The sequence below is a fragment of the Colletotrichum costaricense genome (assembly GCF_030867565.1).
Source record: "Colletotrichum costaricense strain IMI 309622 chromosome Unknown Scaffold_6.1, whole genome shotgun sequence".
Lineage (NCBI taxonomy): Eukaryota > Fungi > Ascomycota > Sordariomycetes > Glomerellales > Glomerellaceae > Colletotrichum > Colletotrichum costaricense.
In genome coordinates this window covers 1,375,457-1,426,027 of record NW_026848235.1, presented here as the reverse complement: position 1 = coordinate 1,426,027, position 50,571 = coordinate 1,375,457, and the positions used below count along the sequence as shown (strand labels likewise).

At 53.4% G+C, this 50,571-nt stretch overlaps 16 protein-coding genes across 16 annotated transcripts; 9 read left to right on the top strand and 7 right to left on the bottom strand.

Moving 5' to 3' along the window:
- Positions 1-1,799: 1,799 nt before the first annotated feature.
- Positions 1,800-3,470, top strand: CCOS01_06689 (NCS1 nucleoside transporter; the record flags this gene model as incomplete). Its single annotated transcript, XM_060454857.1, has 3 exons — positions 1,800-2,045; positions 2,106-2,322; positions 2,374-3,470. The coding sequence occupies 3 exons, from the start codon at positions 1,800-1,802 to the stop codon at positions 3,468-3,470; spliced, it is 1,560 nt and encodes a 519-aa protein (XP_060314557.1).
- A 1,978-nt stretch (positions 3,471-5,448) lies between these two features.
- CCOS01_06688 (SET domain-containing protein) lies at positions 5,449-9,448 on the bottom strand (the record flags this gene model as incomplete). Its single annotated transcript, XM_060454856.1, has 2 exons — positions 5,449-8,580; positions 8,660-9,448. The coding sequence occupies 2 exons, from the start codon at positions 9,446-9,448 to the stop codon at positions 5,449-5,451; spliced, it is 3,921 nt and encodes a 1,306-aa protein (XP_060314556.1).
- A 2,750-nt stretch (positions 9,449-12,198) lies between these two features.
- CCOS01_06687 (uncharacterized protein) lies at positions 12,199-12,327 on the top strand (the record flags this gene model as incomplete). The annotated part of the gene is made up of 1 exon (XM_060454855.1): positions 12,199-12,327. One exon carries the CDS (start codon positions 12,199-12,201, stop codon positions 12,325-12,327), a length of 129 nt encoding a protein of 42 aa, XP_060314555.1.
- Positions 12,328-12,841: 514 nt separating this feature from the next.
- Positions 12,842-14,182, top strand: CCOS01_06686 (sphingolipid long chain base-responsive protein LSP1; the record flags this gene model as incomplete). Its single annotated transcript, XM_060454854.1, has 5 exons — positions 12,842-12,898; positions 12,959-13,016; positions 13,113-13,246; positions 13,304-13,487; positions 13,548-14,182. 5 exons carry the CDS (start codon positions 12,842-12,844, stop codon positions 14,180-14,182), a joined length of 1,068 nt encoding a protein of 355 aa, XP_060314554.1.
- Positions 14,183-14,566: 384 nt separating this feature from the next.
- On the bottom strand, positions 14,567-15,003 carry CCOS01_06685 (LSM domain-containing protein; the record flags this gene model as incomplete). The annotated part of the gene is made up of 2 exons (XM_060454853.1): positions 14,567-14,797; positions 14,893-15,003. The coding sequence occupies 2 exons, from the start codon at positions 15,001-15,003 to the stop codon at positions 14,567-14,569; spliced, it is 342 nt and encodes a 113-aa protein (XP_060314553.1).
- A 475-nt stretch (positions 15,004-15,478) lies between these two features.
- Positions 15,479-19,303, top strand: CCOS01_06684 (DNA excision repair protein; the record flags this gene model as incomplete). The annotated part of the gene is made up of 1 exon (XM_060454852.1): positions 15,479-19,303. One exon carries the CDS (start codon positions 15,479-15,481, stop codon positions 19,301-19,303), a length of 3,825 nt encoding a protein of 1,274 aa, XP_060314552.1.
- A 4,054-nt stretch (positions 19,304-23,357) lies between these two features.
- On the top strand, positions 23,358-24,930 carry CCOS01_06683 (uncharacterized protein; the record flags this gene model as incomplete). Its single annotated transcript, XM_060454851.1, has 4 exons — positions 23,358-23,597; positions 23,663-24,180; positions 24,241-24,413; positions 24,467-24,930. The coding sequence occupies 4 exons, from the start codon at positions 23,358-23,360 to the stop codon at positions 24,928-24,930; spliced, it is 1,395 nt and encodes a 464-aa protein (XP_060314551.1).
- A 2,113-nt stretch (positions 24,931-27,043) lies between these two features.
- CCOS01_06682 (Pex13 protein) lies at positions 27,044-30,674 on the top strand (the record flags this gene model as incomplete). Its single annotated transcript, XM_060454850.1, has 7 exons — positions 27,044-27,220; positions 27,316-27,505; positions 27,601-28,183; positions 28,925-29,049; positions 29,221-29,316; positions 29,386-29,886; positions 29,938-30,674. The coding sequence occupies 7 exons, from the start codon at positions 27,044-27,046 to the stop codon at positions 30,672-30,674; spliced, it is 2,409 nt and encodes an 802-aa protein (XP_060314550.1).
- Positions 30,675-31,975: 1,301 nt separating this feature from the next.
- On the top strand, positions 31,976-32,919 carry CCOS01_06681 (uncharacterized protein; the record flags this gene model as incomplete). The annotated part of the gene is made up of 4 exons (XM_060454849.1): positions 31,976-31,996; positions 32,105-32,190; positions 32,279-32,428; positions 32,544-32,919. 4 exons carry the CDS (start codon positions 31,976-31,978, stop codon positions 32,917-32,919), a joined length of 633 nt encoding a protein of 210 aa, XP_060314549.1.
- An 879-nt stretch (positions 32,920-33,798) lies between these two features.
- CCOS01_06680 (uncharacterized protein) lies at positions 33,799-34,296 on the bottom strand (the record flags this gene model as incomplete). The annotated part of the gene is made up of 3 exons (XM_060454848.1): positions 33,799-33,875; positions 33,932-33,997; positions 34,092-34,296. The coding sequence occupies 3 exons, from the start codon at positions 34,294-34,296 to the stop codon at positions 33,799-33,801; spliced, it is 348 nt and encodes a 115-aa protein (XP_060314548.1).
- Positions 34,297-35,695: 1,399 nt separating this feature from the next.
- CCOS01_06679 (uncharacterized protein) lies at positions 35,696-36,179 on the top strand (the record flags this gene model as incomplete). Its single annotated transcript, XM_060454847.1, has 3 exons — positions 35,696-35,736; positions 35,821-35,956; positions 36,057-36,179. The coding sequence occupies 3 exons, from the start codon at positions 35,696-35,698 to the stop codon at positions 36,177-36,179; spliced, it is 300 nt and encodes a 99-aa protein (XP_060314547.1).
- A 375-nt stretch (positions 36,180-36,554) lies between these two features.
- On the bottom strand, positions 36,555-37,047 carry CCOS01_06678 (uncharacterized protein; the record flags this gene model as incomplete). Its single annotated transcript, XM_060454846.1, has 2 exons — positions 36,555-36,753; positions 36,884-37,047. 2 exons carry the CDS (start codon positions 37,045-37,047, stop codon positions 36,555-36,557), a joined length of 363 nt encoding a protein of 120 aa, XP_060314546.1.
- Positions 37,048-38,773: 1,726 nt separating this feature from the next.
- Positions 38,774-39,317, top strand: CCOS01_06677 (uncharacterized protein; the record flags this gene model as incomplete). The annotated part of the gene is made up of 2 exons (XM_060454845.1): positions 38,774-38,838; positions 38,951-39,317. The coding sequence occupies 2 exons, from the start codon at positions 38,774-38,776 to the stop codon at positions 39,315-39,317; spliced, it is 432 nt and encodes a 143-aa protein (XP_060314545.1).
- Positions 39,318-40,020: 703 nt separating this feature from the next.
- CCOS01_06676 (dihydrouridine synthase) lies at positions 40,021-42,466 on the bottom strand (the record flags this gene model as incomplete). The annotated part of the gene is made up of 3 exons (XM_060454844.1): positions 40,021-40,102; positions 40,189-42,102; positions 42,156-42,466. The coding sequence occupies 3 exons, from the start codon at positions 42,464-42,466 to the stop codon at positions 40,021-40,023; spliced, it is 2,307 nt and encodes a 768-aa protein (XP_060314544.1).
- Positions 42,467-43,713: 1,247 nt separating this feature from the next.
- CCOS01_06675 (calcineurin-like phosphoesterase) lies at positions 43,714-45,412 on the bottom strand (the record flags this gene model as incomplete). The annotated part of the gene is made up of 3 exons (XM_060454843.1): positions 43,714-43,743; positions 43,805-43,957; positions 44,009-45,412. The coding sequence occupies 3 exons, from the start codon at positions 45,410-45,412 to the stop codon at positions 43,714-43,716; spliced, it is 1,587 nt and encodes a 528-aa protein (XP_060314543.1).
- A 1,724-nt stretch (positions 45,413-47,136) lies between these two features.
- Positions 47,137-47,535, bottom strand: CCOS01_06674 (uncharacterized protein; the record flags this gene model as incomplete). Its single annotated transcript, XM_060454842.1, has 1 exon — positions 47,137-47,535. One exon carries the CDS (start codon positions 47,533-47,535, stop codon positions 47,137-47,139), a length of 399 nt encoding a protein of 132 aa, XP_060314542.1.
- Positions 47,536-50,571: the final 3,036 nt, after the last annotated feature.

Here is a 50,571-nt window from a genome sequence, read left to right as displayed (position 1 = left end):
ATGTAAAGAGATCAGTTGACAGACGGGCGTTCTCTCATGTCTATGAATACGGGCCGGGCCACAACTATGCCAGCACCTGCTTTGCTGCGAACGGAATCATCGTTCTTCGGGTGAGGTTAGCGGACCGAATGGCTCATTATGTCGGAATGTTGAACATGAGGGCGTTGAGACTGAGAACAGAAATGTTATGTTGTTGGAAGGGATGTTATTCATCTTGGATTCTGGAAGGACCGATGCTGGCTGTGCACCGCCACAAGATATGTGGCTAGTGCCACATTGTCAAGCCACACCTTCCCTTTGCAAAAAGACAAGCTTTGTGGGCACGAACCCTGGGCCGGGAAGTTGTGGGCGGCCCTTCCCTTTTTCGCGATGCATCTCACCAGTCACCGCTCACAAGTCATAACTTGCTGTCACTGCCAGTGGTCACGACTCGCTACGCCATACGGAGTACTATGCATGGGTACCTATCATGCCGGCTATTGATGTTTCGGTCTCTTCCTACGGATACTTCCTGCTGCCCTCAAGTGTCGATCGAAAGCAAGTACGATAAGATCTGACGGGCACCTCCTATCTCCAGACTTCGGACCCGGGCGCTCGTCAACTCTGTCACTTGTGTCTCTCCCCCATCTGGAGACCCCAAACTTCATCTGTTGCGCTAGACTCTAGTCCGCATGGAAGCCATTCAAGATCATCATCAATCTCTCGTCTTCTCATGCTTTCGGCTCTGCGGCAGCTAGACTCGGCCCCATAGCGGACACACTGGTCTCCAACAACCAATTGCAGTCTTTCTAATCCCCTCAATCCTGGTCTATCTTATCGTTCAGATTCGTCGGCCAAGATAAGCCATCTTCAGCAACCCTCGACTCTTCGAATTTACTCACCGGGCCTCTCCTATTTTGCCTCCCATGTTGCAGGTTCACGGACTAACAGAAACCTGGGTCGCATACCTGGGTGGCCAATCCCTGCTTGCTATCAGCACGGATGGTACTTTGCAATGCGTCCACTCAAAGAAGTATGCCTCCTTTTTTGGATCGTGGGGTGATACCCTCTGCCAAAGAATCAGAGGGAAAAAAAGACAAAAATTCAGAGTTGTCTTGGAGAAGCACGTCAAGCCCTGACCTACGGGCTATGGCCTCCGCAACTATCGCCTGACTGCCTCCATAGTGACCAACAAGTATCCAGAATCATTGCCCTTCGAAATTCGCCATTGGGCAGATCAGCCCGGAACACCCGAACTTTGCCTCCCAGTTCTTCTTCTAGCTTACTTCGAGAGCTCCAGTTCCCCTTGCCGAACCTATCCCAAACGGCTGTCAAGTGCCGGCCTACTTCCGGACCACACCAGTCCCGCCATCTAGGACGCGTCGGTGGGCCATCAAAGGCTCTTCAATGCCGCGGTTCTTATCTTGATCGCTCCATGTCCCCCACCTACACCAGTTTCGCGTCAGGACTTGGTTGTGTGCTCTGCAAAAGCCCACGACTGAGGCTGTATCTAGACTCCAGAAATCTGGGTATTCCGCGGTCCGCCGTCTGTCGCGCCCTGATAAGGGTTCCTCCACTTTCCGCAATGAATATTACTACTCGGCTCGCCACTACATGTTCTGGCTGCTTCGTGAATCTCTTAGTCTCATCCCCTCATAATTCACCAGTGCTTTGAGCATCTGCTCTTCTCAGCCGGTTTCCCGCCCACGAACCTTTCCCCCGTCCACCATTCTCAGTCCATCTTCGGGGAAAGCAATGAGCTGTTGGTGAACTAGATCCAATATCATCACCAACCTCACGGGAATCACCACAGTCCAAAGATGGCTATATTCGAGACCAAGAGCGACATTTCGTCGACTGGCGGGGAAAAGAAGTCGGCAACCGATGTCGAGCGAGGCTTCTTGGGGGATGATCATGCCGTTCACCAGGCTGACTTCGCAACCGGAACCAGCACATACGCGAGACTGCAAAGGCTGGCGGGCAAGCTTGGTGTCGAGCAGAGAGGTATCGAGAGGGTCCCCGAAGACGAACGAATCAACGATGCCGTCACCAACGTCGGAACGTTGGTAAGTCCAGCTTGATGGCTGCGCTCATTCCGCCAGGAAACCATCCTGACCCTTCTACAGTGGTGCTCTGCCAATATGGTAGTCTCATCCTTTGCCATTGGTGTTTTGGCTATTCCAGTCTTCAGTCTCGGATTCGTTGATACGGCTTTGACCATTGTCTTTATCAACTTTCTGGGAGTCTTACCGGTCTGCTTCTTCTCGACTTTCGGCCCCACATTCGGTTTGCGACAAATGGTCTTGTCCCGTTACTGGTTTGGCTTCTACGCTGTCAAGCTGAGTATGTGACTATCTGCCAAATCGCCTTGGCCTTACTGACTGGTTGAACTAGTTGCGGTCTTCAATATCCTTGCCTGTCTAGGTTGGTCGGCGGTGAACACCATCGTCGGTGCTCAACTCTTCCATGCGGTCAACAACAACATGCCTGGGTGGGCTGGTATCCTCGTTATTGCCATCTCGACTCTGATGATTTGCACCTTTGGTTACCGAATTGTCCACACTTACGAGCGATTCTCTTGGATCCCCTGCGCCGTCATCTTCCTCATCGTTCTCGGCGTCTTTGCGCACTCGGGCAAGTTCAACAGCATGTTGCCCATGAGCACCGGCCCGTCAGAAGCGGGCTCTGTCCTCTCCTTCTCTGCCAGCGTTTACGGCTTCGCGACGGGCTGGACATCCTACGCGGCCGATTACACGTGCTACTACCCGGCGTCCACTTCCAGAATGAAGGTCTTCCTCGTCACCTTCTGCGGCCTCTTCTTCACCCTGTGCTTCACCGAGTTGCTGGGAGCCGCCGTCATGACTGCCAGCGTTACTGACCCCACGTTTTCCGACGCCTACGCCAACTCTGGAATCGGAGGTCTTTTGGCAGCCGTTCTGGTCACCAAGCTGGGTGGCTTTGGCCAGTTCTGCCTCGTCATCCTCGCCCTTTCGATCATCGCCAACAACTGCCCCAACATCTACTCGGTCTCGCTCTCTCTGCAGGTCCTGTCCAGAAAGACCGAGCGTATTCCCCGATTCATCTGGGTCTTTGTTGGCACTGGCATCTACATTGCCATCAGCATTCCGGGCTACGATCACTTCGAATCATGGCTCGAGAACTTCATGCTCATCATCGCTTACTGGCTCGCCATCTACGAGGGCGTCAGTCTCACTGATCACGTCGTTTTCCGTCGCGGCATCAGAGGGTACGACATCAGCGACTGGGACACGCCTTCGCGCCTACCCCCTGGATTCGCCGCCATCGTGGCTTTCTTGATGGGCGTCATGGGTGCCGTGCTTGGCATGTCACAAAGCTGGTTCACCGGTCCCATCGGCAAGCTTGCCGGCGGAAGCTTTGGCGGTGATATTGGCTTTGAATTAGCCTTCTCTTTTGCAGCAGTCTCCTACGTGGTGCTGCGTACAGTCGAGAAGAAGTTTTTCAAGAGATAGTCAGCTGAGCGCACAGCGAGCTGGCTGAGTGAATGAGTGTATGATATCGAGCTGTGGGTTGTATATACTTGAAGTGTAGGCGCATATGGTGTTAGGAGGCGTCCGAAGGACTTTGAGTTGCGATTTTGTTTGAAGAATAGCCCCATTTTACCTGGGAGTTGCAAGGGCAACTTGATTGTTGGTCTTTGAAAGTGAAAAAGCTTGCTATCAAATTTGAATAAATTCACCTACAAACACGTTAATAAAAGTGTCGTTGAAGAGGATAGCATGCCAAGCAATTGCTTCATCTAGTTCCCGGAACTCTAAGTTTAGCTACATAATTGTGGATCAACTTCATCTGCAAACCCACGCGAGACCGAACTTTGGACGAGCATGTACTAGTGTTGGTTGGATTGATCAGAAATCGGATTTTTCTCACTGCGCAATCGAGTATGGTATCTACTAACCGAATTAGAGTGAGGGGGGTGCAGGTCGTGTCATAGCCATCAGTATCGCTACTATGCCGTGTTCTTCTTGATGGGTTCTCAAGCCAGTCGGCCGGTTTGCTCGTTTAAATCCCTCACATCGAAGTCCGAGTTGTGAGACTTTAGGCTACCAAGCCCAGCCGGGCGAACTTCTTCTTCGCAGCCTAGAAGAGACAAGAAGATATCAGATAGTGGTAATTTATCGAATATCTATCTTTCTCGTCCTACCTTGCGCAGAGCGGACAGATTGCTACATGTAAGAGGCAAGAGCGAAAATTTCTCAAGTTATCCATCTTTCCAACATATTTAAGAGAAGAAAGCGGAAAGAAAAAGAGAAAAAATATGTCATCCGCCCCTTCGTCCTCACCAAGACACCAGGCGCGCGGATGACTCCGGGGAAGCTACGCGCGCAACCAGTCAGCCAGCCGTACTGATACAGATTAGCTGATGTAGTTGCACACAAGGCCCCCAAGTTTAAGAGAATCAGAGAGTTGTGTGGTCCGAGTGGGGACCTGAGCATGGATTGCACTGGCTTTGGACATGAACCTTGATGGTGTTGAGCCCTTGAAGGACGAAAGGTTGAGTATCTGCCATGTAGCCGGACGGAGTCGTGTAACCATGGCACCGTCTCTTCGGCATAGTGCTACGGAATTTGGATTTGAGGCTCATTCCGCTCGTTATGCTATACGAAGATTGGAGAGGGGAACATATTCTTGTCGCCGCAGCCCGGTTGACAATGTTCATTCAGCTCCAGTACCATGCGTCAAAGTCGAGATCCGTTTCGGCCCAGCTATCAACACAGTTCGAGCCGTCCCTTGGATACTCTCAGCTGGCTCGGAATAAGTTGAGGTTGTATGCTTTTTGCTGAGAAATCGTTGAAATCAAAGTCATTGGCATTTATTGATGGCAGTAGGATCCAAGTGAGCGGCCCGAAGAGGGGACGATTTGGGAGTGTTGGGCAAGCCTCTGATGGCTCCTGGTGTTTTAGCAATAGGTCGAAGGATTTAGAACCGAACGTCAAGTCTAACAGCCACGAGGCGGTGAACAGTAAGAACTCTAGATAAGCGAGCCTCTGATCTATAAGTAAGTACTTTAGGTATCAGGTCAAGCTGGCTCCACGCCATGTGTTCGTGGTTCAGGCACATTGTAGCACAGCACTTTAGAAGACCAATAATCTATGCAAGTACGTATATTCGGTGGATAATGCATCTGCCCTAGCAAGACGTTGTTATGTATCCCGTCCGCGGCATGAGATATGTATGCTTTTTACTCCTGAATACGCCTGAAAAAATGTAGACCCGGGAAGATGCCGCCATCGCCCAAAACCAAGCTCCATATGACTTGAAGAGCCCTTCAACTACATGCCTTCTCTGAATGCAAAATGCGACCTCAATTACCTCCACACCATCCTAACTCGTCCATCATAGCATGCTTTGTGACCGCAGAGTAGCGCTCAGTTGATGTTCGTCCGCGCTGCAGTCACCCCAATCGATGGGTCATGCTTCCTTTGATTGTCAAGACTCTTCGTCAGATGAACGGAATCGAGCTGGAAGTTTCCTTTGCCTAGAAGTGCGTTTGAGACCAACAATGTCGTCATCGTCGTCGTCGTCATCATCATCGGAGTCTGAACCAACGCCAGGCATCTTAAAGCTGGACTCGCTGTCGTTCACCTCCAAAGGTCCAAAGACCCTTTTTTGCATCCGCTTCCTCCGGGATGATGGAGTGAGAGTGAGGGGTTCTTCATCCGAGTCCACGATAGCATCCGATTCGGTAGGCAAGCGACGCGCTCTTGACACAGATGTGCGGCCACCCCGAGATGCCCCACGAGCTGTGATCGAATTGCCCTCAGCCCTCCTTCGACCTCTAGACCGCGAAGGAGTCGCGTCGATCTCCGCCTCAGCTTCGTCCACGTCCATAGGATCCTCAACAGACTGACTGAGTGCAGACGTTGTAAACTTGCGGCCCCGTGCAGACCTCGAAGGCTGGCTCAAGTCAACCGAGATCGTGCCACCCTCTGCCTCAGGGTTCCGGGTGAGAAGCGGACTGGCGCGAATCTCATTTTCAACGTGCTCCACCTCTTGTGGCTTTTCCACGGCTGGGCTCGGCGGACGAGGATTCTTCGGCGGGCGTCCGCGCCTCTTTTTCGGAGGCGGCGTATCAACTGCTGATTTCTCGGGGTTTGCCGAAGTCTTTGCAGTTGTTTGAGAATTGCTAACACCGTGAGAACTATTGGGACGTGCCCGTCCACGCTTACGAGGGGTTGCTCGCTGGGAACCATCTGCTTCCGAGTCTGAGGGTATGATAGAACCCATTGATCTGACGCGTTGTATTCCGCTTCGGCGACGAGATACGGCTGGCCGCTTCCCCTTGGCTCGCCCTTCAGCATTCTCTTCTGATTCTAAGGACGGATGAAAGTCCTCATCCTCATCATCGCTCTTCGCGACGCGCTTGCGCTTCCGGCTTGCACTCGGTGCCGTGTCAACGTCGGCTAAAGCTTCGTAATCGTCTATCGTCACCTGTGGCGCCTCTTTCCGAGCTCCTGTACGAACGCTCTTCGCGATTTTCGCCGTGGCGAGTTTCTGGGCAGCTGATTTCTGCGTGCCATTGACTGTCTTTCGGCGTCCGCCTCGACCACGTTTGACCGGTATTACTCCTTCTTCTGGTCCAGACTCTGCGTCTCCTTCAATGTCAGCCTTCTCCTTGATCATCTTCTTAGTAAGATTAGGGAAGTTTTCGCCGTAGTTGAAGAAAAGCTCCTCTCCAGCCTTGATGTTGCGAGTTGCCGAAAATCGGATACGGTATTCGCCATTTACGTAGAGAATGCCGGGCTGGACGTTAGCATTTTCTACGGCATGGTTGATGTAGCGACTGAGATTGCCGTAGATAGCAGCGTCGACCCAGATGCCTTCGTAATCTAAGAGACTGAACACATATGATGTGCTCTTCTCTACAGAGAAAGCCTCGCCGCGGCGTGCCTCTCTTCTGACTCCTTCATCTGCCACGATGAGCTCGCCCGTGTACTCAATCACGAATTCGTCCTGTGCGATGTCTTCTGCAGTGAAGAGACCGTAGCCACAGCCTTCCAACTGACTCTTGCCAAGGACGACTGCTTTGCTGACACCTCGTTGGATGGCGGTATTCTGGCAACCGGTCTGGAAGAGCGCATCGTCGTGCCGGTTTTCAGGATCGGCTCGCTCAACAGCACCGCAGCTTCCGCAAAGGTCGGGATCACACTCGCGATTTAACTGTACGCAAATACAAGGACGGCCCTCCTTCTGTTTTTGCAAACACGTTTTGCCGCTGCCATGGCAGCCGCAACCTGTAAATTTCCAAGCGCAACACTCCTCCGTGCAACGACAAAAGCGCTCACACAAAATGTCGTTCAGCGCACATGGGCAGTCGTTTTCTTTCGAGCAAGGGCCTTCGTGATGGCATGGATCGTTGGATGGCCGGACCTTGGTATCATGAGAGTTGGTCTCTGCCTGCCAGTCGCCCAAGAGCATCTTTCTCTTGCGATCGTACCAAGGAAAGCTTTTGACCCTCGGCTGATCAATCGTTTCAATGGGCGGAAGCCTGATGTCCAAAGATTGCAGATGGCGATGTACGTCCCGGCAATCCCTATTGAGAATCTCAGCAGTTGCGCATTGAGCCTTGACTCGGACCTTGTTATGATCCAAGATCGTGAACAAGCTGCGTAGTAACAGAGTCTCATCTTTGGTCCATGGCTTCCCCTGCGCTTCAGCGCTGCCGGTACCATAGATCTGGAAGCACTGTCTTTCGCACGGCGGGGGAGGCTCCAGCGGCTCTACCGGATCACTAGAGGATACCGTGCGATTTGCTGAGAACATTCGCCCGTACATGCCGATGCAATCCATAGAAAAATTGCGCTTGTGGTTCTCAATGCTGTAGTCTCCATGCTCGCATGAATTGCTGTAGCATATGAGACAGCCCATAACCGTGTGGGTTTCGATCCATTGCTCCAAAGAGTCTACCTTTTCGCTGTCATCTTGCCCACCCTTTGCTGTCTTCTTCGATTCGACAATCTCATCGACGGACTTGTCAAGCTTCAGAACGTCACGAAGGAGGATTTCCTTTCCTTTAGGAGCGTCATGGTAAAAGACTTGATCAAATGCCTCCGTGAACACCCTCGCAGCTTTCAAAGCCCTTGGCGTAGTTGCGGCCATATTGTCGTCGCTGTGCAGGTTGACCAGACTCGTCTTTTGCTGTGGCGTGATTGCATCATCGGAATTTGAACTTGCCATGTGGCGAATCAGGGTAGTTCGATTACAGTTGTCGATAGCGATCTTTCTGAGCCAGGAGTCCAAGAATAGTGATAGCGTCGCAGTCCTTTCCTTTTTGATCGTCCGGGCGACCCGCTGGTCACGGCTGCCGAGAGTCTCGAATCCACAGCTTTTGTCCATTCTCTCCAGCTCACCAAGCCAGAGATTGTAATCTCGCTCCTCGTCAGGGTCGAGGTCTCGAATGACGGGCACGAACTTTAGCATCGAATTGGGGGACAAAACATTCTTGATGATTTCCGTATGATGGAAACGATACCTGGGCACGGCAGGCTTGTCGGACTTGACGCACACTGGGAGGTAGTGCGTAGCTCTAAGAGTGTCCACCTTTCTCCCACGGAAATGTTGCTTTAGAGAGGTTAGTCACGTGCATGTTTTGAAAGCAGTGAAGTCTTCAGGATGCCCAAAAACAACGATTTTGACTCACTTTGGCCCGGATTGTCATGGTGGTGCCCGTTTTCTCAGCATCAGCCGGGGCCAGTTTGACATCAGCAAAGTAATCTATGCCGGTCTTGACGCGCGTCTCGACAGGTTTAGTAGACCTGAGAGCGTAGAGGCACAGTTGCGAATGTACATTGCTGATATCGGCTGAGTAACCCCGCAGCGAGGTAATGATTTGCCGGACATCAGAAATGTCCTTTTTCGGGGTCTGCTTCTTGGAGATGGCGGCTTGCTTGGGAGACTGATGGCTTGAGGGTCGCGTAGATGACGGCGGCGTCACCTGTTGAGGCGTTTTCAACGACGCCTCAAGTCGTGGCGGTCGAGGCATCTCGCCGTTTAGGCCGTCCTCCAGGTCGATTGATGAGACCGAAGGTTGAACGGATACTGGCGGTGGCGAAGGATCCAGAACTGAGGCGGCATTGCTGGAAGCGGCGGTTGAGCCGCCGCTCGGGTCCGAAAGGCTATGCGCAAGGCCCAGAGGAAAACCCGGAGGGCCTTGACTCTCAACCTTGGTTCTGAGGGGTGGCGCACGATCGGCATCCAATTGGTGATGAATGGAGGATCGTGATACGGGACTTGAGTTGAGGGTTAGATCGATGATATCGATCTTTTTCCGGGATTCTTCTTGATCGCGAAACGGTGGCTCAGCCTGAGCGCGGTTCATGTAGTGGGTGGAGGCGGGATCGGTGTTGAGTGGGAGAAATCTGGCGTAGTCGATGTAGGGACCTTTTCGCGAAGGATGGTCCCGGTCGGACCCAGCGCGGAAGGGGGACATGTCGAAGGACACTTCAAGTGAGTAAGGCAGGGGCGCAAAGAAAGCGACGGTGGCGGCGCCTTCTTTCCCCGTCTCTGATGGCCTCTGCTACGTCCTCCTCACTTGCGTGCGCGAACACAGACAAAGACACGGTCGCTCACCATGCCCTCTTTCCCGGTTGTCAGCGTAAGCAAAGCCTGTAAACATTGACTATGGAAATACCATGCTAGGCCGCCACAATAGTGAGCCGCTGGTGAAGTTAAGTCAAATTAAAAAAGTTGAGGGTTGGTGGCGATGAAAAAAGGGAGTGGCGGTCCACGAAGATCACGAAAGTGGACTTTGTGAGATGAGGTTGATGATGAGAGAAGATGAGATATTGTGAGACGCGTTGGTGAACTGCGAGGCTAAGCGCGTTCATGAAAGGAAAGAGTTGGAGGGAGAGATTGCAAGGCACTAGGCCGAAACTGGGGCGGGGAGCAGGGATTGCGCCTCGAGCTGTTCGCAATCCCGGCTCAGATATTGTCTGGCTCCTTCTTTTTCCGTGCGTTGCGACCTGTCGCAACAATCTCTAAAGACTTTGACTGTCGAGTAAGAGATGCCAATGGAGATTGTCTTTTCCCCCAATCTTTTTCTAAGAGACTCACTAAGTTTCAGTTCCTATTTGATGCGTTGCGGTAGAACATGCTATGTTTGTTACCACGTCTCAGGCAGGTAGGTACTTACCAAGCTGGATAACTAAGGGACTATAGGTAGTCTTCAACCGTCAAAGATACTTGAGTACCTCGGCAACTTGCCTAATCACACTACCTACCACGATACTAATCGGGTACGTCAGTTACCTGTTCCAACTGTTATATCTTTACTCCTTGAGCCAACTTGTTGAGTTTCGGGTTCAACACAGAGGGGAGCCGTGCATAGGACTCTAACGTCTGCGTGTCGGTTTCCGCCTTGTCTTGTAGAGAGAGGCAAAACGTTATTACCGCGCAGATAATAAGTACACTTCGACAACAGCCATGTCTCTACGAGGTACCGAAGGCAATGCACTTGACCAGCTTATTTCACACATAAGTAAGCACACAAAGACTAATTCCTGTAATTGTCGCAGGTCGACTCAATCAATTCAAGACAACTAGTGCAAACATTGCGAGAGTGCAAGTTGCATAGTTGAGACCTTGATAGGGTAAGTAGCCCGGACTTGCATTGCGGAGTTCAACACTCAAAGACGTCAACCCTGGCAAGCACGCGATTGACAGACAAATTTGATATCTTCTCTTCACGTAACTCTTCATTCATATCTATGGTTAAGTACACTGTACAGTTCGAATAACAATTTTCAAGTCGTCTCGACTTCCTCATAAGAAAATAGGAGAACTTGACATTCGAAGAGCGAAATCAATGAGAACCTTGGATGAAGAAATCGCCAATTGATGGATCTATTTCTTTTCTTATGCGTACCATTGGGCAACTCTCCGTTGTTGAAGCTCACGACGGCTGATTGTGATAAGTTAACCACATCATGGTATGCTGTTATTGGATCAGGTACGGGATTTTTGCTCCATGACTGAACCCAATGAGGTTGTTACTTTCATGACGACGCAAGAACGCAGCCTTTGATTTTTTTTTTTGGTAAGTGCAATGTCGATATCTCGTCGGTAGTGAATTGCGATCTCGTGCTTGCTACTTTAGATAAGATAGTATTTAGCAATGGATGGAAGGTACGGGAGACAACTGATGCTGAGTCATGCTACCAGCAATCATGGACAAAACTGAAGTGCCTTATCCATACCTAATGGAGGTATCGTAGTGTAAAAACCCCTGGCAACCGGATAGGATTAATCCGGCCATAATGCTGCTAAAGCAGATTAGGTGTGTTTGGAGATTGAAAGAACGGACCAACGGGAGAGGGCGGCGCTAAGGAATGGTTCGCGCAGTCAAAGAGGAATCGATGAAATCATCGCACATTACATGGCCAAGCACAGTCGGCCTAGCCTCCAAATACCTGGAGCAGGCCGTGCCGAAGCGGACGGCATGCGGCGCTAGCATCATAAACCTTGGACGATAATTTGATTTGATGTGTCCACTGGCAAGATGGAGAGTTTTGAGAGCGACTTGGTCCTATCTTGAGGAATGTCTTTGCTTATGATGTAAGGCAGTTTTTGTCCTTGAGTTCGACGGCCATGAGGGTGGGCAAATGCGAACTTGCGTACTTACTTGGGCATTGGAGCAAGACTTTGGGCAGTGATGGGAATTGAGAGTTGGTGGTCCCTCATACCTTAACCGCACGAATGCCCAGATGGCAGTCAAAAGGTTAAAGAGCTAAGACGGACCAACCCATAATCCATCCCAGCCCACCTGCGTGCTGCTCAGTTCAATAGTTCAACCCCCGTCGGGACCTGCAGATGGCCTGGTAATGGGAACAGATAGGCATGGGTTGATGGGTCCTCTCTTGCAGCTTGTGTCGAAAGCTTGCTGTCTTCCTCATCCCAACTTCCCAAGTCGGTCCCCTAGAGCCCGGCCGTCCGTTTCATGAACCCACATTGGGCGAAGGGTTCGTAGAGACGGCGCCATCCCGGAGGGCGATCATCATGGCTGTGTTTTTTGTAATTCGAATGGGGAATATGTTTGGCCCTGCCTGTCCTTCTTTCTCCCAACCACGGCAGGCCGCACGCATGGATTGCTCGGTGTCAGATCACTTAGCAGGTCTTCGTCTGCACTTTTCAGCTAACGTAGGCCGGGCTAGACCGCAAAGGGGAGTGACTTTGAACAGAGCTATGGAGATTGTAGCCTTTGACGACGATGACAAGCCGATTGCAGCTGGAAAAGCACCCCGTCAATACCTTTGGTGTGGGGCACTTGTCTTGTACCCGTATAGGCCTGCAGGCACCAGGTTAGCTGGGTGACGCTGCGAACAACGCCAAAAAGTCGAGCTAAAGACACAGATGACGTCGTCAGAGCGAAAGAGGCACCGAGGGGGAGGAGCATTCAAGGGGGGACGGCACACACACTCTCCCCGCCAGACCGTCACCTTTCCCACTGGGGACCTACCTTTTACTGCGTAGGTACGAAGTACGCGCACCTTGTGTTGTCCGTCCCGTCACCTCAAAGTCCCGTCACCTCCGCAACTACCTAACCTCCCCTTGCCTTACGGAGTAGACCACACCACTGGACCCTTTCCGGCGCCTACATATAAACAGCCGGCCTCGCTTCATCCTCAGGGGCCTTTTGACCCGACCTCCATTTGATCTCTTCCCACTCATACCCCTTGTCACACCCCGCGATACCCTGCTTCCCAGCGCATCACTGCATTGAAGCTTCATTTTCCTAGATACACAGATCCATTGTCTACAACGACTTCATATCGCCGACGCCGTCCCACTCCCGCCACTACAGTCAGTCAACGTCACTTCCAACATCATGCATCGCACATACTCCATGCGCCAGTCGAGGGCGCCCACCGCCTCGCAGATCCAGGTATGCGCCTAACTTTATGACAATCTTGGATGTATGGTACGATACTTATCATGTTCGTAGAACCCGCCTCCGCCGCCTTCTTCCACCAAGTCTGGTCGCCTATTCAAGGGAGGATTTGGTAAGTAGTCTTTTCTCCATCGATTGCCACCTTTGCGCCGTGCCATTTCCCATCTTATGAACTTGGGAAGCACGATGGGCTAACAAGTCAATCCAGGCCATGCTCTCCGCCACAAGTCAGCCGGTGCCTTCGGCCCAGACCTCGCAAAGAAGCTGTCTCAGCTGGTAAAGATGGAGAAGAATGTCATGCGCAGTCTCGAGCAGGTAGCGAGAGAGCGTATGGAGGTTGCTGTAGGTCGTCTGAAGACACCATCGTCCCGTCATACATCTGCTGACTTGATCCCCTAGCAACAACTTTCCATTTGGGGCGAGGCTTGCGACGAGGATGTATCTGATGTAACCGACAAGCTCGGAGTTTTACTCTACGAAATCGGCGAACTCGAGGACCAATACGTCGACCGTTATGACCAATACCGTGTTACGATCAAGAGCATTCGTAACATTGAAGCCTCTGTCCAACCCAGCCGAGACCGTGAGCTCCACCCTATGCTCGACACATGCGGTATCGTTGCCTAACTAACATGAGCTTTAGGCAAGCAAAAGATCACCGACCAGATCGCTCAGCTCAAGTACAAGGAGCCCAACTCCCCCAAGATTGTCGTTCTTGAGCAGGAGCTGGTGCGTGCTGAGGCTGAATCTTTGGTCGCAGAGGCTCAGTTGTCCAACATTACGCGCGAGAAGATCAAGGCTGCCTACACCTACCAATTTGATGCCCTGAGAGAGCACTGCGAGAAGGTTGCCATTGTCGCCGGTTACGGAAAGCACCTGCTCGAGTTGATTGACGACACCCCTGTCACTCCCGGAGAGACTCGTGCAGCTTATGACGGATATGAGGCTAGCAAGGCCATCATCCAGGATTGCGAGGATGCTTTGACCAACTGGGTCACATCCCAAGCTGCTGTGTCTTCCAAGCTGTCAACTCGTGCACGCACCTTGTCAACGCGCCGCAGAAATAACATTAGAGCACGTGCCGAGGGAGGTCACGACCTTTCGGGGCAAGATGTTCCATTGAACGACGACTCGTCGTGGACGCGGGCCCACAACAAGGAGACTGAGTACAGCGACGAGGACGAGGAGGAGGATGACATCCACCACTCTGCCGTTGGTACCGACGATGGTCTGAGCGGCGAGACGAGAGGCCGTCAGCACGAGAGCGTCGTCGCATAAGACAACGACCGCATGTCTCTGGATCTGAGTCAACCTATCCTGCTGTTGACAACGGACGGCATTGAGCACATAGCTCGTAATGGCAGTAATGTTCGGGTTTTGGCAAAAGCCAAGGAAAGCGTTTGGTGCAGGTGTTTGGGAATCGGTGCCTCGGTAATCTAGTCGAGATCGACTTGCTACGGTGAAACAGGATGGAATTTTATGGTTTAAAATAGTGCCTTTTTTCAGCTCTTAATCCCCAGTATTCCATACCCAAACGATACACTGCATCCATTTATGCCGCGTAATGCTTCATGGAGTTCAGATGCTTCCGCGCCAGTAATCTTGAGCGCTTCACAATTCGTTCCATATACAGTCGCGCAAATGATCAATCACCTTCGAGACCTATACGACAACGTCGGCGTATGGATTCCGACTCCCGATCTGACTCGTGAATTCTTCTACTTCAATCTTCACAATGTACTGCCCAGGCACCACGACCAAGCCCAGGTACCGGGATGTCATGTCCATCGTGACCGAGGTGATTCCTTCTGTAGCCTTCTTTGCGGCTTCAGCCCGCTGCTGCGCTGATGGTTGTCGATATTCGTAGGTATGAGCTAGTACTACATTGCGATCCTATAGATTTGAGGTTGGCATTGATTAGCGAAACGATCTTGACGAAGGGAACCCATAAGGGGAGGAGGTTAGGGATTGGAGAGGTAGTAATTTACCGGATCGGTGCACTTGAATTGGCCAAGGAACATACGGCCATCAGTAGCCAGGACGCGTAGGTTCTTGTTGAGAAGCGAAGTCAGGAAATCTCTTGCCTCCTGTTTGTCCATGGCGACTGGTTGACGGCAATGTTGGACATTGCTTTTCCAGGCGTCGAGGAGAGTGAAGGTGAAGGATGGAATGGCGCATAGACGGCGCAGTTGCGAACAGTTTCCTTGGCGGTGATTGCAAGCGGATGAGGTTTCTGCCCCGCCGCTTACATCTGCACCCAATCGATAAGCACAGATAAAGACGCCCCTAGTGGAGGCAAGCGCGTCATGACCTCGAGCCCCCATGTCAAATGGCTTACAGGCAGCTGCGGGCGTGTTCATTCTTCACGAACTCATAATCTCATTCACTTTTCACAACCGCCACACTTACATCTATGCTACTTTGACTGTATCAGGACCTAGCGCCCACCTTCTACAATGCTATATACACTCGGTAGATGAGGAGAGCGCTTCTCGCAGCATCAGACACCCTCCGGAGCCGACCCCTCCGTGAACTCCGAATCAAAGGTGTCGGCTCTGCCCTCCCGCCGACGCCATGGGTGTGAACGGCCTCTGGACCGTCGTGCAGCCCTGCGCGCGCCCGACGAACCTCGCGACTCTCAATCGAAAGCGCCTCGCAGTTGATGCTTCCATCTGGATATACCAATTCCTCAAGGCGGTGCGAGACAAGGAGGGCAATGCCCTGCGCAATTCGCACGTCGTCGGCTTCTTCCGCCGCATCTGCAAGCTGCTGTGGTTTGGCATCAAGCCCGTCTTCGTCTTTGATGGCGGGGCTCCCGTGCTCAAGCGCCAGACGATCCAGGGTCGTAAGCAGCGGCGTGAGGGTCGGAGGGAGGATGCCGTCCGCACGGCTGGGAAGCTGCTGGCTGTGCAGATGCAGCGGATTGCCGAGGAGGAGGAGGACAAGAGGAAGCGCGATGCGGATCGAGGCATCCAGCGAGAGCGAGAGGAACCCCAGGAGGCTATACCTGATATGGAACAGATTGTTTACGTTGACGAGGTCGGCATGTCGCAGCAAGAGCGTCAAAGGACGAGAAAGTTTTTCAAGCAGGATGCATATCACTTGCCCGAGATGGATGGCGATATTGCATCCATGGCCAAGGCGGATGATCCTAGAATTATGAGCATTGAAGAGTTGGAGGAATATGCCCGACAGTTCCATAACGGCGAAGACATCAATCTCTACGACTTCAGCAAGATCGACTTTGATGGCGAGTTCTTTCGAAGCTTACCAGCAGCTGATAGATACAACATTCTGAATGCGGCAAGACTGCGTAGTCGTTTGAGGATGGGCTTGAGCAAGGAGCAGCTTGACGAGATGTTCCCGAATCGCATGGATTTTTCAAGATTCCAGATTGAAAGAGTCCGCGAAAGAAACAACTTGACACAGCGCCTCATGAAGGAAGCCGGCATGACTGGTCTCGATCTCACTCTGAACGGTGGCGGCAGAATCGCCGGTGAAAAGGACAGAGAGTACATCCTGGTCAAGAACGATGGCGCAGAAGGTGGTTGGGCCCTAGGAGTCGTGAGCAAGGAGAAAGACCTTGGCGAAGCCCACAAGCCCATTGATGTCGATGCATTGGACTTTCAGTTCCAGCCCAAAGAAAAGGCTGAGGCATCTGAAGAGGAAGATGACTTTGAAGATGTTCCGGTCGAGGGTCTGAACCGGCTGCCTAAGATATCTTCTAGCGCAGCCGCACAAGCATCCCGGCAAGCAGCTATCCAGAGGCAACAATTTTATGGAAACCGGGGAAGCAGCGAAGTGAACGACTTGTTCGAAGAGGAGGAGGAAAGTCTTTTTGTCGATGGTGATTTGCCGGAAGCCCATGTCCGAAATGTTGCTAGGCAACGAGGCGATGAGCCAATGCACTCAGAAGAAGAAGATGACATCAACCGGGCCATTGCCATGTCACTGCAAAACCAGCACGGAGAAGCTGCTCAAAAATCTGAAGAGGATGAGCAGTTTGAAGACGTGGAGTTGGAGGCACCTGAATGGAAGCAGAAGGCTGTGGAGGCACCCAAGCCGATCGCCGCGAGGAGCGGTCGCATGGTTGCTCACATCGTAAACAACAGGTCTAATGCCGCAGTGCCAAAGAAACGCGCGAATAGTGCCAGCAGTAGCGACGGAGAGATGGACCTGCAGGCGGCTCTGAAAGCCTCTCGACAGAAGAAACGAGTATTGCCCAAGCCTGCAGTGCCCAACGTCAAGAACCCTTTCGATGGACCACTGCCGTTTCCCAAACTCGCATGGGGCCCTTCTCTCTTCTCCATGAAGGCTCAGTCAAAGAAGCCTGAAGTGGCAGCCCCAAAGAAGCCGGCGCCAAGTTTGCAAGAACCGGCGCGCAAAGATGGTCATGACGAATTTGGTGGTGGTTTCTTGGCTGATGGCGCTGAAGAGCAGCCTGCTGGCGACGAAGACGACGAAGGCGGCTTTGAACGAGGGCCAGAAGAAGACCGTCCCAAGCCTCTACCTCCCTGGATGGTGGACAATACAGATATCCGAGAGTCGATTAAACAACAGCGGCAAGTGGAGAGTGAAATCAACACGGAAGATAGAGAGGCTGCGCAGGAAGAGGAGCGGAGGTTTGAGCGTCAACGACAAAACCAGCTCATCGAGATTCAGTCCTCTGATGACGAAGACGACGACGTTGAGATTCTTGACGCGCCTCCACCTCCGAAGCATGCTGCTTCCCAAGAAGATATTACTTTCCTAGACGAAACCAATGCCGCCGACGATGCCACAAACGCAGAGGTCGAGCCCGAGAAGGGAGAAGACGAGACGGCTGCATTGTCAGAAAAGGCAGATGTGTTACGCGAATCATCTCAGTCTCCCGAAGTCGAATTTGAAGACATTCAGCCTGAAGAAGTCGACGACGACATGGAGGTCACTATTACAGCAGTCCCTGACTCCCCCGAGCCAGAGATGGAAGATGTCACCGAGCCACAGGGTCCCGACTCCCCTCCAGACCCAATCATGGAAGATGTCACCATCACCGCAGAAGAGCCGAAGCCCGTCGAAGAAGAAGAGCACGAGCTTACGTTTGAAGAACTCATGGACGGGCCCACGCTTGATGATCCAAACACCGTTGGCGATCCAGTGCAAGACGCCGAAGCAGCCGTCTTTGCCGAAAGCGACGACGAGTTCAGTGACCCGGAAGACGAGGAGCTCTTTGCCAACCTGGCGCAGGAAGCCGAAGAGCATGCCCGCTTTGCCAGCGAGCTGAACAACAAGTCGGAGCAAGAGAACAAAGAGGCATACGAGAAGGAACTCAAGGCGCTGCGCACGCAGCAGAAGAAGGACCGCCGCGACGCCGACGAGGTCACGCAGGTCATGGTCACCGAGTGTCAGGCACTCCTTCGCCTCTTTGGTATCCCCTACATCACCGCTCCTATGGAGGCGGAAGCGCAGTGTGCGGAGCTGGTGCGTCTGGGCCTGGTGGATGGCATTGTCACCGACGACTCGGATTGCTTCCTCTTTGGCGGCACGCGTATCTACAAGAACATGTTCAACAGCAACAAGTTTGTTGAGTGCTACCTCGGCTCGGATCTCGAAAAGGAGCTTTCGCTCTCACGCGACCAGCTCATCGCCATTGCTCAGCTTTTAGGCTCCGATTACACCGAGGGCTTACCTGGCGTCGGTCCCGTCACGGCCGTGGAGATCCTCTCCGAGTTCCCCGGCAAGGACGGTCTCGCCCAGTTCAAGGAGTGGTGGGCGGACGTGCAGCTGAACAACCGGCCCAAGGAGGCCGACGCGGGGTCGCCTTTCCGTCGCAAGTTCCGCAAGTCCCAGGGCACCAAGCTTTTCCTGCCAGCGGGGTTCCCCAACCCGGCCGTAACGGACGCCTACATCCGGCCAGAGGTCGACGACAGCCCGGAGCACTTCCAGTGGGGCGTTCCAGACCTCGAGGGTCTGCGGCAGTTCTTGATGGCGACGATTGGGTGGAGCAAGGAGCGCACCGACGAGGTGCTGGTGCCTGTGATTCGGGACATGAATAAGCGCGACATTGAGGGCACGCAGACGAACATCACGAGGTACTTTGAGGGTGCTGTCGGCGTGGGCGCGAGGGATGCGTTTGCGCCGAGGCAGAAGGGCACGACGAGCAAGAGGATGGCTAACGCCGTGAGTCGGTTAAGGGCTAATGCCAATGGCGAGCAACCGGGAGATGTGGAGCAGGAGGGCGGAGCTTCTGCTGCTGCTGGCACGGCGGCGCCGACTAGAACTACGGGGAAGAGAAAAGCTAGGGCTAGGACGGCGGCTGCTGAGGATGAGGATGAGTTTGTCGATGATGAGGAGGAGAATGGGCAGGATGGTCGAAGCGGTAGAGCCCGACGCGGAAAGAAGGCCAAGGCATCTGCATAGTCATTCGGGTTGATAGAAACCACAAACTTGACTTCCGTCCATTTTTTGCGTCACTTGCTTGTAGTATTACGGAACGAGGCACCAAGGTGATGGCCCGTAAGTAGAGAGAACGAGACGTTGTATCGCCAGGGTTCTTGACAAAAAAAAGTCTTTGAGCCAAAACAGAATTATGCCTTGGCTCTCGAAATCCACACCTCCTCTCGCTGCCACAACTCCGCTGTGGCGATAGGCCGGTGATTGAAATCGCGCAGTAAAGCACAAAATCTCTCAACTTCGGACACAGGTGGTAGAATTTACAGACCTGCATCGGATATGTGAGTCACAAGTAGCAAACGGCATTTGCCCGAAGGAAGTATAGACCCGTTGGCGACTTGGTCCAATGAGGCTCAAGATGATAAAGTCTACTATTGGATTTAAATCCTTTTCTCCCACGTCTCTGCGGGTATGTGCCAGGAGGGTCTACTGAGTAAGCGCCAAACCTTTCCTTTAGGGCTGAATGGAATTCCGTTCCCGAATCCGCTTTTCGAGAAGTGATTTTCAGGTACGATGTAGTAGTTTAACTCGCTCTTACGCACGTGCCGAGACCAGATCTGGGGTGGAATATCATGAGTTCAAAGTGAGAAGAACTAGTTCTCCGAATGCCAATCGAACGGAGGGGTAAGGCAGAATCTTTTTTGCGTTTCCACGTGGCGAGGCACGGTTGAGACGTTCGGGAGGCGAAGATCTCTCGAGACGACGAACTTTGCTGTTTCTCACGTGCTGGTTGGGTGTACGGATACACCGCAGAAATGCCGTGTGCGTGGAGCTGGGCGATGGTCCGGATACTACCTACTCGAGAACCCGGTGGTCCACTGCAAAGGCTCAAACTCTGGCGCCAGTCAGGAACCTCGTGAGACGTGGACGCATGCAAGATGAGAGCTCTGGCTTCTGCTGTAGGTCCGAAGAAATTTACTCGTTGACGTCCGAAGAGCGATGGAACCTTGGTGATGTGCCGGCATACTCAACGTGGTGCGCCCTGACCCGGCCTGCCGCCTGGACTGCACAGCAGCGCAGAGGATGGTCAGCAACAGTGACTACGCAACGCTGTCGTCGAATAAGCATTCGGCACGGCGAGAATAGAGTGCGCAAATGCAGATAAAAAGTCCAGGGCAGCCAATGGAAACGGTTCGGGTAGGCGTTTCCGCTAAAGCAGGAACAGCGAACGCCAAAGTCGTGGACGGTTGGCGATGATTTTGACTTTCAGTCATCAACGGCTTCCGGCTTATGAAAGACGCCTTCGCTTCGGATTGCTTTGTTGTTTACTGCCAATTTGCCTGGCCATCAATATTCTTCCTCTGATAAGCTCGCTCGCATCGTCACCGACACAAGGGGCCTGGTCAGGCTGTCCCTCTTTTTGCCTTGTCACAGCAGATTGCACCGAGTCCCACGGCTGGACCAGCGGATCAACGACGTCAACGTGGTGATGGAAAGAACCAATGTCGCGAGACCGCCATGTGGCACGACGGGTCGCAAGGGACGGTCGGTGGAGTAGGCAGATGAGCGGTTTTCCCAGGTTTAGGCTTTTTTGTTTTTTGCTGCCTCGGAAATTTTCCTTTCGTCCCGCGGTATGTTTTGTCCAAGGATTTTTGCTTTTCTGGACGGCCATCGCGACTAGGGTTGCGACTCAGGGTGTCAGGCAACTCGAGCAAGCAAGGCCATCCGTCACAGAGCGGATCTAGAATGGATCAACAAAGCCAGGTAGCACTCAGTCTTAATGAGAAGGAGCAGAGGGATCGTCGCCTTCATCCTCGTGGTGCCAAAGGTTGGGACGGGTTGAAGCGCAAAAGTAAGACTAAGAACCACCGGAGGCGAGGCCCAACCCGTCCTTCCGCGGTGTCGCGGCATGGGTTGGACGGCACGGTGGTGTCGGGATGGTGCCTGTTGTTGAGAGTTGTCTGCGCGATTAAACATCGGATGAGATGGACCGCTCTGTGGATTGAGTGATATCGGACGGGCGTGTTGATTGGGGCGATATGAGGATTCCAGATGTCACTGCCGTTGGGATGAACCCATGTCGAGCGAGGGGTCCCCGTCGGACTTGAAATGGGGACACACCTTGGAGGACACCGGGCGCACACCACGGTAAGCTTGAATCGCGCTTGATCTTGCTTGTCACCTTGTCAAGGTCAGCACACACAGACGCAGCAACGCCGGCGCTGTCACTGCCACCCCCAAATGCCCCGAAATTTGGCGGGGGCGACAACCCCTGACGATTAACTGACTGAAGTCAAATTGAGGCGGGCTCGACGGCGCTACAATAGCACCTCTCAGGCTATCTTTGAAGCGCTTCTTCTGGTGTGTTGCAATTGCTGACCAGCGAGGATAGTGCTCAGTAACAAGCCTGAAGTACTCCGTAGGCTCGTTGTTTGTGAATAGTAGCTGCAGATGTTCTGAACATCGTCTTTGTGCGGACCTGAACTTCTGAAGAACGGCAGAGCGGGCACGGCGGGTTTCTGGGGAGCCGAAATGATCCCCCAGCCTTGAGCAGCAATGCCGAGGCCGTCACCTGATCCAAGTGTTCTCGAGGCGTGGCAAACCCGGGGGCATGAAGTATTCTTCGTATTGCTCTGCTGATCTATCGCGACCGGTCTGGCCCTATTGCTTGCTGGTTTGATATCGTCCGTCTCGTTGCCCTGTCGGGCACAAGCTGGCGGCATTGTTGTCCTCGAATGTTGCATTTGCCTCGTCCTCAAAATTAGAGCCCAGAACGCCGAGGAAGTCTAGCTGGGCGTGCCGGACGGTGGTTGGTTGTCTCTCTCCAAGCCTCATTGAGAAGAGCGAAACGGCCTGGCTTGGCCCTTGGCGTTTACGGTGGCTCCCACATCACCATCTTCCGGACGGCGTATGGATGGAATCACAGTAAGGTACTGTGTAAGCGCAGGACAACAGTCTGCTCAGCTTCTGCAGCCGCTGGTCGTGGTCAGAATGCAACACGGCACCAGCAAGTTGACCAACAGAGGTACGAAGGGAGCCGCGGGCGAAGCGGAGGGAGAAAAGTATCGTTGCTGGGCCTGAGGTGAGATCGAGGTTAGCTCGGTTCTCCCCTGCCAATGGCTGCAAGGTACGACCCCATGGAGAGCCAAGCCAGTGTTTCATAAAAATCAAGCCCGGATTGGTCCATTCTGTTCTGTTTCCCTCTTTTGTCCAATGATTCAACGGCTTTTTCTGTTCCTGGACTCCTCCTTCCTCACTTGCAGTCTGCAGAGAAGGAAGGAGGAAAGGAAGGATGGGAGGAGGCACTTGCCGCGGTGAGGCGTGTAAATATCCAATTCACCTTCAAAATCCAAGGGAAGGAGCGACTGGACCCCCCTTGTAGGTTGGTTCCTGCCCAGAAGCAGGTCCGCTCCTGCCTTTCTGCAGTTCGTGCCTGCCCGTCTGCTGTGACCTGCTGGCGCTGCCCGTCTGCCCACCAACATCCGTACTCCATACCTATCCACCGGGGCCAAAGTCCACCCACCTCAGATTGGATCCTACCCTTCTCCATCCACCCATTAACCTTGTTCCCCAAGATGTGCCTTCTTGCAACTTCCTCGTTTGCTTAGGTCGATTTATTAACTCAGCCCTCCCACACTCACCTTATTCCAGATCTCCTCTTCTTCTCTTTTTCTCCCACGATCCAGTGTTAAAGCACAACTTCGACCTGCCGGCTATCGAATAGCATCGCCTCTCCTTCCAAGAGACTCCTCGTCTCAAGTCATTCCTTATTCACGCACTCAATCCTTGGTCTCACTTGGTCCTTGATTCAGAGACAAGACACGCCACACCGTTGAACAGGGTTCACTGAGTACGCCAACATTCCTAACAAACCCAGTCACATCTCGCAAGTCGAGTCAAAGAACAACCTAGGCCCTATCCATACACCACTGGGACATTCCTACATTACTTTTACCAGCCACTTGCAATTCTCTTCGAGGCCGGTCAAATATCCAGAGGAACTCACTCCAATTTCCCAGCAAAGCTCAATTTCTGGACATTCATTCCAATCATTCTTTTCGAGAACGACACTAGAACAAACATGAAGTCTTACACGGTTCTCATGCTGGCTTCGGCCGCTGTTACCCAGGCCATTCAACAGTGCTCCGGCACGGCCAAGGAAGAGGGTGGTAACTGGTTTTGCGGTGCTGTTGATCAGATCTTGTATTCCAATGTCGGTCACCCTGGCACTTACAAGGCTGTCAACCACATGGGTGACGATGGTTCTTGCACCTTTGAGGACGTTGCTTTCTCAGGCCCCCTGGCCCCTTTCAACGAGGAGGTAAGCTTTGTTTTCTCTCAGCATCATTCACTTACATGTTCGCAAAAGTACTCACAAAATCCTAGCTTATGCCCGCCTTCCGTGGTCCCATGCAGCTGAAGCAGGTTGCTATCTACAGCCTGTCTTCCAAGGCCAAGCGCTCCCCTGCCGCTTCTCACGTCCACGCCCGCCGCCATGGCCATCACGGTCACCAGCACCTCCACAAGAAGTCGGTCGAGTCTCCTAAAGAGGAGCCCAAGGAGGAGAAGCGTGGCGAAGACTGGGTCGTTGCGGAAATCGACGGCAAGGTCGTATCCTGGATCAACAACTACTTTGGCCCTACCCCCGCGGCACCTCCTGCTGCTGCTGCGACCCCTGCTGTCGCTCCTGTTGTTGCGCCCAGCCCTACTCCCACTCCTTCTCAGCCCCCCGTCGCTGCTGCTGTTCCTCAGCCTGCTAGCTCCAAGGCTGCTTCAAGCTCTGGCTCTGGCTCTGTTAGTGGTGACTACGAGCGTGTCGGCTACTACAACGCTGATCAGGGTGTTGCTGATGGCATCGTGTTCCTTGGCAACTACGGTGGCCAGCTCTCTGGCAAGTTCGACAAGTAAGTGTCACTTTGAGATGATTCTTTATACATGAGTCACAGTGTATTGACTGGGATCAGCGTCTTTGGCAACTCTTTGTCCTACCTGAATGCCGCGGGTACTGGCGGTGCCGCTTCACCCGAGGTCTTGAAGCCGATCACCCTCAAGTCCAACCAGGAGTTCCTGATCGCCAGCGACAAGTCATGCGACGATGGTGGCTGTGGATACTCTCGCCCTGGCTCCGTTGCATACCGTAAGTAATTCATAGAATCTTGCTCTGCCTTCCTGTCTGCTTACACATCTTAGACGGCTTCAAGGGTGAGGACTCAGTCTGGCTCTTTGAGCTGAGCATGCCTCTCGACGGAACCACTGGTTTCAACGCCGACATGTCCGCTCTTTGGTTCCTTAACGCTCGCATCCCCCGCGTTGCTCAGTATAGCTCTTGCTCCTGCTGGCCTGCTTGTGGTGAGCTCGACGTTCTCGAGGTCCTCGCCACTGGCGATACCAAGTGCAAGTCAACCATCCACTCCAACGTCCCCGGCGGCTCATCCGACTACTTCGACCGACCTACTGGCGCCCCCGCCAAGGTCGCTGTTGTCCTAGATGGTGACTCTGGCCAGGTCTCAGTCAAGATGTTGGACTCTAGCGTCAACTTGAGCTCTGGCATCACCCGCTCCCAGGTGGAGGGCTGGCTCTCTGCCGACTCCGTCTCGACCGCAAGCACCGGCGGCAAGAGCAACCGGGTCTCCTTGTTCGCTTTGTCGTCTTGAGTGTTTCCGCGGTTTTGATTTCTACTTGGATGGTATTCCAACAAGTACACGATTTGCATATATGGGATTGGGGGTTTGACGATTACTTTCTCTTCTTCTCGCTGGATTGAGCCCAAGCAAGACCTTTTCTTTCTGCATTGGATCTTCGGCATCCAATGACTTGAGACTTTTTTTCTTCGACATGCGAGGGTACCTGTTACCTTCGCCTTTGGGGGCAAGGGGATTGCGAAACGACATTAGACGGCGTCTAAGACGAAGATACCCACCGGCCCCGGAAAAGTGCGCCCTTTTTTTTTCTTTACGATTTTATGGAAAGGAGGCAGGATGATTGGTTTTTTCTCTTGCAAGACAGTTTAGTCAGAGAGTCTTCTTCTCCAAAAGGGAGGAGATACCAATTGATACCAAATTTTTCAAACAAACAAGCGTGGCTTGACTACCTATGCTCATGCTCGTTGTGACTCGTGATATACTCCTTGATGACTAGACCTGCCGCTTCACACAAAAGAACACGGAGGCTTGCTTGAAGGAAGTCACATGTCACATCTTTAGTTCCAGGTAGCTGCGCCTTGTGAAGAAGTCCGAGCTCTGTGGCGTTTTCCGCTGAAGACAGCTCACTTGCGCCACAAGCCACAAAGTTGTCCGTTGCAGGGCAGATGACAGTCGCAAGAACAGACGTGGACGTTTGTGTGTCTGAACATGTCACTGACTTGTCTTTGTGGCGCGAGACCGGGGAAGGCAAACACATCTGAAGTTCTGAACAAGACGAAGAGTCGTTGTCGAATACCTATAGTGGTAAATGCGTGGGTGTGGTCCCGGTCGTTGCAGGAAACTCCGGAACCCGGGGCGGCGAGCGAACGGACATCCGAACCGGCTAACCCTCCGTGCGCCTGACAAATGTACATGAAAGAGTGTTGCCCTATGCCGCGCGACTACTCGCGCTGTCCATTTTCAACTTGTTCTTGGCGATTGTGGATTTCTAAAATGTCTAGTTTGTTCTCGTCAGACTGATAAATCTTGCATTACAATGATAAACTTGGGAATATTGTAGGCGCACGCTATGCCATGTGGCCCATCTCGCGACTTCGCTTTCGCGGTTTGGGGGGAGGGATGACAAGTACGGGGTGGAAGCTCGCGGATCCTTGATGGGGTGAAATTCTCATAGGCGCGGCGAACCGCGAGGCTTTGTAAGCTCCCGCGCGAGAGGTCCGGGGTCTTTTCCCCACCATGTCTCTCTCTACTTTGCTTCGGATACAGAGCCAGCATAGCAACCATCTACAGAGTTCCCATGGTCCATACGCGTACAGAACACATAACTCTGTAGCCTGTAGAAGATCGATTAGAGCTACGCTTGGTCTGTGGTAGGAAAGTCAATACATGGTAAGCATGCACGGCTTGCGGGAACACGTACAGCTTTTTGATTTGTAGTTGTCCAACCAAAAGGTAGGTAGCTTATACGGCTTTTCCCCATCTGGATAGGCCAGACTTCGCGCGGGGCTTCAGTACGATAGACTTTTGTAGATTGTAAATCGACAGTATGAGGTACATACCAAGTCGCCGCTTACATACTCATGATAGTATGGTGAGGTAAGGTGGAGAGGGGAAAGGAATCCTCCTAACGGTTCAGCGCGAACAGGTATGCGCGCGGGCGCGAGGTCCCCAGCCTTGCGAGATTACCACTCTTCAGTATACCTACCGGACGACCCTGTGGGTAAGACGAAGGTGCATGATGATGAGGGGTTCTCCCGCGCGCCCTAGCTTTACCTAATCTGGTAGCTTATGTCGAGGTGTGTCTAGCATTATGTACTTCGTCCACGTCCTGAGACATATGCGTCTTGGGGGAGGGGCGGGCAGAGAGGTTCATGAGCGCCATTGTGTATAAAGACCGGACGATCGCTAGTCTTTATTGACGTTGAATCTTGGAGAAGATCATCAAGCTACCATTCCAACAGCACTTCAACTCTTACTACTCCGATTCAATCGCACGATTAAGGTATTTAATATTCAACGCTTCCCCAACATGGGAGTGTGATGGTCGAAGACGAACACTAGGTTACTGACACTTGTATCAAACAGATCACCATCACAACAGAAAACCCACCCAATACGCACGAAAATGACCAAGAAGATCATCACCGTGTTCGGCGCCACGGGCGCTCAGGGCGGCAGCGTCGTCAACATCTTCCTCAACGACGCCAAGCTCAGCAAGGATTGGCAGGTCCGCGGCGTCACCCGCGATGCCACCAAGGACTCGTCCAAGGCTCTCGCGGCCAAGGGCGTCGAGGTTGTCGCTGTAAGTCACTGATCCGCTGTCGAGCGCCTTCGTAGCTTTGATCCGATGATCTTGCAATTGTCATGCTGACGAGTGCTGTGAACTTCAAAACACAGGCCGACCTCGGTGACAAGGCTTCGCTGGCTGCCGCTGTCAAGGGCGCTTCGGCCGTCTTCGCCGTGACCAACTACTGGGACAAGATGGACAAGGAGCTGGAGATCCAGCAGGGCAAGAACATTGCCGACGCGGCTCTGGAGGCTGGCGTCGAGCATTTCATCTTCAGCTCCCTCCTCGACGTCAACAAGCGTACGTAACCTGCCTGCCCACTCCCAAAAAGATACATGCATCTGTCACGTTTGCGAATGAGGATCCGGGAACGCTAACATGTCACGCAACAATAGTATCCAAGGGCGCCCTCCCCGACGTGTACCACTTTGACAGCAAGGCCGCCGTCGAAGAGTACATCCGTACGACCTCCCTCCCCGCAACCTTCTTCCTCCCGGGCTTCTACATGGCCAACCTCCCCGGGGGCATGTTCCGCCAGACGCCCCCCGATAACGCCTGGGGCCTCAGCCTCCCCGTGCCGGCCAGCGCGCCCATCCCCTTGTTTGACGCAGCGACCGACACGGGCAAGTTTGTAAAGGGCATCGTGCTGCACCGCGAAAAGGTGCTCGGCAAGCGGGTATACGCGGCGACGAGCTACGTGACGGCGGGCGAGGCGGTCGAGACGTTCAAGAAGGTGTACCCGGAGGCGGGCAAGACGGCGCGGTTCAACGAGCTCACACACGAGCAGTTCAAGGGCGCGCTCAAGGGCCAGGGGATGCCGGATTTCGTGGCTGAGGAGATGTTGCAGAACATGAGGCTGCTCGACGAGTTTGGGTACTATGGTGGGGAGAAGCTGGACGAGTCGCACGCGATTGTTGAGGATAAGTTGACGACGTGGGAGGAGCATGTGAAGAATGCCAAGGCCTTTTCTGGACTGTCGTAGGTCCTGGTCTACTATGCTAGATCGGCTTGTTAGCTTGCAATAAGTAAAAAACAATTGATGGATGAAATCATGTTAATGGTTTTTGTTTTTGGATTACTTCTATGTTTGAAAGTAGGATTAAGTATCGAACATTTTATGTTGGTGAAATAATTGAAGGGCGGATCAACTTGGTTCGCGGCGAGATAGCATGCTAGTGCTAGTAAAGTAATGCAACGACTCTGCAGCACGAATCGTCGATCAGCAAATCCAGCAAAGCGTCGAGTGCCCAAACAACCGGGGAAACCCCAGATTCAAGAGTCTTGGAAACGGTAAAGCTAATGCGAAATGGCGACGGGAGGGACGACAAATTTCCCCAGGGTGCAAGATGCCTCGGCAGAAGGACGTGACTGCGGCGCGGGTGCGAGGCCTGGGCCGCCCACGTCGGAACTAATGTGAAAGATACCGAGGCAAGAATGGAAGCCACTGGACGCAGAAAGGAGGAGCGGGACCCGCCCGTCCCCGACCCCATCTTTTTGATATTCTGCGCCTCCAACCGCTGACTCTCCCGAGCCTCCCCCAAAGGCCAAAGTCTCCAGTTTCCTCTCCTCACCTCATCCACCTCACTTCACTGCCAATCGCCAAGCACGAGCCTCCGGGGTCACTTGCCCAGCACTGTGACTGCGTCCCCGTCCGCCGCGGCCCCCCATTATTACTCAGGTGCATTGCGCTGCAAGCCCAACTTGTTTCCGCCATCCCAGCGACCCTCCAGCTTTCTCTTACCCGTGGCCCATCCCCGACCCGATCTTTCCCTCCCCTCTCTCCAACACGTCGCAAAACGTCGTTCAAATCCTCATTTTCACTGCATCTCCCATTGAGGTTGATTGTCAGTTCAACCCGACGACTTGGCCGGTTAACGCCAGCCTCCGTCGCGCATATCCGGAGCCCCAGCGTGCAGCAACCGGCAAACCAACACGACTCGAGAAAATCGCCACCGGCTGCGCTCCCGATAGGCGGATTGCGAGATAACGCCGAGCCAGCGACCACCACCACACAGTATCCAAGGAAAACTTCTTCCTCGCGGGAAAAGTAATTATGGCTTCCCCTCCAAAGCCCTGGGAACGGGCCGGTGCTCCAACAACAGCTGCCTCAAGTGCGTTGAACACCACAAACGGTCCTTGACCGTCGCCAATTTCACACATTTTGCTAACGACCACTCTAGTCACACCCATGTCTGCCGCATCTATCGCGACCCCGACACCGGCCACATCCCTCTCCGGTGGTACCCCGCCCGCCGTTCCCGAACGACCTGCCTCTCTCGCCTCCACGGTTGACCAAAACGCTGCCGCTTATAGCAGAGCAGGCTTAGGTGCGGCTGCCAGTCCCTACGGCTCATACGGCGGCGGTGCCTACTCTTCTCCCTACAGCAGCCCATACTCAAGGATGGGTTCCTACGGCGGCTACGGCGGTGGTATGTACGGTGGTGGCATGTATGGAGGTGGCTACGGCGGTGGCATGTATGGTGGAGGCATGTACGGCGGCGGTATGGGCATGGGCGGTATGGGAGGCATGGGAGGGCCCAACGACCCGAACAGCCTTACCAACAGATTCAACAACAGCACGCAGGCGACATTCCAAATGTTGGAAGGCATCGTTGGTGCCTTTGGAGGCTTTGCCCAGATGTTGGAGAGCACATACATGGCCACACACTCAAGCTTCTTTGGTATGTCAACTGCGTCACATGAAAGCGAAGTATGACTAACAGATATCACAGCAATGGTGTCAGTAGCAGAGCAATTCAGCAACCTTAGGGATACCTTGGGCTCGATACTCGGTATCTTCACCTTGATGCGTTGGATCCGAACCCTCATCGCCAAGATCACCGGCCGCCCGCCTCCAGCCGACGCGACCGCGCTCACGCCAGCAGCCTTTGCCAAATTCGAAGGCCGATCGCCCATCGGCCCCGACGGTGCTCCCCTGGGACCCCCCAAGGCTTCCCGCAAGCCGCTCTTCTTCTTCCTCCTTGCCGCCTTCGGTCTCCCGTACCTGATGCGCAAGATGATCAACACCATGGCTGCATCTGCGGAAGAAGAGGAACGTCGCCGTATGGCTCTGGCCGGCGCGCAACAGCCCTTGGACCCGTCCAAGCTTGATTACTGCCGTCTCCTGTACGACTACGCTCCTCAGCCTGGCAACGCCGTCAAGGACGTTGACATGGAAGTGCGCAAGGGCGACCTTGTCGCTGTTCTCTCCAAGAGCGATCCTATCGGTAACCCTAGCGAGTGGTGGAGGTGCCGCGCGCGTGATGGCCGTACCGGCTACCTCCCCTCGACCTACCTCGAGGTGATTAAGCGACCTGGTCAGCCTCTCGCTGCCATCAAGGGTGCGCCCAGCGACAGCAGTCGAAGCAACTCGCTCACTGGCGCCGCTCCCGAAAAGGGACCGGAGATCAAGACGAAGATCGGAGACGTTTCGCCCGAGAGCTTCCAGAAGAGCGTGTTCTACAACTAAACTATATATAAACAACTCGTCACGAAGGGCGACCTATCTGGCAGGAACGATAAAGCGGTGTGACGAGTGATGCGGCGAGTGGAGAGACGAATTTTTCTTTGTAGGTTTTGTACGATTCAGTTCCGGCTGGGATGTTTGTAAGTCCGGTTAGGACTCAAAAGCTGGGCGTTCAGGTTCATGATCGCGTCCCTTGGTAGTGGGAGCGGATGGAGTTGCCGCTTGGTTATCTTGGCCTCAATTTGATGTGTGATTACGCAGTTCAAAGCCATGAGTAGCGGTAGTGTAAGCGACAGGATTCTTGACCATCAACTATCAATTATCAAATCATCTCTGTTGCTGTGCATACGTTGAGAGAAGAAATGCGAATTGTGAACGCGACGAGACGAGACTTGTGACTAAACTGGCATCTTTACGGCTCTAAAGTATACTACCTGCGAGACCATGAGCGGGTTCTGGGCCGGGTTAGTTCGTCAGAATACCTATCCGCTTTTGCACTGCTATCATTCCATGTCTGGACGATTCCACGATTGACGTCACATGGGATGACAAGCGTCAGAAGCCAGTCGTACTCCAGACTCATAGGTATTGGTTGCCGGTGTGCTCCCATCTGGTGACAGCTGACGACACAGCCGTCGCTGAACACCTTTGCGGACACAAAGGCCACTCGACGGGCTCAGCTGAAAGCCCGCAAGCCGCAGCACACCACTGAAGAAGACCATAGAAAAGCTGCGTGCCTGAGCTCCCCCAGTGGCTCCCTCCGCAAACCCTGGGAGGGAGTGTGCACGAGCCACCGATGACGTTGTTGACTTACGTCTTTTTTACGGCTGCTCTGGCACACTGCTAGCTGCACTTGCTAGCTGCTCCCAGCCCTGTTCTCCCGCCAAGGTCCCTCTCCCGTCCCGGCTACGTAAGGGTTCCTCTCATTGAGTTCCATACCTTACGCAGTACCTTACCTTCAGGTGCTCAGGCAGTCGTCAAAGAGGGTACTTGTATTCACGTACCTGCCACCTTTACTTGCCAGAATTACCGGACCCCATCGTCACCCTCACGCCCATCCTACAAAAGGCCAGCTCCGCCCAGCCCGTCAACTGTACTCCTACAAATCACAGCTCCAGACACCAAAACCTCCCCTCGCCAAGAACGATACCCAACAAGAACACAACCGAAGAAGTCAGTTTGGGCTTCCGAGTGTATTCCTTCGCACGACACATCTCTCCCTGTATCCACGGAGAGCACACGACCACAATCCCTTTTTCTAACTAGCTGTCCCGAGAGCTGAAGCTTTCCCCGCACCAGTCAAGATGACTCTCTACTACACTCTCGTACGTCTACAGCACCCGGCTTCAAGCTGCCATCTATCCTCTTTGCCATTGGTCGAATGACTAGCTTGCCGAGCCGTTGACTACATGTGCTGACTTTGTGCGTCACAGGTGTTCATGCTCCTCATGGCGGAGATGGGGCTTTTCATGCTCCTTCTGGTGCCCCTTCCCTTCGCCGTCAAGCGGAAGTTGTTCACGTACGTTCCTCCCCCCGTCGACCGCTTCTCCACTGCCGAGCCCATACCAATCATCCCGAACCGATTACTGACGTACACTTCTTTGCAGCTTCATCTCCGAGAGTCCAATCGTGGCAAAAGTGCAGTATTGGATGAAGATCACATTCGTCTTCATCCTGATTCTGTTCATTGACAGCGTCAACCGCGTTTACCGCGTCCAAGTCGAGTTGGCGATTGCGACTGAGAACCAGAACAGCGGGTACGTCTCCTATGCCCCTCTTTCCGGCGTTCCTGAGACGCTCCCTTGATTGAGCACCACAATCAAACTCTACAAACTCCCCGATGTACACAACGCTAACAAAGATGTTGTACAGCGCCGCCGTCATGGGTCACGAGCGCCTTGAGGTGCAAGCCCGCAAGTTCTACTCCCAGCGCAACATGTACCTTTGCGGCTTCACCCTCTTCCTTTCCCTCATCCTCAACCGCACCTACGTTATGATCCTTGAGGTGATGCGTCTGGAGGACAAGGTCCGCGGCTACGAGGGTACCAAGGGCAACACCAAGGAGAGCGAGAAGCTTGCCGTTGCCGGAGATGCCGGTGAGATCGCCAAGCTTCGCAAGCAGCTTGAGGAGAAGAACCGCGACCTCGAGACCCTCAAGAAGCAGAGCGCCGGTCTGCACAAGAGCTACGACGAGCTCTCTGACCAGTACGCCTCCACCCAGCCCAAGGGTGACAAGAAGGCGCAGTAATTCAGCACAATGGATACGGATATTCGATTCAATGAAGCGTTCTTACATGAACGAAAGCGCCGCCTGAGTGCGGCATAAAAGGGGGTAGTGGGAGAGCGACAGAATAGCTCCGGGTCATTGGCCCGTTTCACTGGTATAGAGGCGTACGTAGGAAGCCTGGATGGCGTTAAGCTCTAGCTCTAATAAAGCTTCTCCTTTTAACACAATACACTCCATACTTATGCTCCCAAAGTAGATGCTGCTTCGGGGCGCCTCGTTATGTCGACCGAGCAGAAAGACAGTAGTGTCCCAGCTGTTGGACCCGGATGATGTATAAAATGCCACCCGCCTTCCATTTTCTACGGAGCTTCGAGCAGCTGGCACTTCGATTTCGGAGGCATGCACCGGTCAGGAAGAAGATCCACAAACAGGATTAACGCATCGGTATCATCTGTCGATTTTACTGCTCTAATACGTCCCAATCAGCCAAAGCACTCTCTCGTACTGGGTAACCGTAGTCATCCTGAATTTATTCACAAGAGTATCAACGACGTTGCCACGGGAAGCTACAGGATGGTGATATCGGACGAATCATCAAAATGCACCTAGAATGGGGGGGAAAAAAGTAATGCTATCGTTCATTTGGGCCACTAACAACGTGCTTACAACAAGGACAAACGCATCCCGTGTTCCTCGATACCCTCACAGCCATGCGTCTATGGCCCAAAGGTATGTATGATGCATCTCTTCTACGTCCTTATATAAGTCCCGCCATCTCAGTCATGACGGCCCCTCTTTGCTATGGCTGCCCGGGAGGTCGTATTCCCTCCCTAGGAAAGAACCGTGGGAAAAATGTATCTCGTGCTCAAAGGCTTGGCTGTCTGGAAAACCTCACTCCATCTAGAAAGGCTCACAACCCTTGCAAGGGCCTTGGAAGTTGGCCACGGCTCCGATGCAAGCGACATCAGCGAGGGGGTCTACATCAAAGTCAGCCGTAATCCCCATGCGCTACTTCCGCACATGAGCGACTTACTCAAGAAGAACTCATCGACAGCAGCTCCGCAAGCCGGGATCAGGGCCGCAAAGGCACCGATGCATGCTATTCCACCCCTTTTTGTCAGCCATGTCATATTTCCTAAAGGTGTGTGCACGCGTATCCGTGGAGGGAGGAAGAATGGAAAAGGGAGACTTACACCAGACATCGCAGCCTCTGGCCTCGTGACCTCTCAGTTTGGCAATGGCGTTGTTGCAGGCGCCGAGGTTGTTCGAGGTCTCGCACTGGTACTGCCTCTGCCTCTTTGCCAGGGCGGCCTCGACGGCGTTGGCGTCCGAGGGGACGGCGGATGCGAGGGGGAGGAGGGCGGCGAGGAGGGCCACGGTGTTGATGTTGAACTGCATTGTGTAGATTGAAGATTTCTTGAAATTTCTAAGAAGAGAAGGAGGAGTAGAGCAGTGGGTGGATGGCTTGGGACTTGTTTGGAGAAGTGGACTTGATGATGGGAGGTATCTTGGTGAAGAGTTGTGTTCCATGGTGATGGACATCTCTTGTATTAATACATCTTGAAAGTCAGAGGCAGGTTACATTTCTGTTCGAAATCTGAGTTCCTTCAACTGCTTTACCGATGAACATCATATGCGTAACTTCAATAATGAGGACTTGGCAATTTGGCGGTGATCCGACGAACAGGCTCACGAACTCGTGTTCGGACGGCCGGCTACCAGTGGGAGAGTTGGAAGCATGAAGAGATGAAGCATGAAGAGGTGAGGCTTTCCAGGTTGCTTGGCAAATAACATCCACCATGGGCTCTTCTCACGGCGGTACGGCGGTGAAAGAAGTTGAAACACTTCGGGTATATTGCTTTAACCCGTGCTATAGAGATCCGTGGGAGGCTGGAACTCTCCTCATTCGACAATCGCTCGTGTAGTCCAATCTAGAGAAACATTTGACTGGTCATAAACTTTCCGTAGAGTCCGACTCCATATTAGTTGTTTGTCGACTGTGACTGACACAGGTTCCTGGTCCAACTCTGGAGTTGTCGTTCGGTTGTTCCTTGGTACGCTCTTGGCGATGGGGGTCTCGGCCGAGTTGCCATCCACAAGAAACGGTTGACAACTTGGGTCTGGTTAAGGTTATGAGTTGCGGTTAAATGCGAAAGAAAGACTTCGGGGGGGAGTTGTCAACTAGTCTGATACTATAATTAATTAAACAAGAAGAAAGCTCACAGGTAACTTTTGCTGACTTTGATTGCGCCACGGTTGATCATGGCCTCTTATAGGACCCCAGTCTATGCAGATCAATGGGGATACTGGGAATTTTGGGAAAAGCTGGTGTCCGCTTCTGGCTTTATAAATCTCTAGAGCCTAGTGTAGGGAAAGATAAGAATTTGCGTGGATAGTATATTTCGGGCTCGCGTGGGATGCGGCTTGGCGCGTAAAAGTATCGTGAATCATGTTGCTGGTGTTGAAGGGCTTGAAGCGGCCGCTCCATTCTGCGGCCCTGGGTTGACGGACGGACGGAGTTACGAGGCCAAGGAACTTGGTCAACGAAGTCATGCATCTTGGAGTCTTGGAAGGTTTGTGGTCCAACATGCCTGAATGAGAGGTGGGAAGTTGATGCAAAGAGGAGAACTTGGTGAAGAGATGCGATAGTCAATGACTTGTATAAGATGACTGACGATGCCCGGTTCCTGGAAGAATAGTCATCTCATAGACATCATCCTCACTTCCTCAGTTAATCTCGTTTCTATCAGGCATCTAACTTGAATCATCTAAAATCCAACTTTTCCTCACAGCCAACATGAAGTTCAACGTCGTCAGCCTCATTTCCCTTGCAGCTTGGTATTAACATCCCCGCCTCTGGAAAGAATCTTTCCGCACAGCAAAACAATACAATGATGAAAGCTAACGATGGGAAATCACCAGGGTGCCGCTCGCAGCAAGCCAATTCTCCTGCCACTGCCAAATCCTCAACAATGGCAACGCAGTCATTGCCGCAATCAGACTCTGTGACGCCGTTGGCGGAACCATCTGCCATAACTCCGCCGGGAACTACAATGTCGTAAGTGAAGCCTGTCTGCCATCCTTCTCCCATACACATTGCTCTTGCCATATCTGGCTGTTAGGAAAATGTTATGCTGACCACAGTCTACGATGGGCAGTGTAAGACGTCAAGCCAGTGGACCGAGCAGCAGTGCAGGGACACGTTCCAGGGCATTAACCAGCCGAACGAGAGGTTCAGGGCTGTTTGCACTGCTTACAACGGTGCCGGGTGCCCGGCCTGATTCCGTCGTGTCATGTGCCTAGTCTCAGGTGATAGACGGATTAGGGGACGTTTGATCCTCTGGGGGGATTTCTTCGCGGATCGAGGGTTGTCATATGGATTAAGAGGAAGACAGTTCTAAACAATGATCAAGATGTTTTGCTCATACTATGAGAAGAGTGAACGAGTGGCGGTCTTACCGTATCTTGTATCCAAATCATATTGCTGGGTAGGCAACACGACAAGTGCTAAAGAGAGGAATAGCTTTGACTTTGCCTTTGCGATCTATTTAAACTTAACGGAACGAGTAGAAAAGCTTATCCTACACTATTCCTCAGTAGTTGGACTAACTTGAACACCCCATACATACTCCTGAACATCTATGGACCAAGTCCCTTCAACTTGTCGAGGTGCCCACGTTGGCATGCTCCCGGAACCTGTAGAAATTCCGACACCTCGCGTCCTCGCACCACGTCACGTTCTTGAACTCGACGTCGTCGGCTAGATCGTGAGACGAAGGGTCCAAAGCCTGGTACCATTGCGAGTCGCAAGGCTCCAGCGCCTGGGTAGTAGACATGCGCCGCCGTATCGAGCGCCTGTGAGACAATATGACGCAGCCATCGTGTTTACTACAGCGCGAGAATTCAGTATGTATATATGCCGTGCCGTCTCCAGACCACCGACCCTCTCTGTGATAATATGCCTCTGTGCGATTAGTACTCGTACTTGCAGTCAAGTCTCTGTCTCGAATCTTTTGGGGGAATCTTACGGGGACACTCGTTTGCAGATGGATTCCAGCTGAACGAGCCAGCGATGCCCTCCAGCTGGATTCTCTCTCTCTCGTTCCCGTCGACTATGCACATGCAACGAAATGGCTTGAAGCACGCCATAGCATCGATTTGAAGAGGGTCTTCCTCTGGAAACGATAGACAAGGCGACTGCCTCCGCTGCGTCTCTAGGCGTTGTCAGAGATCGCTGGCAAGTAACATTGATCCCGGTTGTGCTCTAAGCTTGTATGCGAGAATCTTTACATGGGCCCTCTTGTCGAGACCAATTTCACTGGCCCAGGAAGCGTAGCCATTCGTATGCTCGAATGTTGCCTTGACTTCACTGGGTGTCCCTGTCACAGCTGTGAGAGGTGACTTTCCAAGCCGCGCGCGGAGGCCGACTGGCTTTTTTTGAAGCTCTTAAGTGATCTGGATGGTTGCATGTAATGCTCGTGTCCGCATTGGTGGTCGAAGAAGTGTGCACGAACTCGTCCCAGTCAAATGTTCTGTGCTCACGGAGCCTGAGATGTCCCTCTCGACCGATGCAGATCCGTGCATCGGGCTCCTCTTGCCGTTGCTTTACTGAGAAGAGGGATGATGGATGGTCCCGACGGCAGCCTGAACAAGGTAACGGTGAAACTGCCGCTCTGTACTTCTGGCTAGAGTGATCCCTGTTTCTGCGCAAGATCTGCAGAAAGGACCCGATGTGTTGTTTGAGTGCAATATATCTCTTGCAGTTGGATTGCGAGATGTAGCTGAAATCAAAGGGCGCGTGTTGGCATCACCCAGCCGCCAAGATGAGTTCTTTGGGTTATCCGGCACTCCAGTAAGGTTGCAAACGGTCTCTTCTTCATCTAAACCATTTCCTGGATCCAGGAAATCCCCCTCATCGGTAGTGACGCTACCTATAAGGTGATCAGGGATAGGGTCGCCGTCATCTTCAATTGTCAGAGACTTACTGCCTTGGTATGTATCATCATGTAAGTTCTCTTCGGCCTCTTCGATTACAACGGGGATATTTGTGGCTCGAAAGAGGCGTTGCAAGTGGCCTAGAACTAAACATAGGGGGCAGGGTAACCCAGGAGGCGCGTCGTTTGCCATCTTGGAAATTGGACGCAGCGTCGAAGCGGCAGATGTCTGCGTTAGTAGGCGGAGCAACTTACTTATAGATGTCTGCGAACCAGAAAAGTTGTCCGGAAAGTCTTCCCGCATTGAAGCAGAAGGCGCAGCATAGATTTAGCTTTCTACATCTGTGTAGGCAGACACTCAATGTGAAGAGGAAAATCAAAGTGTTGGAGTCGAAGTGATGTAGTTCAGCTATCCAGCTTTGAATCAGTTCTATGGCTGCCGCTCCCACTATTGCCCTTTGAAGCATGAGTCCATCGTCATGTATTCACGGTAGAATATGCCCACGAAGCCTTGTAGCAAAGGCAAGGACTTATATAATAACGAAGCAGGCACTCGTGGTAGAGACACCATGAGTACTGAATCCCTCGGATTAGGAAAGCAGGATCAAAAAGTCGTCCGCCGGAAGGTGCGATACGTAATGAGAAGGAGGAGCACGGTGATATTGTCTCCTTCCAAGCTGGTAAAATTACACCTGACCCTCGACCACCGACTTCCTAACTTTTCTCGTCCTTCTCATCACCCCCATACCTTTTCAGAAAAAACACTACACACGAAGGATTAAGAAATCATCCGGTGCCCACACAGCCGCCTCCTTCGATTTTCAAAGCCCAACTCAACCTTTCCTTCACCGAGCACCCAAACATCGAGAAGAAAGAGATCCCAACTTACACAAAACCAACAACTTCTCCCCCCCTCCAAAGCCAACTACATACACCACACAATGGAGCAAACCCAAGCACCCGAGACCAGAGAGACCAGACCTCGCCGCATCCGCCTTCACCACCCGTACGTCACATCACATCACATCACACTACGCCGCAGAAAAAAAAGAACATCTACAGACCCAATAAACAGGGAAGAAACAATAGCTAACCTTTGACTCACGAAATCCAAACAGTGGCCGCTTCAAAACCTTCACCCTAAGTCTCATGTGCGCCACCTTCGCCGTCTTCGGCGCCCTCGTCATGGTCGCACTCGCCCACACTCCCAAGGTGAACAACGAAGTCCAAGCCATCAACTCGACCATCACCACCGGCGGTGACTCTACCACAGCTGCTATAATCGCCGTCACCGCTGCCACTGTCCATGTCCCTACTCTTGTGAAGAAGGTCCCCCACGAAGACGAGGAGAAGGGTCACGTCCTTCCCGAGGTCACCACCAAGGCTACCACCACGCTGTACGCCGATGACAATACCACGCTCATCTTTACTACTCACAGCTCCCAGGTCTCGGTCGTCGCTAAGGGTAATGCTACTTCCGTTTAGAATGTCTTTCGGCAACACCTGGCCGGCCATCCTATCGACCGAGGCCACTTCTGGGGTATCGTACAGATTTGAAGGAGGTGGGCATGCAGGGAGGTCTTTCGGGTGAGGTGGTGATGCAGTGGGCTTCGTCATATCGTTTGTTTGCTTTGAGAGAGTTCGTAGCACGGCGGAGGATCATACCGGTGCGGAGAGGACAATGAGTTTTAGTCAATGAGATCACGGGAGGACAGGAATAAGGGGGAATGAGAGGCATTCTGGTCTTGCTGTTGCGCTCACTGTGGTGGACATTAGAACAAAGAGGCAACTTGCTGTTGTAAGGGAACCCAAGGGATACTGAGTTCCTGGTGATGCTTCGCGCTTCGTTTGAATGGATCCAACGGCAAGGATTCAGAGACGTCACTAGGTTCACAATGCCATCGAATACCAGAATCCTGAACGATATTTCTTCCTCTCAAGTGATTGCAACAAAAACTTTTGATTCTTCTTCTTCTCTGTTCCACTTCCAGCTATATCTCATGTTTCCTCAAAGTTTGAGTTACGTCGAGGATGCAACTACATCTGAACGCGGCATCTCCGCGCTGAACGAAGCTCAAGATAGAAAGAAAGGTATCCCTCCACCTCTGATTTTTTCCCCCGCGGGCTTCTCATTCCAGGTCCAGATATAACTCTAATGCTTCTTTCATGTTGTCCATATAACCAGCATCTAGCCCTCGGCCTCGTAGGCGTGAGACTTGTGCTTGGGCTGGAACGTAAAGTTGGGGTGAGCGGGACCGAGGAACATCTCGCTGCAATACGAGTTAGCAAAATCATTCTTGAACACATGGCATTCACCCAGGCAGAAAAGTGCAAAGAAAATTCAACCAACACGTACCTAATCTTGATCCAATCCTTGTAGTTCTTACTAGCAAGCAGCGTCTCCAGGTCGTCGCGACCGCGGTACGCCGGCGGGCGATCGTTCAGATCGGGCGGCAGGTGCTCCAGCAGGCCGAGGGGCACGTAGCGGTGCGAGAAGCTGAGCCACTCGAGCAGGAAGCGGCGCGTGAAGCCGATGCCCAGCTCGTCGGTGCCCCAGGCCTCCATGCCGTAGCGGCAAAACTTCTCCACGTACGCCAGGCGCTCCGTCGCCGACTTGTCGAGGTACTGGCCCTTTTCAATCTCCTCAAAGAGCCAGGGCTTGACGAGGGCGCCGCGGCCAATCATGAGGGTGTCAACCTTGGCCTTTTCGACGTGCTCAAAGTACTCGACGTGGGAGTAGCAGTCACCGTTGCCGAGGAAGAACATGCGGCCGTCCTTGGCGTTGGGGAGGGTGGACTCGTCCGCCTCGCGGGCCGTGTCGGTGATGTCGTCCTTTTGCTCGTTGTAGGCCTTGATCATGGCGGCGCACTCGGCAATGTAGCCCCAGTCGGCCTTCTTGGTGTACCGCTGCTCCCTGCTGCGGCCGTGGAGGGTGATGGCCGCGCAGCCGGGGGCGCCGAGGCGGTCGCGGTTCTCGCGGGAGCCAAAGGCAAGCTTGCCGAGGATGGTCGTCGCCGTCGGACGGTTCTGCCTGACGCCGGTGCGGAGCTTGACGGTGATGGGGATCTCGCCGGACACGGTGTTCATGCCGCGGACCATGCGCTCCAGCTTGCCGTGGGCCTCGAGCAGCGCGGAGCCGCCGCCCGACTTGAAGACCATGTCGATGGGGCAGCCGCAGTTGAGGTCGATGAGGCGCAGGTGGGGCACGTAGCGGTTAAGAAGATCGGCCGACTTTACACAGTGCCATGCCTGGCTGCCGGAGATCTGAGCTCCAAACTTGAGATCGCGCGCGTTATCGTAGCCCTGGACGATGTTGCTGTCCGGGTTGACACGGGGCGGGCTGATCTCGGACTCGTGGGCCTTCATCAGCGCCCAGTCGTTCTTGACACCTTGAACCAAGGGCATACCCAGGGCCATCTCGGAGTAGGTAAGTTGCGCGCCAAGCTCGACGCAGAGGCGGCGGAAGGGCAGGTTGCCCTGGGTGGTCAGGGGCGCCAGGGCGGGCGTCTCCTTACCAAAGTACAGCTTGCGCTTCTCGGACGGCTTCAGGGGCGGGTCGACAAACTGCGCGCGAAGGTCCTCCTGGGTGCTAATCACTTGGTCTTTGCGGCGCTGGTGGAACGCATCGCCCAGCTTCGCCTCCTTGTTCATCCAGGAGATGTACTTATCGGTCTCCGTGAAGTCGATGCGCTTGCGGCTGAGGTCGATCTTCAGCTGGTTCTCGGTGTTGTTGTAGACGCCGGGACGGAGATCTTCGCGACCGGTCTCGGCGGGCGCTTCGCCGCTCGTCTTCGTGGCCTCCTTGGGCTCCTCGACGAGAACAAGCTCCTTGCGGCCGTCCTCGTGGTCAACCTCCTTCATGTGGCTCTTGACGAAGCGACACTTCCAGCCGGACGAGCAGACTCCGAACTGCTCGTAAACGGGGCACTTGCCCTCAAAGGTCTCGAGGTCCTCGCGGCGGCCCTCCCTGAGATACTTGCGCAGGTCATGAAGCATGTTGCATCGCTCTCCAAACTTGCATTCGCGCGGGGAGAACTCGGGGGCGTAGGCGCGGGTGTTGCAGAGGCGGAGATTGTCGTCAAAGTGACCAAAGGTGCGCTCCTTGTTCTGGCCCTTTTCCCGCTTCTTCTTGTCGCGCTTGTCACGGCCGTCACGACTGTCACGGGCATCGCGGCTATCGCGAGCATCGCCCTGGTCACGACCCTCGGCAGCATCATCGTCGACGACCTCATCTTGCTCCTTCACTTGACCCTCCCTGTGAATGAGAAACCTATTTCACATGTCAATCTCGTGAGTCTGTAGAACATTCTGAGGGATACCCACTCAGCCTTGATTGGCGCCTGGCCCTTTCTCACGTCTCTGGCATCTTGCTTCGGCTTTGCAGACTCCCCCTCGTCCGGCTTTTCGACAGCAGGTGCCTCGCTCATCGGGACATCAGCCTTCTCACCGTTGCCAGTGGCAGGGACAGGCTCCACGCGCTTCGTAGCCTCATCGACAGCAACGCGTTCCTCAGCAGCCTGAGCCTCAGCAGGCTTCGCAACCTGCTCAGTCTGCTGCGGCGTGGAATCGTCCACCTTAAGACGCTTCGCTGCGCGTTGCTCAGACTCGTCGATCTGGGGCGCTTGGTTCTCCATTTTTGCCCCTCAAGTTTCTTTTCCTTGGGTGCTATACAGATGGAGAAGGCGTCGAATTGGCTCTTCCTGAAAGAGAAAGTCAGATAGAGGACGAGCCAAGGATGTGGCTGGGAAGGAGAAGGTGTGGGTCAGTTAAAGGTCAAGAAGTCCCTACTGAGGTTGTGAGAGAAAGAGAGTGTGAGAGAGAGGATGAAAAAGGGCAGTTGAGGTAGATTTTTCTACCTACTTTTCCGCTTTCGACTTGAGCTGGAGAAGTCGTAACTAGCCACAGTAGGAGGCGGGAGGGTCAATTCAGTATGCGAGATTCGCTTCTGACTGATTCAAATCGCTCCGCTGAGCAATTGGCAATGGAGAATGTTCGTCTGTATTGCAGTTCGTCCTTCTCGAGGTTACGGCTTGAAGGGAAAAAGTTGATGTCACAGGCTGAGCTCAGAACGTTAAGTGGGGCAACCTCATGGAGGGGCACAGTTCGCGCGATGCAAGCGCGGCACTCCGTTACACTCAGATGCCTTGCATTCAACGTCAGCTCGCCGCACGCTGTTCAGCTGAAGCTCATTTATTCATACTGCATACATCAATAGTTCGTTACATTATTGGAAGAAGATTGTCACGGCAAGAATTCATCAAGCAATCAAAGGACCAAGCATACAAAATCGAATCCTGGTTCCCACACCCTTACTACCTTACTGTATAACCATGATAGACCCCGCTAGTCGATGCCTTCATCGATGAACATTCGGAAATGGACTGGATGTACGCTGTATCTCTAGCTCGCGGTGCAACTGTCCGAAACAGGCTGGCAATCGAGAGCTCTCATCAACCATCATCCACCAGTTCCCAAGGGCCGCAACCGATGCATGCCCTCTCGTCCTATCGTATCGAGGAAACCCGCAAGATTCCCAGCTGCTTCCTGCTCTTGCCCGAGCCGTGTCTAGAGATCGAATAACGAACGGCCACCTGCTAGAGTTTGACCCTGCCAAGTATCCCAACCTGGCCATCACTCGACTCGGCTATTACGCCTTTCGCAGGCATCGTCCGTGTTATGACCGGTCTCGAGTAGGCGCTCATGTCCTTCGGGGAATTCCACCTGCCGAGGGTATTGGTGATGCCGCCGGAACCGCATGCTTCGCCTGTTGTGTTCTGATCTGAAATGTTCTGCCCGGTTGCCCGACTGATTGTAACTCATAATAATCCATCAATGAATGGAGATTCTCTGCTGTCCCACGTCTCCCCGGCGTACCTCCTCATCAAACGCTTCGCGGCTCGACATGTGCAGGCTGCGCCAATGTTAGTGACTGCGTAGTCTTTGCGTTCCAAGTTTCTCTCATGTCTACTCACCGGACTGTTGAGCATGCTCTGTCTCTTGTTCCTGCCCTTCTTAATGTGGCTCTTCAGCGCACTCGAGTCTAGCGGCTTAAGCAGCTCGAAGCTGCAAAGCAATTCATTCGAAACGGACATGACCGCACCCCAGTTGTCGAACTCGCCACAGTACTATGACCACATGTTAGCAGAGCTCGTCCAGAACAATTGGTAGAGACTTACGTTGGGGGCGCTGAAGACCGTTACAAGGACTCTATCGTTGAAGAACTCGTAGCCGTCCTCAACCACCATGTGCGCTCGACAAATCAAGTCAAAGTCGTGGGTCGCAAGGAAATCCAATATCACTCTTTTGCCGAAACAATAGCTCACGCCTCTCTCGTTGGCCTCCCAGTCTTGCTCCATGTCAGCCGGATCAGACCACAACAGGTCGTTCAGCAGGCCGTAGTCGGGAACATCGGTAGGTCGAGCAATGTTGCGAATGTCGTCCATGTGGCTGAGGGCGGGGGAGAGACCTCCGTGCACACAGAAAATTTTGCCAGCGACGATGGCAGCAATCGGGAGGGTGTTGAAGCAGTCAATGAAGGTCTTCCAGATCTTGACATTGCAGCGGCGCTTGCACTCGTCGTAAAAACCGTATACTCTCGTAACATTGGCGCACTCATGGTTTCCTCTCAGCAAGAAGAAATTTTCGGGGAACTTGAGCTTGTAGCACAGAAGCAGCAGGATCGTCTCGAGAGACTGCTTGCCACGGTCGACGTAGTCGCCCAGGCAGAGGTAGTTGGATGAGGGCGGGAAGCCACACATCTCGAACATGCGAAGCAGGTCCGTGTATTGGCCGTGTACGTCACCGACAATCTTGACCGGGGCGTCAAGCTCCAGAAGAGCGGGTTGGGAGAGGAACACTTCGCGAGCCCGTTGGCAGATTGCGACAATTTCGGCGTTCTTCAAGCACACGCTCTTTGTGACCTTTCCAGCGTAGCCCGCGTCCAGAAGACGCTTGATGAAGTCGTCGAGGTCGATGTCCTTGATCTCGCTCATGGCAACACCTCCCTCATGTCTATCCCCCGAGTTTGTCGACGAGGTTTTGGCGACCGGGGTTGCAGCGCCATCTGCGTTCTTGGTGGCCAGGATGGACTTGCCCGGCTGCTGCATGTGGGTATTGAGACTGCCTCCGGCACAAGGGGGTTGGTCGGAGACGTGGTCGACCTCTCCTGATGCTTGCGCTGCGCTCACGTCGTGAACACCGCTCTTGATCGTACTGGACTGGGTCGGGGATGGCGGCGGCTGAGAGTCATCGAGCGGGGATTCAATGTCAGTCGAGGGGGACGTCGGCGACGTGGCGGAGTCATTGCGGCTTCGGGGGACACCGGACTTTGCGCTTTTCCCCGATTTGACCGAAGCAGCGTCGGATTTTTCTTCGGTAGGGGAGGTGATGACTGAGTTCCTTGGGCTGTCCGTCTTGCTCGAGCCGGGGATCTTGGACCTCAGGGCCTTGAAGGAGCGGGAAGAGTCCTTGGTGTCGGATCTGCCAAAGGAAGGGTAGGACTTGAGAGGTTCAGCGGTGCCGTCGCCACCAGGGCCTTTGGTGGAAGCGTGGCCACCCTCCTTGGATGGTTGGTTTCCCATGATGTAGCTCTTATGCCGATGCAGAAGGAACAACGACAACTATTGTTGTAGGTGTCGTATGTCGGGTTGTGCGCGTGGGCTGGCCTCGTCTTCGTCTGATGTATGGCTGGCCTACACGTCTCGCCGCAACAGCCCGAATCTGGCAGGGACTCGAGATGGGAAAATGTAATGTTGTGTCGCAGTAGGGGGTCCTAGGGAGGATGGAATAGACGATCGAGGATGGACAGGAAGCGGATGCGGGAGGGAGAGCGGCGTCCACTTGAGTTGTCCGTTTTGGGCGCGTTAAGGCGATTGCCTTTGATCGATCGCTGGAGATGGGCAGGAGGAAGAAGAGGAGGAGGGTCGTATGTAAGCGAGGAAACGGGCGGCGAGTGACGTATACGTGGCTCGCGGGCGGCGGTTATGTCGGGTCAAAGAAACGACAAGAAGACTCGAATGAAGTCGGCAGGCGCGGATGGATTGGAGCTATGGAGGCATTTGTCGACGACTGCGTGGGAGGGGTTTTTGGTCAGCCTTGTTCAGATCGTGTGGGCTGGAGTCTGGAGATAAGGCGAAAGAATCCGAGGTGTTGTTGGTGAGTATGTACGGGAGGAGAAGGTACAAGGAGGGACGGATGAATGCAGGACGGGCGGGATTGCTTTACCTTAGGCGACAGGCATGGGGGCAGAGCGGGTGGGTATTAGAATTGGGCTCTGTACCTCGATGGACAGAGGGACTAAGAGGCACCTTCTGTGGAAAGGCTACAGATACCTGAGGTGTGCTAAAGTAGTCGCAGGCTCAATGGAATGCGGGGGGGCTATGACGGATGTAGCCAGCAAGTTGATGTGTGTACCAAGCGGTGGTGGTAAAGTCGTAAAGTGGTAGTGGTAGTAGTAGTATTCTAGTAGTGGTAGTCTGCACGAGCAAGGTAGAACAGCAGTGGTGGGTGGTCGGTAAGGTTGAGTAATTAATTGGCAATGGAAGATAGAAAGAGGCGGAAGAACAGCAGTTGGCAGCGGCAAAGATGGCGAGGGGGGTTCCTTTGTGTACGTGCAGCAGCGTGCGCGTGTTGTTGTTGCTCAGGTAAGACAGGTGGACAGATAAATTGGAGAACCTTGGAAGGATATCCGTACAGAGCAATTGGCAACTACTGGGTGGGCCAAGGTTGTTCGAGGCGCACGCAATGCACAAAGTTGTCGGGACAGCAGCCGGTGTATTGTGCAAGAAGGGGTAAGTGGTCTGGTGTTCTGGGAAGATGGACTTTGATGTACTTGTTTGTGTGTGGCGTGAAGGTGGTTTGAATGGTGAACTGAAGTGAGCCCGGTTAGGTGAGGTGGGTGGTGGTGAGAAAGTTAGTACCATCCATCAGACTCTACTCAAAAAGAGGACGAGTCCAGTCCAAGTCCAGTCCAGTCCCCGGTTCAACCGAGTTCCAGGAATTCCAGCTGTGTGCCTGGTCGCTCGTTGCCCCCAAGCACCAGTGGCACCCAAGAGTCCCAAGATCAAGGTCCCAAGTTCTTGGGTAGTGGCCGGGTGCTGTGGTGCTATGGTGCGCTGCCAAGGATCCAGAGATGGAGTTGGGTCACCCTTTTTTTTTTTCTTGTACTATTTTCCCTGTCGTTGGTGTCTGAAACCCACGGGCTAAACTGGGCTGGGCTGGCCTGACCTTCAGCTTGTCTGTGACACTCTCTGCTGCACAGCTCGTAAATATATCTGTTACCTTGCTCTGCCCTTGTCACGCTTGTTCAGCTTCCCTTATGCTGCCCTGCTTTTGGGCAATGGAATTGATCTAGGGTAGACAAGGGAGGAGGGCAAATGTGTGGGACATATTGGGCAATAGGTGTGGTGTGTTGGGTGCTTATCTCTGATAACCTTGATTGACCCTCACGAGAGATGGAAACCGGACCTTGGTTTGCCTTCTGCAGGCGGAATTGAGTTGAAAAATCCAACATGGCCCAGCCAGATGAGCCAGATGAGCCAGATGATTTATGCTGGGATGAAAGTATCCGTAGCCACACACAAAGTGTAAAAGCGCTTGGGTAATTGATCCTTTTTTCGAGCTCCAACCCCTGTGTCGATGTTGCAGAGAAAAGGTTGAGACGAAGAAAAGAGAGAGTCCCGGCACGACACTTCATTAGGTACATGGCAAGAATACATTCAAGTTGGCAGACAGATCAGTAAGCACACGTTCACGCAGAAGGGGTATTCCCAAGACTGGAGCCAAGTTTCATCCTACACTGCACAGAATGAAGAGGAGAAATCGCACCACATTTACACACATTGACTTTGTGCACGATGCAGTCACTCTATCGGCACCTAGGTATGCCTACCTTGTACAGAGTAGAGCCCCTCATTGCTCTCTCTTTATTGCTGCTCGTTATTCCCCATTTCAAGCTTGGCAGCCAGTCAGACCACAGTGCGTTGAGGCTCAGCGCAAGACAAGCCGAGTGGTCAGGCCCCAGAATTGGATCACCATCTATCTATCCATGACCCATTCCAACGTGCAAGCGCAGTGGTGACTGCTGCAGCTCGTCCTGCTCGCAAGAGGAGAAAAAGGGACAAGGTTTGGTGCCAATGAGACCATCACCCAAGGAGGAATAAGTTCTCCGCCAGCAGATAGCCCGGGGGCCTGGACCTCCTCCGCCGCACCACCACCACCACCACTATCATCATGGCACCAACAACGGCTTATATTCTCTCCTACTGGACTGGAGGAATGAGGAGAAGCTACGGATACTTACCTCTTGTTTCTTGCCACCCATTCTCCCCCTCCCCTCTCCTCCACCGTCCCGCTCCCGCTCGGTCAGATTTCGACCGCCTTTCCCCAGTGACGACACTTGAGTGGTTCCTGTCCAACGTGTCAACGTATCTTAGCAGGCCTTTTCTGCTACCAATTACTCCGTGTAAAACTACCCGCTTCTCTTGCGCTGCTGGTATCCGACGCGTGTTCACTTTCTGGTGTTGCATTATCGTCTTTAGAGCAAATGCTAGGTACTTCCCAGCTATACGTATGCGCGTTCGAGTTTGGGTGTGGCAGTCCGGCGGAGAGGGGAGGGAGGAAGGAACAAGACAAAGATGAGATGAGACGAGAGGGGAGGGGAGGAGAGGGGAGGAAAGCCGAAGGGGAAGATACGTGTGAAGGGGGTGGAAGTCACGGGAAGATGTTGAGAAGTGACCATCGTGCGATCATTACCTAGGTAGCCTTTTGGGTCACATTGTCAATACTTGTGCTCCGCATGGTACCATTTTTACCTTTCAACGGTTCGAGTGCTTTCAAACATCGTTTCTGCGTTTGATCATGAGCCGAGGATTCGTTGATGGTTCACATTCATCCACACGCCCGCGTGCATGTCTGTTTGATGAGTCGCATCACCACTTGCAGTCGCTCTCGAATCCAGGAAAGTAATAACTGTCTCTCAAACCTCCGATCTTCCGGCTCCAGTGCAGCGGTGTAATAGACACTGACTGATCATCCTCCTCCCCACACGACCAACGGCCCAAAAGGACAAGGACGAGCGAATCGAGAAAAGGTTGGATGAAATGAGGATCCCGACGCTGAGATTCCATTCTAGAAAATAGGTGTGATACATTCCTTCGGTGCGTTGTCCCCGCGTCCATGCGAGCACGTGCTGCACCTGGCTGCCGTGCGACCAAGGTGGTTGAGGAGGGCCTCAAAAAATGGCGGGGGGAAGCGGTTTTCTGGCTCCCACGTTGCCAGAAAATCCAGCAAACAGGAATCTGGGAAAGGCAGCTGAGACGGCAAGCCGCGTTGTGTGTGTGGCCCATGATAGGTTATGCAGCTGCAGGTTGGCGCCGTAGGTCTCATAGAAGTTTGAGGAACGTAGTGTGATTCACGAAATCGGGAGTATCGTTTCCAGAGCGCACACATGCAGCCAGACGGGATAAATTGAAATACCAGGTGACTTCTTGACCCTCCGAAGACGCAGAGACACACGAGTCCTCACCGAACCGCAGGTGGGCATAACCGCGCGCAAAACTCGGTCAGTCGGTAGGGTTCGTCCAAGTCGGCATTCCGAGGTATGAATACGCCACCAAGCCGGCCGCGCGAGAGCGAGTTCATGCGGATGGTGAGATGTCTTGTAATGCCGCCGCCGTGCACCACGCGTCAAGCCGGCATCGCCGCCTTCGGGAGGGAGGGGCATTGGTGTCTGGCCCCGCCGGACATGGACCCCCGAACCGTCAAACCAGCTCTGATTCTCGGTGGCTGTCTTATTTATCAGGATGGACTCGGAAGTCGGCCAAAAGAAGGTTGCGTGGTTGGTGGTCCTATATCTGGGGGACCGCTATTGCAGGCCCCTCCCCTGCCAGACTTGTCCCCGCCTGGGATTCAGGGTCTCTCGAAATCTCGCTCTCGCCGCTGAAACGGATCTCGACTCGAGTTGAACTTTTTCGAAAACGTCGTTCGAGGCTCTTGCAGTCGCGGCGTGAGGTGAGTGGGGGACGGAGAAAAATTCGAGGTTTGATCGCACTTCTGTTTCCCGGGATGTACTCCGTACGCGGTGCAGCATGGCAATGGGCATCTGGGTATTAGCTCCTCGACGGGCAGCGTTGCAGCCAAGGCCTGAGATGCGAATAATAGTCCAAGTACTGCCAAATAAGGAAGCAAACAAAACACCAAAGAAGCATGGCAGAAAAGAACAACTTACACGACATGGGGCAGGAATGGGTCTGTTGGGCATATCTCTTTGCCAAGTGCAGCAGTGCAGTAACAACGATGACGAGATTCAGATAATGCGACGAACCAACGCAAAGCTGCAGCGGCCAGAGTTCGTCTCTCCACAAGCCCCATGAGCCAAAATTCGAGCTCTAGCCTCTAGCGAGCAGAAGCTCCACGCCGAGATGCAAAGGTAGAGCTTGGTGTAGCCGAGCCACGATGGTGTTCGCGGTCGAGTCGTACGTACTGCGTACTTTGCGGGAGCTGTCAAATCAGCAAAAGGCTGAGAGGTGCTGCGAGCCCACAACTGGTAAAGAGACTCGACATCGCTGGCGGGGCCAGGGAATTGGGTTTTGTTCAAGAGCCATCAACGGCGGCCCCTCTTTAGGATGCAGGCTAGATGTCACCGCCGCGCAGCATGCATCAGAGGTTGATAGTGTATATTGATAAGGTGGTCGAGTGGATTCATGTTTCTTTGCTTTCTCGCCGAGGTAGGCGAGGACGG